The sequence below is a fragment of the Rhinoderma darwinii genome, chromosome 2, assembly GCF_050947455.1.
Source record: "Rhinoderma darwinii isolate aRhiDar2 chromosome 2, aRhiDar2.hap1, whole genome shotgun sequence".
NCBI lineage: Eukaryota > Metazoa > Chordata > Amphibia > Anura > Rhinodermatidae > Rhinoderma > Rhinoderma darwinii.
In genome coordinates, this window is record NC_134688.1 from 482416172 (window position 1) to 482488260 (window position 72089).

Sequence of the window (72089 nt, forward strand, 5' to 3'; positions counted from 1 at the left end):
AGATCACAGAGATATACTGCCACAGAGCCCTCGTCTAATGTACTCACGTCAGATCGCAGAGATATACCGCCACAGAGCCGTCGTCTAATGAAATCACGTCAGATCGCAGTGATATAACGCCACAGAGCCCTCGTCTAAGGAAATCACGTCAGATCACAGAGATATACCGCCACAGAGCCCTCACCTAATGAAATCACATCAGATCACAGAGATATACCGCCACAGAGCCCTCACCTAATGAAATCACGTCAGATCGCAGAGATATACCGCCACAGAGCCCTCGTCTAATGAAATCACGTCAGATCACAGATATATACCTCCACAGAGCCCTCGTCTATTGAAATCACGTCAGATCGCAGTGATATACCGCCACAGAACCCTCACCTAATGAAATCAGGTCAGATCGCAGAGATATACCGCCACAGAGCCCTTGTCTAAGGAAATCACGTCAGATCGCAGTGATATACCGCCACAGAGCTCTCGTCTAAGGAAATCACGTCAGATCACAGAGATATACCGCCACAGAGCCCTCGTCTAATGAAATCACATCAGATCACAGAGATATACCGCCACAGAGCCCTCGTCTAATGAAATCACGTCAGATCGCAGTGATATACCGCCACAGAGCCCTCGCCTAATGATATCACGTCAGATCACAGAGATATACCGCCACAGAGCCCTCGCCTAATGAAGTCACATCAGATTGCAGAGATATACCGCCACAGAGCCTTCGCCTAATGATATCACGTCAGATCGCAGAGATATATCGCCACAGAGCCCTCGCCTAATGAAATCACGTCAGATCGCAGAGATATACCGCCACAGAGCCCTCGTCTAAGGAAATCACGTCAGATCACAGAGATATACCGCCACAGAGCCCTCGTCTAATGAAATCACGTCAGATCACAGAGATATACCGCCACTGAGCCCTCGTCTAAGGAAATCACGTCAGATCGCAGTGATATACCGCCACAGAGCCCTCGTCTAATGAAATCACGTCAGATCGCAGTGATATACCGCCACAGAGCCCTCGTCTAATGAAATCACGTCAGATCGCAGTGATATACCGCCACAGAGCCCTCGTCTAATGAAATCACGTCAGATCGCAGAGATATACCGCCACAGAGCCCTCGTCTAATGAAATCACATCAGATCGCAGAGATATACCGCCACAGAGCCCTCGTCTAATGAAGTCACATCAGATTGCAGAGATATACCGCCACAGAGCCCTCGTCTAATTAAATCACGTCAGATCACAGAGATATACTGCCACAGAGCTCTCGTCTAATGAAATCACGTCAGATTGCAAAGATATATCGCCACAGAGCCCTCGTGTAATGAAATCACGTCAGATTGCAGTGATATATCGCCACAGAGCCCTCGCCTAATGAAATCACGTCAGATCGCAGAGATATACCGCCACAGAGCTCTCGTCTAATGAAATCACGTCAGATCGCAGTGATATACCACCACAGAGCCCTCGTCTAATGAAATCACATCAGATCGCAGTGATTGAACGCCACGGAGCCCTTGCCTAATTAAATCACTTCAGATCTCAGTGATATACCGCCACAGAGCCCTCGGCTAATGAAATCACATCAAATTGCAGTGATATACTGTCACAGAGTCCTCGCCTAGTTAAAGCACGTCAGATCGCAGAGATATGTCGCCACAGAGCCCTCGCATAATGATATCACGTCAGATCGCAGTGATATACCGCCACAGAGCCCTCGTCTAATGAAATCACATCCGATCGCAGTGATATACCGCCACAGAGCCTTCGTCTAATGAAATCACAGAGATATACCGCCACAGAGCGCTCCTCTAATGAAATCACGTCAGATTGCAGTGATATGTCGCCGCGGAGCCCTCGTCTAATGAAATCACGTCAGATCGCAGAGATATACAGCCACAGAGCCCTCGTCTAATAAAATCACGTCAGATCGCAGTGATGTATTGCCACGGTGCCCTCATCTAATGAAATCACGTCAGATCGCAGTTATATAACGCCACAGAGCCCTCGTCTAATGAAATCACGTCAGATCGCAGTGATATACCGCCACAGAGCCGTCGTCTAATGAAATCACGTCAGATCGCAGAGATATGTCCCCACAGTGCCCTCGCCTAATGAAATCATGTCAGATCGCAGTGATATACTGCAATTGTGCCCTCGTCTAATGAAATTACGTCAGATTGCAGTGATATGACGCCATGGAGCCCGTACCTGATGCAATCATGTCAGATAGCTGTGATATACCGCCACAGAGCCCTCGCCTAATGAAATCACGTCAGATCGCAGTGATATGCCGCCACAGTGCCCTCGCATAATGAAATCACGTTAGATCACAGTGATATACCGCCACAGAGCCCTCACCTAATGAAATCACGTCAGATCGCAGAGATATACCTCCACAGAGCCCTCACCTAATGAAATCACGTTAAATCACAGTGATATACCGCCACAGAGCCCTCGTCTAATGAAATCAGATTGCAGAGATATGTCGCCACGGAGCCCTCGTCTAATGAAATCACGTCAGATTGCAGTGATATACCGCCACAGAGCCCTCGCCTAATGAAATCACGTCAGATCGCAGTGATATACCGCCACAGAGCCCTCGTCTAATGAAATCACGTCAGATCGCAGTGATATACTGCCATGGAGCCCTCACCTAATCAAATCACGTCAGATTGCAGTGATATACTGCCATGGAGCCCTCACCTAATGAAATCACGTCAGATCGCTGTCATATGCCGCCACAGAGCGCTCGCCTAATGTACTCACGTCATATACCGCCACGGAGCCCTCGTCTAATGAAATCATGTCAGATTGCAATGATTTGCCGCGTCACACGTTCATAGCTCACAACGTTCAGGGTATGTGCACAGGTAGTGTTTTCAGCCATTTTTCGGGCCGTAAACGTCCGGCGTTCTGGTTTTCCGACAGGGCGTTTTTTTACGCCTCGTTTTCCAAAAACGGCACATAAAAATACGCCCACGAAAAGTGCATGTCACTTCTTGGGCTGTTTTTGGAGCCGTTTCTCATTGACACTGAATGCAGCGAAAAACGCGTTGACTCCCTTCAAAACAGCTCCGTAAATTCAAACGTTTTTGGTTAAAGAGGCTGTTACCACATTGTAAGTGCCCTATCTCCTACATAATGTGATCGGCGCTGTAATGTAGATAACAGTGGTCCTAGTAATAAAGAGGCTGTCACCACATTATAAGTGCCCTGTATTCTACATAATGTGATCAGTGCTGTAATGTAGATAACAGTGGTCCTAGTAATAAAGAGTCTGTCACCAAATTATAAGTGCCCTGTCTCCTACATAATGGGATCAGTGCTGTAATGTAGATAACAGTGGTCCTAGTAATAAAGAGGCTGTCACCAGATTATAAGTGCCCTATCTTCTACATAATGTGATCGGCGCTGTAATGTAGATAACAGTGGTCCTAGTAATAAAGAGACTGTCACCACATTATAAGTGCCCAATTTCCTACATAATGTGATCGGCGCTGTAATGTAGATAACAGTGGTCCTAGTAATAAAGAGGCTGTCACCAGATTATAAGTGTCCTGTCTCCTACATGATGTGATCGGCGCTGTAATGTAGATAACAGTGGTCCTAGTAATAAAGAGGCTGTCACCACATTATAAGTGCCCTGTATTCTACATAATGTGATCAGCACTGTAATGTAGATAACAGTGGTCCTAGTAATAAAGAGACTGTCACCACATTATAAGTGCCCAATCTCCTACATAATGTGATCGGCGCTGTAATGTAGATAACAGTGGTCCTAGTAATAAAGAGGCTGTCACCACATTATAAGTGCCCTGTATTCTACATAATGTGATCAGTGCTGTAATGTAGATAACAGTGGTCCTAGTAATAAAGAGGCTGTCACCAAATTATAAGTGCCCTGTCTCCTACATAATGGGATCAGTGCTGTAATGTAGATAACAGTGGTCCTAGTAATAAAGAGGCTGTCACCAGATTATAAGTGCCCTATCTTCTACATAATGTGATCGGCGCTGTAATGTAGATAACAGTGGTCCTAGTAATAAAGAGACTGTCACCACATTATAAGTGCCCAATCTCCTACATAATGTGATCGGCGCTGTAATGTAGATAACAGTGGTCCTAGTAATAAAGAGGCTGTCACCAGATTATAAGTGTCCTGTCTCCTACATGATGTGATCGGCGCTGTAATGTAGATAACAGTGGTCCTAGTAATAAAGAGGCTGCCACCACATTATAAGTGCCCTGTATTCTACATAATGTGATCAGCGCTGTAATGTAGATAACAGTGGTCCTAGTAATAAAGAGACTGTCACCACATTATAAGTGCCCAATCTCCTACATAATGTGATCGGCGCTGTAATGTAGATAACAGTGGTCCTAGTAATAAAGAGGCTGTCACCAGATTATAAGTGCCCTATCTTCTACATAATGTGATCGGCGCTGTAATGTAGATAACAGTGGTCCTAGTAATAAAGAGACTGTCACCACATTATAAGTGCCCAATCTCCTACATAATGTGATCGGCGCTGTAATGTAGATAACAGTGGTCCTAGTAATAAAGAGGCTGTCACCAGATTATAAGTGCCCTGTCTTCTACATAATGTGATTGGCGTTGTAATGTAGATAACAGTGGCCCTAGTAATAAAGAGGCTGTCACCAGATTATAAGTGCCCTATCTTCTACATAATGTGATTGGCGTTGTAATGTAGATAACAGTGGCCCTAGTAATAAAGAGGCTGTCACCAGATTATAAGTGCCCTATCTTCTACATAATGTGATCGGCGCTGTAATGTAGATAACAGTGGTCCTAGTAATAAAGAGACTGTCACCATATTATAAGTGTCCTGTCTCCTACATAATGTGATTGGCGCTGTAATGTAGATAACAACAGTGTTTTTTATTTCGAAAAATGATCTATTAAGCGTGTGAACAATAGTGGGTGAAGACTGTGAGGAGGTTGAAACCTTGTGGGTGGAACTAGAAAGGGAGGTAAACACTGAAAAAATTACTTTTGGTGTAATCTATAGACCCCCCAATATAACTGAGGAGATGGAAGTTCAGCTATATAAACAGATGGAGCGGGCTGCACAGGCGGGTACTGTAGTGATAATGGGAGATTTTAATTTCCGGGATATTAATTGGTGTCATGGTTCGGCTTCAACTGCAAAGGGGAGACATTTCCTCAACCTGTTGCAGGAAAATTTTATGGGCCAGTTTGTGGAAGACCCGACTAGAGGTGAAGCTCTGTTGGATCTGGTCATTTCTAATAATGCAGATCTTGTTGGGAATGTCAATGTTCGTGAAAACCTCGGTAACAGTGATCACAATATAGTTACATTTTACCTATACTGTAAAAAACAAACGCAGGCTGGGAGGGCAAAAACATTTAATTTTAAGAAAGCCAATTTCCCCAGGATGAGGGCGGCAATTCAGGATATGGACTGGGAAGAACTAATGTCAAATAATGGAACAAATGATAAATGGGAGATTTTCAAATCTACTTTGAGTAATTATAGTGCAAAATGTATTCCTATAGGTAACAAGTATAAACGACTCAAATTAAACCCCACATGGCTTACACCTTCTGTGAAAGGGGCAATACATGACAAAAAAAGGGCATTTAAAAAATACAAATCTGAGGGTACAGCTGTAGCCTTTGTAAAATATAAAGAGCTTAATAAAATCTGTAAAAATGTAATAAAATTAGCAAAAATACAAAATGAAAGGCAGGTGGCCAAGGATAGTAAAACAAATCCTAAAAAATTCTTCAAGCATATTAATGCAAAAAAGCCAAGGTCTGAACATGTAGGACCCCTAGATAATGGTAATGGGGAGTTGATCACAGGGGATCAAGAGAAGGCAGAGTTACTAAATGGGTTCTTTAGCTCTGTATATACAACTGAAGAAAGAGCAGCTGATGTAGCCGGTGCCAGTGCTGAGGAGCCGATGTAGCCGGTGCCAGTGCTGAGGAGCTGATGTAGCCGGTGCCAGTGCTGAGGAGCTGATGTAGCCGGTGCCAGTGCTGTTAATATATCAGTTGATATACTGAATTGGATGAATGTAGAGATGGTCCAAGCTAAATTAAATAAAATAAATGTGCACAAGGCTCCGGGACCAGATGGGTTACACCCTAGAATTCTTAAAGAGCTTAGTTCAGTTATTTCTGTCCCCCTTTTCATAATATTCAGAGAATCTCTAGTGACTGGTATAGTGCCAAGGGACTGGCGCAGGGCAAATGTGGTGCCTATTTTCAAAAAGGGCTCTAGGTCTTCCCCGGGTAATTATAGACCAGTAAGCTTAACATCCATCGTGGGGAAAATGTTTGAGGGGCTATTGAGGGACTATATACAGGATTATGTGACAATAAATAGCATTATAAGTGACAGCCAGCACGGTTTTACTAAGGACAGAAGTTGTCAAACTAACCTAATCTGTTTTTATGAAGAGGTGAGCAGAAGTCTAGACAGAGGGGCCGCTGTGGATATAATGATTATATGAGAGGTGAGCAGAAGCCTAGACAGAGGGGCCGCTGTGGATTTAGTGTTTTTGGACTTTGCAAAGGCATTTGACACTGTCCCCCATAGACGCCTAATGGGTAAATTACGGACTATAGGTTTAGAAAATATAGTTTGTAATTGGATTGAGAATTGGCTCAAGGACCGTATCCAGAGAGTTGTGGTCAATGATTCCTTCTCTGAATGGTCACCGGTTATAAGTGGTGTACCCCAGGGTTCAGTGCTGGGACCACTATTATTCAACTTATTTATTAATGATATAGAGGATGGGATTAATAGCACTATTTCTATTTTTGCAGATGACACCAAGCTATGTAATATAGTTCAGACTATGGAAGATGTTTGTGAATTGCAGGCAGATTTAAACAAACTAAGTGTTTGGGCGTCCACTTGGCAAATGAAGTTTAATGTAGATAAATGTAAAGTTATGCATCTGGGTACCAACAACCTGCATGCATCATATGTCCTAGGGGGAGCTACACTGGCGGATTCACTTGTTGAGAAGGATCTGGGTGTTCTTGTAAATCATAAACTCAATAACAGCATGCAGTGTCAATCAGCTGCTTCAAAGGCCAGCAAGATATTGTCGTGTATTAAAAGAGGCATGGACTCGCGGGACAGAGATGTAATATTGCCACTTTACAAAGCATTAGTGAGGCCCCATCTAGAATATGCAGTTCAGTTCTGGGCTCCAGTTCATAGAAAGGATGCCCTGGAGTTGGAAAAAATACAAAGAAGAGCAACGAAGCTAATAGGGGCATGGAGAATTTAAGTTATGAGGAAAGATTGAAAGAATTAAACCTATTTAGCCTTGAAAAAAGATGACTTAGGGGGGACATGATTAACTTATATAAATATATTAATGGCACATACAAAAAATATGGTGATATCCTGTTCCTTGTAAAACCCCCTCAAAAAACAAGGGGGCACTCCCTCCGTCTGGAGAAAAAAAGGTTCAAGCTGCAGAGGCGACAAGGCTTCTTTACAGTAAGAACGGTGAATTTATGGAATAGCCTACCGCAGGAGCTGGTCACAGCAGGGACAGTAGACACCGCAGGAGCCGTCACAGCAGGGACAGTAGACACCGCAGGAGCCGTCACAGCAGGGACAGTAGACACCGCAGGAGCCGTCACAGCAGGGACAGGAGACACCGCAGGAGCTGGTCACAGCAGGGACAGTAGACACCGCAGGAGCTGGTCACAGCAGGGACAGTAGACACCGCAGGAGCTGGTCACAGCAGGGACAGCAGACACCGCAGGAGCTGGTCACAGCAGGGACAGTAGATGGCTTTAAAAAAGGGTTAGATAATTTCCTAGAACAAAAAAATATTAGCTCCTATGTGTAGAAATTTTTCCTTCCCTTTTCCCTTCCCTTGGTTGGACTTGATGGACATGTGTCTTTTTTCAGCCGTACTAACTATGTAACTATGTAACTATGTAACTATGTAACCCTAAGGCCCTTTTACACCGGTGGAGCGAGGGCCGATCAGCGAGACATAGTTGATCGGCGCTCACTTGCTCCTGTCACTCGGAGCTATGGATGGGGAGGAGCGGTCGTTACTCCGATCGCTCGTCCCCACACATTATTATCATGTCGGCAGCGCGTCTCCCGGTTTACACACCAAGATGAGCTGCCGACAACCAGAATATTTCACTTTTTTTAAAACGATACGACCGGCAGATTATCCATCATTTGGTCGTTCATCTGCTGATCGTTCCCCTGTTTACACAGGACAATTATCAGTAACGAGCGTTCTATGAGCTAATTATCTGCCCAATAATCGCCCCGTGTAAAACCCCCTTTAGTCAGGTGACTAGAGGGATAATTTGCATAGCCAGAGGGATAAGTCGCATGACCAGAAGGATAAGTCACCTCTACCACTTCCTGTGCACCCCGCTTATCACCCTCCCCTATTTTGTGTATCCCCTCCGGACCCTGATATACTGGCAGCAGATGGCACTGGGCCCATGGGGACCCCTGGCTCATGATTAACCCCTTCATTGCTGGGAGAGGCTCCAGATGCTGTCCTATAACTAATCCCTCATCTGTTCTTCTCTTGTGTGTTACAGCCGGCCCCATCATGTCCACAGCACCAAGAAGCTTACCATCTAATATGCGTGATGTATTTGCTGCTGGTATATAATCGAGTTCCGCTCAAGTGGAAAGAAGTTCTCCATAATGTGTGATCTTATAGACACCTCAGTGTGCCCCCTCCAGTCCAGAGAAAATAAGGTAAAATACAGTCACTTGGGGTGCAGTCATCTATTCAGTGTGGTCCTGCGTGGGTTAACCAAGTTCATAGTCACAGGATTATATGGTATAATGTACTACAGCCCCCTCTCTATATCCCCCTATAAAATTGTATGTCTCCTCCAGCAGAGAGCAGTGCTGTGTACATATTACTGATGAGGTCAGGAAGACCTGTGATGTCACACATTCACTACTCCAGCAGGGGGCAGTGCTGTGTACATATTACTGATGAGGTCAGGAAGCCCTGTTATGTCATACATTCACTACTCCAGCAGGGGACATTGCTGTGTACATGTTACTGATGAGGTCAGGAAGTCCTGTGATGTCAGACATGGTCTCCACGCAGCAGGGGATGTGCTGTGTACATATTACTGATGTCATGAAGTCCTGTGATGTCACACATGGTCTCCACGCAGCAGGGGAAGTGCTGTGTACATATTACTGATGTCATGAAGTCCTGTGATGTCACACATGGTCTCCACGCAGCAGGGGCAGTGCTGTGTACATATTACTGATGTCATGAAGTCCTGTGATGTCACACATGGTCTCCACCAGCAGGGGGCAATGCTATATACATATTACTGATGTCAGGAAGTCCTGTGATGTCACACATGGTCTCCACCAGCAGGGGCAGTTCTGTGTACATATTGCTGATGTCAGGAAGTCCTGTGATGTCACACATGGTGTCCACCAGCAGGGGCAGTGCTGTGTACATATTGCTGATGTCAGGAAGTCCTGTGATGTCACACATGGTGTCCACCAGCAGGGGCAGTGATGCTGTGTACATATTGCTGATGTCAGGAAGTCCTGTGATGTCACACATGGTCTCCACCAGCAGGGGCAGTGCTGTGTACATATTGCTGATGTCAGGAAGTCCTGTGATGTCACACATGGTCTCCACCAGCAGGGGGCAATGCTATATACATATTGCTGATGTCAGGAAGTCCTGTGATGTCACACATGGTGTCCACCAGCAGGGGCAGTGCTGTGTACATATTACTGATGTCATACATGGTAACCTGTGGTTGAGAGAAATATAAGACATGTAAACGATAATGAAGCGGTAACATATGTGTAACCTGGGGATGATCAGAATTCTTCTCCCTTACAGTAAATGACATATTTCTGTTCTTCTTGGGGAGGGGATTAGTCTGATTATTGCTGCAACATTTCCCTTCAGCTTTGTGCAGAGGAGGTGTCATGGCGGTCAGCGGTCACTCAGTTTGGCTGCTGTGAGCGGTTTTGGGCATCAGTGATAATCTCGTTAAAATCGACTCCGTCATATCAGGTTTTTTTGTAAATGACGCGTTATTACCGTTTTCTGAGGGTGTCGCCATTCACCCCATTATAATAACTTATCCTTAGGAGAGTGATTAATATTTCCGTCGTCTGAAGAGCTTACAGTCTACATCCCGTCATTCGTAGCAGGAGATGCTGTGGTTGAAAGAGTTAAACCAGACTGAGACCTGTGCAAATTCTACATCGCCAAAGCTCATCCAACATGGCCGCCAGCGAATGGCAGAGAAAGCGATGGTGATGTCTGGTCCTGAGGAGGGCCGCAGCTGTGAGACGCAGCCCGGGGTCACGGTAAGACCTTGTTTATATGAGAGAGACCTCCCCAGATATTAGTGTGGTGTGGGGGGGGGGGGGTAGGTCTCAGCTGTGCAGTGGAACGAGGCAGGGGGGGTGTTTATTAGACTCGGCTGTACCAGGGCTGGGGGGCACCTCCACATCATCATGCATCTCTGGGTTTGTCCTAGAAGTAGTGACATATGTCACAAACACTTAGGATCCTTGCGCCGGCACGTACTGTCCAGTGGCGACTTCCCATTAGAGGGGCTTTTAAGTGCGTTCCAGACAGACCCCCATCCTCCCTCCCCACACTCTCATCATCCCTCTCTTCTATTTCCATCTCTGCCCAGCACATCTGAGATCGGTGGTACCCAGGGGACGAGGGCTCATCTGCTGCCTGCGTCCCTCCCCCTCCTCCTCGCTCTCCGTCACTGTCACCATCAGCACCAGAGCGACCCTTCCTATCTCCATGTCATCTACGTGCCCCGGACAGGAGGTCAGACGAATATCTCTCCTGGGTCCCGGAGGTCCGAGGCGGCTACACACACCCAGCGTCGCCCTCCCTCACTCACAGGTGAGGCGTCTTCTGTCTGCGGGTAACATCCTCCGTCCATCTGTGGATCATGTCTACAATCCGTGAATGACACGTCTCCAGCTCAGCACCCCAGATTCAAGCACCGCTGCTGCCCTGATAACCTCATATCTTCCCCGAAGGTGAGTGAGGGGCGACACTTCACACACTGTATTACCAACCTGTGACCCACAAGTTAATTAACAGACACATCAGGCTTGGGGGCAGAGACAGACGACAGGACACTAGTCCATCACCACATGCTGAGCAGACGGTTCTCATCAGTCTATATCTGAGAGCAGCAGCAAAGTCAATAATCTATAATGTGTATTGATGGATCAGCAGCGTCACATGCCACGATGCTCCACCCTGCTGTACCACACACAAGGAAACAAGGAAGATATGTCAGGAGAACAGCAGCAAAGGAGTTAATTACACGCAGTCAGGTAGAATCTGGTAATCTGTTACCATCCATCATGTATTTGATCCATGGGTGATCGGTCATTAATGATCAGTCTGTGGTTGGTTAGTGATGGATCTGTGATCTGGAGGGCAGTGTACCCCTAGAGGGAAGTCCCTCATCTCCGTAATAGATGGGGCACCTCTGAAGTGTTATAATAGGAGGGCTCAATCACCACACCTGGAGAGGGTGGAGGTCATGGGGTGATACCAGGTGTGGGGGCAGGTGATGAGTGTTGATGATAGAAGGTGTATTGGGGTAGTTTTAGGGATTCTGTCAGGTGGGTGGGCAGGACAGGTATTAAACGGAGTGATAGGATATCGGGATGACAGGTGTTAGAGAGGTTAATGACTGGGGGGGACTCCATGACTTGTATCCGCCCCCGGTTTTCTGCTGGCAGACAGGTACCACACAGCTATGGTCTCCAATATTCATTTTGATGGTTTTTATTGCTTAAATCTCATGACTGCAGCACACCTGATATTACCCCCCGCATCTGTTAGGGGGGGGGGACACGAGCCCCTGCATCCCCAATCAAGGAATAAGGAGGGTAGCCTCTGTGTCTTAAGAGTATAGTCAGATGTTGAGGTGCAATTAAGACCACATACAAAAACTGCATCAAAAACTCACATGGGTTTTTACTGAAATTTGGTGCTTTTTTCGATTTGGTAACAGTAAAAAATGCAAATGTATCAAAAAACATCAAATCCTGGTAAAAACGTATGTGCTTTTTGGACCTCAACCGCAATGTCTGATTATACCCTAAGGGTACAGTCCATCCGAGGGCCACACATTATATTCAATGTCTCGTGTGCCTGTCTGGTAGTGGACAGGTAAAGGAAAAAACATTGCAACAGCACTCTGCGAACGCTAGCTAAGACTACCTAATACACTGTATACAAATAAATGTGCATTACTGCTGAATCTACTTACTATAGAGAGGTTCTTAGCGCACATTTTGATCGAATTGTGTGAGCCCACCTGCCACGACAAGGCGACCTCTTTCAAGTGGGTCCCTAACCTGGAAATACACTTCTGTTCTGGGTCTAAGCCTGCAGAATATATTCGGGGTAGATTGGAACCCGCTTTACTCTAATGAAAAGCACCCTTGGGCAGGAGGGAGTAGTTACTTTTTGTTGCTTTTTTGCCACAATGTATCTGTATTTGAAGTCTGGTAAAAGTTAAAATGAAAATCACTTATTAACGAGCTCTTACAATTAGGACTGGCTTTATTGACGAGATCCTATAATTATAACAGGCTTTATTATTGAGCGCTTATAATTAGGACTGACTTTATTAACGAGCTCTTACAATTAGGACTGGCTTTATTAACGAGCTCTTACAATTAGGACTGGCTTTATTAACGAGCTCTCACAATTAGGACTGGCTTTATTAATGAGCTCTTACAATTAGGACTGACTCTATTAATGAGCTCTTGCAATTAGGACTGGCTTTATTAATGAGCTCTCACAATTAGGACTGGCTTTATTAATAAGCTCTTACAATTAGGACTAGCTTTATTAACGAGCTCTTACAATTATTTATTAATGAGCTCTTACAATTAGGAAAGGCTTTATTAATGAGCTCTTACAATTAGGAAAGGCTTTATTAATGAGCTCTTACAATTAGGACTGGCTTTATTAACAAGCTCTTACATTTAGGACTGGCTTTATTAATGAGCTCTCACAATTAGGACTGACTTTATTAATGAGCTCTTGTAATTAGGACTGGCTTTATTAATGAGCTCTTACAATTAGGACTGGCTTTATTAATGAGCTTTTACAATTAGGACTGGCTTTATTAACGAGCTCTCACAATTAGGACTGGCTTTATTAATGAGCTCTTACAATTAGGACTGGCTTTATTAACGAGCTCTCACAATTAGGACTGACTCTATTAATGAGCTCTTGCAATTAGGACTGGCTTTATTAATGAGCTCTCACAATTAGGACTGGCTTTATTAATAAGCTCTTACAATTAGGACTAGCTTTATTAACGAGCTCTTACAATTATTTATTAATGAGCTCTTACAATTAGGACTGGCTTTATTAACGAGCTCTTACAATTAGGAAAGGCTTTATTAATGAGCTCTTACAATTAGGACAGGCTTTATTAACAAGCTCTTACATTTAGGACTGGCTTTATTAATGAGCTCTTGCAATTAGGACTGGCTTTATTAACAAGCTCTTACAATTAGGACTGACTTTATTAATGAGCTCTTGCAATTAGGACTGGCTTTATTAATGAGCTCTTACAATTTGGACTCACTTTATTAAAGAGCTCTCACAATTAGGACTGGCTTTATTAATAAGCTCTTACAATTAGGACTAGCTTTATTAACGAGCTCTTACAATTATTTATTAATGAGCTATTACAATTAGGAAAGGCTTTATTAATGAGCTCTTACAATTAGGACTAGCTTTATTAACGAGCTCTTACAATAAGGAAAGGCTTTATTAATGAGCTCTTACAATTAGGACTGACTTTATTAACGAGCTCTTACAATTAGGACTGGCTTTATTAATGAGCTCTTACAATTAGGACTGGCTTTATTAATGAGCTCTTACAATTAGGACTGGTTTTATTAACGAGCTCTTACAATTAGGACTGGCTTTATTAATGAGCTCTTACAATTTAGACTGGCTTTATTAACGAGCTCTTACATTTAGGACTGGCTTTATTAACAAGCTCTTACAATTAGGACTGGCTTTATCAGATCATAAGAACCTCCTATACTTGCAGACTGCTCAACGCCTAAACTCTCGTCAAGCTCGGTGGGCATTATCCTTCTCCAGATTCGAATTTCAGCTTCACTACAGACCCGCTGGAAAGAATACCAAGGCTGACGCTTTATCTCGCTGTTTTGACCCACAGACCAAGAGCCCAGCCCGCAGTTTATTATAGATCCTAAACGTATTGGGATTGCTGCTCCAGCTGAAGTGGTATACATTCCTTGAGGAAAGACCTACGTACCCCCTAAACAAAGGGATTGTGTTCTTCATTGGGGTCATGCCTCCAGGGTTTCTGGGCAACCTGGCATCAAAAAGACTCTCAATTTGATTAGTACTGGTGGCTTTCCATGTCAAGACACTAAAGACGTTGTTTCAGCCTACACCACCTGCTCTCAGAATAAAGTCTCCCATTTAAAACCTGCTGGCCTTTTGCATCCTCTACCCGTGCCTGACTCTCCCTGGTCGCACATTGCCATGGACTTCATCACCGATCTGCCTAGTTCTGCTGGGTGTACCGTGTTCTCGGTTATAGTGGATCGCTTTTCCAAGATGGCGCACTTCGTACCCCTCTCAAGCCTTCCGTCATCTTCCCGACTGGCAATGCTGTTTATCAAGCACATCTTTCGCCTTCATGATCTTCCTAAGCATATTGTTTCTGACAGAGGAGTTCAGTTCATATCCAAGTTCTGGAGAGCCTTGTGCAAACTGCTGGAGGTCAAACTAGACTTCTCTTCCACGTACCATCTTCAATCCAATGATCAAGTACAGCAGATCAACCAAATTCTTGAAAGTTTCCTCAGGAATTTCGTGTCTCCACGACAAGATGACTGGGCAAGTCTACTTCCATGGGCAGAATTTGCCTACAACAACCATACGGGGGAATCTACCCGCTCTTCTCATTTCTTCTTGGTGTATGGCCAGCACCCAAGAATTCCCCTACCAGTCTCTGCACTTTCTGAGGTTCCTGCTGCTAACACGGTCCACCGCGACTTTGTCTGGATATGGCAGAAGGCCAAGGACTCCATCCACAAAGCCGTAGCCAGTTTTAAGAGAGACGCGGATAAAAGACGCAGGATACCGCCGCAGCTCCTTCCTGGGGATAAAGTCTGGCTGTCCACCCGGTACATGCGTCTGAAGACCCCTTGTTATAAGCTAGCTCCTCGGTTTCTGGGTCCCTATGAGATAAAAAAAACAAATCAATCCAGTAACTTTCAGACTTTGCCTTCCTCAGTCTCTGAAATTCTCTAATTCCTTCCACATTTCTTTGCTGAAACACACTATATTCATCCGATTAAAAAAAAAAATTCCTGTCCATCCTGCTCCTGCGGCTGATGCCGAATTTGAAATTCAAGAGATCTTAGATGTCAAACGATCACGGGAGAGATGATGGTACCTAGTGGACTGGAAGGATTATGGTCCTGAGGAGAGATCATGGGAGCCCGTGCAGAATATCAACGCCCCAGCTCTCATCAAGGACTTTGAGCGAAGGTTTCCAAGCAAGCCCAAAAAAATGGGGAGTAAAGGGGAGGGTAATGTAACGGCTGCTGCGCCGTTCCCCGCCTTCCCCACTGCCACTGCTCCGGTTCCTGCGCCCTCCATTACCACATGCTCATCCCGAGCTCCACTTACCCGACCTGGACGCTCTGCTGGCCCTGGGCGGCGTCAGGTAAGTGCATCCCTTACCTCCCTCCGTGGCCGTTATCCTGCAGTCACTAGAGGGTGCGCGCGCTGACTCGTTCTGTCTTAAAGGGCCAGCGCGTGCCTTAATTCAAAAGACTTCCTATTTAAGGTTCCTCCTTCCTTTCATCCATGCTTGTTCAACCAAGTTCCCCGTGAGTTTCCCTGTGCCCTGGTTCTCTGTTTCCTTCCCTTCTGCCATTGTCTGGATTTCCCGTTGCTGACCCCTGCCTGAACTTGACTATCCTTGCCTGCCTTGACCTATTGCTTCCATACACGTTACGTCGCCTGCCTTGACCTATTGCTTCCATACCCGTTAGGACGTCTGTTGCCTGTCCTGTCGTCTGCCTTGCAATCCGACCGCCTCTACCCGCTGTGCCAAGCGTTGCCTGGGTTCCAAGCATCATCTCCCAGACGACACCGAGGATCCACGAACAAACCGGTGAGAACCGTTATAGTGGAGTTCGAACCGGAACCGAGCAAAGAACAACGACCACCTGGCTTGACGAGGATTTAACCGCTGAGCCGTCTGTAGATAGGTCAGGTTCTTGTGATCCATGAAGACCAGGATAGGATCGTCTGCGCCTTCCAGTAGGTGTCTCCACTCCTGCAGAGCCAGCTTGATGGCAAGTAACTCCCGGTCCCTAATCGAGTAGTTGTGCTCTGCGGAAGGAAACAGCTTAGAATAGTAGCCACATACCACAGTCTTGCCTTTCAAACCTTTCTGGAGCAATAGTGCACCAGCACCAACCGAGGAAGCGTCCACCTCTAATGAAAACTGTAGGGATACATCAGTAAAGAATACAAGCTGACGTGAAGGCTTTTTTTAAGGATTCAAATGCGGCTTCTGCCTCCGGAGTCCACACCTTGGAATTCATGCCCTTTTTAGTGAGGGTGGATATGGGAGCTGTTAATGAAGAGAAGTTGGGAATGAACATCCGGTAGAAGTTGGCGAATCCCAGGAAGCGCTGTATGGCCTTTAAGCCTTGGCCATTGCAAGACAGCCTTTACCTTCTCAGGGTCCATCTTGAGGCCCTGATCAGAGATGATGTAGCCCAGGAAGGGAAGAGACTTTTTTTCAAACACGCACTTCTCCAGCTTGGCATAGAGATGATTCTCCCTTAAACGAAGCAACACCTGGCGGACATGACTCTGAAGAGTTACTGGATCTGGGAAAAAAATAAAAATGTCATCGAGATACACCACAACACAGACATAGAGGAGATCACGAAAAATGGCATTGACAAGTTCTTGAAACACCGCAGGGGGCGTTACACAGGCCGAAGGGCATGACCAGATATTCATAGTGCCCATCACGAGTATTAAATGCAGTATTCCACTCGTCACCTTGACGAATCCGGATCAGATTGTAGGCACCCCAGAGGTCCAGTTTAAAAAAAGTGTTTGCCCCGGTATGCGATCAAACAGTTCCGAAATCAAAGGCAATGGGTACCTGTTCTTCACCGTGATCTGGTTGAGGCCTCGGTAGTCAATGCAGGGTCGGGTGGATCCATCTTTTTTCTTGACAAAGAAAAACCCAGCTCCGGCCGGGGATGAGGATTTATGAATGAAGCCCCTCTCCAGATTCTCATTAATATAGGCAGACATAGACTGGGTCTCAGGCAAGGAGAGTACACTCTACCGCGAGGAGGGGACAAATCAGGAACCAAGTCGATCGGACAATCATACGCTCGATGTGGCGGCAAGATCTCTGCTTCCTTCTTATCGAAGACATCAGAGAACATAGAGTAACAAGAGGGCAACCCTGCCAATGACTGATGCGGAGGAGACTGCGGTGGATGGATATGACCCTGCAGTGGTCGAGACACTTGTGATCCCACTGGAGAACCTCTCCAGAGTTCCAATCCAGGACTGGGGCATGCAAACGGAGCCAAGGCAAACCCAGCAGCACGGGGTTGACGGCTTTGGGCAGGACAAAGAGGGAAATGAGCTCAGAGTAAAGGACTCCCATTTGTAGTCTCAATGGCTTGGTCACAGACAAAACTGGGTCAGGCAATGGCAGTCCATCTACCGAGGCAACGATCAACGGCCTTTCCAGCAGGACAGTGGGCAACTGAAGAAGAGCCACAAGGTCTTGGCAGATTAAATTGGCTGCAGAGCCAGAGTCCAGGTAGGCAGAAACCGGATGGGGCTTCTCATCAGCAATGATGGTCACGGAAATGAATAGTTTGGAAGAGAGATCTCGATTAAATGCAGTAGCGCCCAGGGTTGTCTCTCCAACCAAACCTAGGCGTTGGGGTTTTTTGGCTTCTGAGGACACAGACGCACGACTTGGCCATCGAGGCCGCAATATAAACAGAGTACAGAGGTGCGCCTGCGCTGTTTCTCTTGAACGGACAATTTCCACCTGCATCGGAACCTCGGGCAAAGCAGAAGAAGGCGGCAAGAGGGGTTGCTGGAAGTTGGGCGCCAGTCTAGGAAGCCGTCTCTCCTGCCGAACCTCATGAGATCTCTCCCTGAGCCTTATGTCCACCCGAGTAGCCAGTAGAATCAGGTCGTACAAGGCAGGTGGTGGATCTCGAGCAGCAAGTTCGTCCTTGATCTCGGGCGATAGACCATGCTAGAAGGATGCTACCAAGGCCTCATTGTTCCAGTACAGTTCTCCTGCCAGGGTCCGTAACTGTTTGGTGTATTCGCCCACAGAGGTGTCCTCTTGGCGAAGCTTAAAGATATCAGTGGCTGCTGACGAGACTCGTCCTAGCTCCTCGAAAACAGTACGGAATAACCGCACAAACCCCTGGAAGTCTTGGGTCTCGGGTCCCTGACGTTCACAGATTGGGTTCGCTCATGCCAGGGCCTTTGCCGGCAAGTAGAGACACGATGAAGGCGATCTTGGCTTCATCCGACGGAAATGCTTGGGCGTGCAGGGAAAAATGGATATGGCATTGGTTCAGAAACCCTCTGCACGTACTTGTGTCTCCATGGAACCGAGAAGGTAATGGCAGCGATAACCGAGAATGGAACCGAACTGGAACTGCCAGGAGGTGTAGCAGGAGGGTTGAACGGAGGAGCTTGCATAGGGGCTGGAAGGGAAGAAGCTAGCATCCCTAGCTGCTGTGCCATGGAGTCCACTGCCACAAGAAGTTGATCCTGTCTTGCTCGGAGATCCTTCAGGTCCGCCTGCATGGCTTGGGAGGGTGACTTGCCCTTGAATTGACCAGCAGGGTCCATGGCCTGAGCGTACTGTCACGATGCGGGGTGTGGACCCACTGGGCCATACCGCGTAGCGGGATGGCAGCTAGCCAAACAGGTATAGCACAAGAGTCTATAGTCCAGAAAGGGTACCTGTGGCAAATAGGACAGTAGCAAGGCAGGCTCGGCTGGGACAAGTCAGCAGGTAGACGTCAGGCGTGGAGTAGCAGAACAGGCGTGGAATACAGCACAACACAACAACAGCTTCAGTACGGCACTAGACCAGGACAGCACGGGAAACAGGATACAGGATACAGGAACAGGGAACACTTGGGAACTGGAAGACACTAGGAAACCATTAGCAAGACAAACTTTGGGTAACAAACAACGCTCAGGCAAAGAACAAGAGGGCAGAGCCCTATTTATAGTCCAGTAGCATTCTGGGCTTGATTGCAGACTTCCTGCAATTATGCGCGTACTGGCCCTTTAAGACCGCGCACGCGCGGGCCCTCTGGAGACAGTCTCGATACCAGGAAGTGAGTGCCGGCGCCTCACAGGAGGATGACGCTGCAGGGAACACACATGTCCATGGACACGGCCGTCGAGGGGTAAATCAGAACGACGGGCCATGGCCACAGGCATTACAATCACCGGCATACTGTTAGCGGTCCTCTCCGGCAGAGAAGCATCCTGCAATCCAGAAAAGATGTCAGAGAGACGTGGTGGCCGCTCATACTAGAATGTTTAACCTGAAGGATCTAAGTGACAGATTAACACTCAATGTAATCAGTCCTCCTCGCCAGGAAGACTGTTATTCATCTCCATGAAGAAGCTGGAAACACCTTCCTACAAGTCTGATGGTAACTTCTTGCATGTGCAGAACGTATTTGGCGCCACTTGGCGTAGTCAAAGCAATCCCAAGATCCAAGTGAATTGGCTTCATGTTTTCCCTCAGCTGTGCCTCCAAGAAATGACGCCTTACTAAACCCCAGAAACACTGACCTAAAGCCGTGACCATGGCTCTCTGGACCTAAACCTCGCCTGTCTACACTGCTTAAGGCCTCATGCACGTAACCATTTTTTTTTGTCCATGTGCATGTGCTGTCTGCAATTTTGTGGGTACCACACAGATCCATTCGTTTATATGGCAACATGTCATTACTGTCCGTATTTGCGGCACAGACTTGCCCATAGATGTGTGGCTGTCATTCTACGCTGCTCAGGGATGTCTGCAGTGTACATGTCTCAGGTGCGTCTTCCTCTTGTAGACTCCTGGCAGACACTTGGAGTGGTGAGCTGAAGGACAGACCCTGCTAGTGAGCTGGAAGGAGCCATAGTTTTACAGGTGGACAAGACGACCTCAGGCACTGCGGCAGGTAGAGGCCACATCCGTCCTCCTTCCATTATTGGGGTTCTCAAGACTTCTTCCAGAGTAATTGTCTTTATCCCTAACCGACCTTAAACAAGCTTCTGCCTCGAGAAGGAAAAAGCTGATCAAACCCGCTCTCCTGCTCAGAAGATGGAGCCTAGAAAGCTGGATATTCACCATGGATCTGAGCAGGAATTAAAAAAACAAAGGTTTCAAAAGATTTTAAATCTCTTAAGGATCCCTGCAGAAAACCGAGCCATTACCGCACCGCAAAATACATTCATTACTATTTTATTTCTGTTGCCTCTATAGCGCCTCCATACACGGCAGCACTGTACTGAAGTTGTCCTCGCTCTCTGTCCTCAGTGGGGCTCACAATCTAAATACCATATAATCGGAGGATGCAGAGGAAACCTACGCAAACATGGAGAACATGCAAGCTGTGTACCGCCGAGTACAAATAGTTCATGGGAAATGTTTTTTTTCTTGCAGTTGCATAAATATGGAATGCGGCAGTTTTCAGAAACCTACAGTGCGCCCTACAATCTCATGCTTTTCAAATTCTTTGTGTAAATGACATTTTCTAATATCCCATTCACTGCAGAGTAATATCTGGTCCCGGCAGTAATTTACCACAGCTCTAAGATTGCGACAAGAGCGCCACATACCGTACACGTAGTTACCACCCTACAAAATCTGTCCCCATCAAGGCCGCAAGTCCCAAAATCAACCGTCAGAATTTCTCCTAAATCTTTATATAAGGGACTCATATCTGATGACCTGATCTATACAGAGCAATTTATATAAAGGGAATCTCTTCACCTCGGAGGGCAGCGTGAGGCAGTGACGGATACGCTGATTACAGTATTGTGAGAGTTCGGTCTGGCGGTGGCATCGTTTTTGTAAAAGGTTGCAGCACTCGCATGGCAATGTGATAAAGGAGTCCTCAAATTTTTTTACCTGCCGCTCTCCCTGATTGACAGTTCTTGCCTTATTACTGTGCATGGGGAGAAAACTGTCAATCAGAGGTGGGTGGGCGGGGTGAGTGGAGATCATGAATATTTGACGTGCCCGCGGAAGTCGCTACCGCAGGACACAAGGAACTTGCCGGCGCCTCCCTCCCAGGTGATGGCAGCATTTGCGGCTGCTCTCTGCTTCTATTTCTGCTAGGGTGCGGCAGAGTCCCCAGCCTCAAAGGGCCAGCGTGCGTACCAATATTGTGTTCCCTACCCAATCCCCAGATCACCCTGGACTACTTAAAGGACTCTGCCCTTCCCCTCCTTGCCTGAGTGTTGTTGTCTTCCCATGTCCATATTGTTAAATACATTTGTGTCAAAAAGACAGAAGTATAGAAGGTGTGAGACCTTTATTGGCTAACCATAAAAATTGTATATGAAGCTTTCAGAGCACCGGATCCTTCTTCAGGCAACTTATAAATGAATGACTGAGAAAAAAGCTCAACATTTAGATGTTACACAAAGACAATTAGTTCATGAGGTGATACATCATTAAGAAAAGCCGGGGCAATAATCGGAGGTTATAGGGGTGATGACTTAGGAGGAATCTGGAGTCAGTCTGATGGGGGACGTGACGTGTGTCCATGTAGATTGAGTCCAGGTGTTAGATTGAGGCCTTGTGTCAATGACTGGAATTTTATCATCAGCTTCAATTCCCAAATCTTTCTTTCTCTGCTGTTTTTAAAATGACCCTTCAGTATTAGGACCTTTAAATCTACCAGACTGTGATCAGGTCCAGAGAAGGGTTTCCCCGGGTTTATCCAGCTCCTGTTTTATTGTCTGCGGAGATTCATCCTGGTTTGTAGTTTTTGTGTTTTCTCTCCGATGTAGATTCCTTTATCTTTGCCCCTTGTACACAGGATCATGGACACTACTTTGGAGAATGTGCAGGAGAACGTGTCGGTGGTTTTATAGTCCCGCTGCGTTTTTGGGATGTGGATAGTGTTTGATGACAATATATTGGTACAGGTCTTGCATTTTCTACTGTTGCAGGGTCAGTGCCAGTCCCTGAAATATTCCCGGATTTACCTCTCCTTGCATACAAACAGCCACCAAACCTAAGGAATCTCCTGGTCAAAAGTCTCTCTCATCCCCATCAGAGACCGGCACTGACCCTGCAACATTAGAAGATGTAAGACCTGCACCAACATCTTATCATCAAACCTCATCCACATCCCAAACACGCAGCAGGACTATAAAATCACTGGCAGGTTAACAACAGAGATTTGGGAATTGAAGCTGATGATAAAATTCCAGTCATTGACACAAGGCCTCAATCTAACACCTGGATTTATGAGCCACTACATGGACACCCCCCATCAGACTGACTCCAGATGCCTTAAAGGGGTTTTCCCACGAGATGCATTTATGACACATCCACAGGATATCAAAAATAGACATTTCTGAAGCAGCACAATTCCTGAGTTTCTGGTACAGTGCACGCTGTCAAGCCAGGCAAATGTTCTCTGGCATAATGCAAATTCCCAAAAAATAGTAGGACAACAGCACACGTCTCCAAATCTTCAAAAAGGTTTTATTGTCAAAACATCTTACGGTAAACAGGCAACGTTTCGACCCGTAGTGAGTGAAGGGTCTTTCTCAAGCCCAACATCAAATCTAAAACCATCATCTTAAATAGATAGGTGCATTTAATCACATGGAGCATTTCAACCTATCAAAATTGTGATCAATGTCTCCCAGGTGAATTATACATTAGTTTAATTAGCATCAATCAGCTAGTTATATAACAGTACAAATGTGTATAAAACCGACATACAATGTACATTCAATAAAACAGTTGATCTATATATATGACAATCGTTATCTTGCCAAACGAAAACGAGGAAGAGAAGTTCACCACACTCCAGCTCCCAGCACCGATCCCAGGTTCTCATTGCGCATGCTCCATAGTCCGTGGATCAGAGAGGCACAGTATGCAGCAAATCAAGCCTCATCCATTTCAAACTAGACAGATCGGCTTGATCATCTAATTAGATCAGTATTGAAATCATATTTCATTCAATTCCACATCTTATCACTCAAGTATGTTATACACCAATGTTATGATCCCGGACGCCGTAACCATGCAACCAAAAGGTCACATGTTCATAAGTGTCCAACGAAAAAGCGGAAGAAGCACCAGCCCATATCTCCATGTGTCACGTAGGGTTCGTGCACCCACTAGGCCGTACCGCCTTGTCGGTATGGCAGCTGGCCAACAGGGCACAGGTCAGAGTCTATAGTTCATATAGGGTACCGTTGGCAGCACGGACAGTAACAAGGCAGGCAGGCTTGGCTGGGACTAGGCAGCAGGTAGACGTCAGGCGTGGAGAAGCAGGACTGGGGTGGTATACAGCGCGGCTACAGCTCAGCACGGCACTAGATCAGGTTACAGGAACAGGGAACACTGGGAGCACGAAACACTAGGGGACCATTTGCAAGACAAACTTGGAATACGACAACAACGCTCAGGAGTGGGAGGAATGGGCTGAGACCTTCTTATTGCCCAGGGTGCTCAGGGAGCAATAAGCACAATCTCCCAGATGCGTGCGCTCTGGCTTCTTGAGTCTGAACTGAGCTTGCGAGCGCACCCTGGTGGTTACTGTGGAACAGGACGGCCGTATGTGCAAACATCTCTTGAGAGAAGGGCGTCGACTGGATGGAAGGAGTTCGTGGTCAGCGACCACGGACGTTACAGCATCCCCCCTCTTACGCCCCCTCTTCTTGGGACCACAACGAGAGAGAAACCTCTTAATGAGGGTAGGAGCGTTGAGATTCTCTTCTGGCTCCCAGGACCTCTCTTCTGGACCAAACCCCTTTGAATCTACTAAATAAAAGGTTCTTCCTCCTACTTTTTTAATGTCCAGGATCTCCTTAACCTCGAAGGTGTCTGAAGGACCGCTGGAGGCAACCGCAGGGCTAGGAGTCTTGGTAAAGCAGTTCAGAACCACCGGCTTCAGAAGGGAGACATGGAAGGAGTTGGGGATCTTAAGGGTAGGAGGCAGCCGAAGCTTGTAGGCGACAGGGTTGATCTACTGCAGGATCACGAAGGGTCCGAGGAACCTGGGAGCAAATATGTATGACGGCACCCTCAGTCGAATATTCCTGGAGGACAGCCAGACCTTCGTGCTATTAAGAAACTGAGGAGGTTCTCTTCTCCTTGTGTCCGCCTTCCGTTTCATGAGGTCGATCACCAGCAGGATGGAGGATCGAGTCTGCTGCCAGATCTGCAGAAAGTCCCTAAAAGCCGTGCCAGCAGTTGGTACATCGGGCGTATCAGGCACCGGGAGAGGAATTCGTGGCTGTTGGCCGTAGACAATGAAGAACGGTGTCTTCTGTGTGGATTCGCTGGTGTGATTGTTGTAAGAGAATTCAGCCCACAGAAGCAACTGCACCCAGTCATCATGCTGCTTGGAGATAAAGTGGCGTAAGTAGTTCTCCAAGATCTGATTGATCCTCTCGACCTGACCATTGGACTGAGGATGGTAGGCCGAGGAAAAGTCCAACTTTATACCTAGGAGTCTGCAGAGGGCTCTTCAGAACTTCGAGGTGAACTGAACCCCCCGATCAGACACAATATGCTGCAGGAAGCCGTGCAAGCGAAAGATGTGTTGGATGAACAGCTTGGCCAGTAGAGGAGTAGAAGGAAGACCAGTCAGAGGAACGAAGTGGGCCATCTTCAAAAATCGATCCACCACCACTCAGACAGTACTGCATCCAGCAGAGAAAGGCAGGTTTGTGATAAATTCCATAGCTATATGCTGCCAGGGAGCATCGGGCACAGGCAATGGCTGGAGCAGGCTAGCAGGTCTGGAGTGAGCAGCCTTGTTAGCTGCACACACTGAGCAGGATGAAACACAGTCCAAAATGTCCTTGGGCAGCGTGGGCCACCAGAAATGACGGGCATTCAGATCTCGGGTCTTACGGGTGCCCGCGTGACCTGCCAGTCTAGAGGAGTGTCCCCAGTGGAGGATTCTCCCTCGGTCAGCCAGGCGCACAAAAGTCCTCCCTGGAGGAATGTCCCCAACTTCCAGGGGATTGACAGAGACAATGCAAGACGGATCAATAATGTTCTCTGGCATCTCCATGGTGTCCTCTGTCTCTAAAGACCTGGACAAGGCATCGGCCCTCACATTCTAGTCGGCCGGGCGATAATGGAGCTCAAACTGGAACCTGGTAAAGAACAGCGACCACCTGGCCTGACAAGCATTCAGCCGTTGGGCCGTCTGGAGATAGGGGAGGTTCTTGTGGTCCGTAAAAAATCAGGATGAGATGTGCTGCGCCCTCTAGTAGATGTCTCCACTCCTCCAACTTGATGGCCAGTAACTCCCGATCCCCAATTGAGTAGTTGCGTTCTGGGGAATAGAAGAGCTTAGAGAAATATCCACATACCATAGACTTGTCCGTCCTTGGAACCTCTCTGGAACAGGAGTGCACCAGCACCGACAGAGGATGCGTCCACCTCCAACGAGAACTGTAGAGAAATGTCGGGATAATGGAGGATAGAAGCTGACGTGAAAGCACTCTTCAGGCTATTGAATGCAGACTCTGCCTGAGGAGTTCACACCTTGGCGTTCATGCCCTTCTTAGGCCTCGTGCACACTTCATTCACCGTTTTTGCGGCCGTTTTTGACGTATCCATGTGCCCGTTTTGTTGGCCGTGTGGTTTCCGTGTGCACTTCGTGTTTCCATTTCCAAGCACCGCGCATGGTACTGTCCAGGGTGCTGAAAGAGCAGGGTTGTTCAGCGCTAGTCACTGTACAGGGTGCTGAAAGAGTTAATGGGCTGCACTGATCGGCGGTAACTCTTTCAGCACCCTGGACAGTGACTAGCGCTGAAGAATGACCATGCTCGGCGCTCGCAAAATACAATTTTAATGAAATTAAAAAATCTGTTCATAATTTCCTCCTGTTGGGCCTCCTGGGATGACGTTTCATCCCACGTCACCGCTGCAGCCAATCACGGGCTGTAGTGGCGGTGATGCCGGACTGGATGACGTCAGAAGGCCGGCCTCCAGGGATGACGCTTCATCCCACGTGACCGCCTCTGCAGCCAATCACAGGCTGCAGCGCCCACATGGACTGCCGCGTCATACAGAAAGGTAGGACATGAGGAAGAAGAGGGACTCGATAAGTGGCTGCCGATTAGTGTAATATCTCTAATGTACTTCTGCCCGCCCAGCCATTGCAAAGCAACAGCTCTGTCACACACGGATGGCCTTGGCGGTATGGCAGCTGGCCAACAGGGCGCAGGTCAGAGTCTATAGTTCATATAGGGTACCTGTGGCAGCTCGGACAGTAGTAAGGCAGGCTTGGCTGGGACTAGGCAGCAGGTAGATGTCAGGCGTGGAGTAGCAGGACAGGCATGGTATACAGCAAGGCTACAACTCAGCATGGCACTAGATCACGATACAGGTTACAGGATACAGGAACAGGGAACACTGGGAGCACGAAACACTAGGGGACCATTTGCAAGACAAACTTGGAATACGACAACAATGCTCAGGCGTGGGAGGAAGGGGCTGGGACCTTCTTATAGCCCAGGGTGCTCAGGGAGCAATCAGCACAATCTCCCAGATGCGTGCTCTCTGGCTTCTTGAGTCTGGACTGAGCTCGTCTGGTGGTTACTGTGGAACAGGTAACTGCAAAAATAGAAATAACAATGAATAAAAGTATATCGATAATCACCAAATAAAGTGCAAAATATTAGATAAAAATGTGTTAAAAACAGCAAAGAAAACTCAGAGTCCAGGTATTATTTTATACTCTAAATTCAGGCCCCTAGGATACGGAGTATCGAGGTCATAAATCCAGCATAATGCTTTTCTTTTTCACCACTTCTGTCTATCCCCACCCCTTCTGAGTATTGGAACACAGTCTAATATCCTAAACCTCAATTCATTCAACTGATGGTTCTTCTCAATAAAGTGTTTTGGTAATGGTAGCTCTATCATTTTTCTTCCTAATTGTACTTGTAATGACAGGGATAGGGAAACAGACAAGTGAGCCCTAATCTACCCGCCACTCAGTCCCTGCCTACTTGCAACGACCCGCCCTAGGCGACGGGGTACAACTGGGCGACGGTCCCTACACTCAGTAAGTGCACGACAGACAACCAGACAAGGAAACACAGAACAAAGGGAAGCGGGGCAGTTACCCACGGCAACACCGTGAGCAACACGAGTAGTAAACGAGCCGAGTCAAACCAGGAGAGTATGAGGTGCCAAACGCAGAGCAGGAGAGTAGTCAGTAAGCCGGGGTCAATACGAAGCAGGGACAAGTAGTTCAAGAAGCTGCAGCAGGGCCAGGAAACCAACAGAGAAGAATCACAAGCAAGGAGGAACAGGAAAGGCAGGTATAAATAGACAGAGGGCGGGAGCTAGCTCCGTCTGGCCAGGCTGTGATAGGCTCTCCCACTCCTAAGCCTGCCATCCTGAGTGGTGGAAGATGGAGTCAGTCTCACAGACATAGACTCAGGTGCAGACTGATTACCTATGGGCGTGGATACAGAAGCTGTGCCTGGCAGATCCTTAACAGTACTTTTGTGTTTATTGATCCTCAATTTAATAGGCATGGTTGTCTCTCCTACATCAATTAATGAACATGGGCACGCTATCATGTACACGACAAAATTAGAATTGCACGTGAATCTATGTCTGATGTTAAAAACTTTTCCAGTGTATGGGTGCTGAAACTTTTTGCCTTTTAGAATATTATTACAATTACAGCAATTCAAACATTGAAACTTTCCATTTTTAAGGGGTCAAAGTAGCACTTGTGTATCTTTCTTTTTACTACCCACATCTGACTTGGCCAATGAATCTCTAATATTCCTAGACCTTCAATAGGACATAATGGGTGGTGTATTAAATGTAGCAATCTCACTATGTCCCTTGGACACTATTGGCCAATTTTTACGTAGAACATTATTTATGCGACCACTCAAGTTGCCAAAGGTTGATATGAATGGTATTTGTTCGACCTGTTTATCCTTGCTTGTGGGTTCCAATGGATCAGTTTCCAATCTATTTCTATGTTTCTGTACAAGATTCCTAGGGAAACCCCTCTTCTTGAATTTATTGCACATCTGTGTCAACCTAACCTGTTTCTGTGTTGAATCCGATACTATTCTATCAACCCGTAGTAGTTGATTCCATGGTAAAGATTCTATCATGTGTCTGGGATGATTACTACTGTACAAGAGAAGATTGTTTCTATCCGTTGGCTTAACGAATAAATCCGTTAGGAATGTTCCATCCTCTCATTGTACCAACGTATCCAAGAACTGTAGCTCATGGTCAGCGCAAACCATCGTGAACTGCAGTGCTGGGATATGACTGTTCAATTAAAAAAGGAACATTTCTAAAGACAGTCTATCACCCTCCCAGATGACAAAAATCTCATCAATAAATCTCCACCACAGCGGATATGACCCATATATGCGGAGGTGTAGACGTACTCATCCTCAAAGATGGACATAAAGATGTTCGCATACGTTGGGGCCACATTGGACCCCATCGCTGTCCCTCTCAGCTGCAAATAGAATTGGTCACCAAAGAGGAAATAATTCCTCCTTAGTACCAACTCCAGCAGCTTGAGGATGAAACGTCCACACCCTGGGTCACATCTGGCGCTGGTGAGACACTTTTGTACTGCCCTGAGACCTCTTTCATGTTCAATGCAAGTGTATAATGACACAATATCAAATGATACAAGTAATAATGAACCACGGGAATCAATATTCTGTAACCTACCCAGAAAGTCAGTCGTGTCTTTGATATAGGATGATGGTGCCTTGACGGCAAACTCTCAAAACTTTATCCAAGAAAATTGCAATATTATTAAAGACTGAGCCTCTTCTCGACACAATAGGTCTACCAGGGGGGGCATGTAAATTTTTATGAATCTTAGGGAGTGTGTATAGTAGTGGAGTAATAGGCTCTTCAACCCTCAAAAAATTACTCAATTGTTGGTCAATAAAATTCTGTTCCACTGCAACATCAATTGTCTCTTTGATCTCTCTGAGTAAGTCAAACTTAGGGTCCCTAGGTAACAGTTGATATATATCACTATCTGCCAATTGTCTATATATCTCAGATTCATATTTATTACTGTCCATAATGACTATAGGCCCACCCTTATCGGCCTGCATCCAGAGGATATGTCTTAAATGTCAGATAGATGCGGGTCCCACCTCTGGGACCCGCACCTATCTCCAGGACGGGGCCCCCTAAACCCCGTTCATCCGCTTTGTATTGTGGCTGAATGAGGTGTTTTCTGACCATGAGATATGGTCGTGAGTTACTTGAGTTGTGTAACTTGCGGAGCTACTCTGTTTACATAACTCCAATAGTAGTGAATGGCAGTTACAGAAGCAGCGTAGAATGTGAGCTACGCTGTTCCCGTAACTACCATTAAGTTATGTAAATTACGCCTCGTGTGAACAGACAAACGTCTGCCCATTGCTTTCAATGGGCAGATGTTTGTCAGCGCTATTGAGGCGCTATTTTCGGACGTAATTCGGGGCAAAAACGCCCGATTTACGTCCGTAAATAGGCCGTGTGAACATACCCTTAGTCATTCATTTGTAAAGTTGCCTGAGGAAGGAGCCTGTGCTCTGAAAGCTTCATATATAATTTTTATGGTTAGCCAATAAAGGTCTCACACCTACTAAACTTTTATTTTTTTTGACACAAAAGTATTTAACATTGTTAATTGTTTCTGGCCAACACGGTACAACACAATTTTTTACTGTACTTCATGTTCGTATAGCAAATGGTCCCTTAGTTATATCCTGTTCCCAGTGTTCCCATATCCTGTATCCGGTAACTGTAGCATCATCTGCTGAGCCGAACATCATCTGTGCCAAAGCGTCTGCTACACCTCGTGTCTGTGTGGACTTTTACATGTACTCTTGTGATAAGACTTTTGCATAGACTGCTGTTTGGCCAGCTACCACTCCGCTACGGCGGAGCGGCCTAGTGGGTCCACATACCCCAGGATCGTGACAGTATGCTCAGGCCATGGAACCCGCTGGCCAACCAAAGTATGCCTTCCAAGTTATGCAAACAGACATGCGTGAGCTCCGGGCATGTCAGGATCAATTACTACAGGCAGTGAACTCCATCATAAATCGTTTGGATCATCCTCTTGCACCTCCTTTAGCTGTTCCCGCTGCTCCACCACCTGCTATACCTCCTGCCTACCTCGGTCCTGCAATTTCGTTACCCCTACCTCCTCGCTATGACGGGGATCCCAAGACCTGCAGGGGGTTCATCAGAGTTTATCAATCAGTGTACCTTCCATTTCAGATTGCGTGCTCACCTCTTCTTCTCTGATGAGGCAACGGTTGCGTTCATTATTTCCTTCCTCTCCGGCAAAACCCTGGCATGGGCAAACCCCATCCTGGAAGGAGAGAGCCCGGAATTTTCTGGTCTGTCACTATTTCTAGAGACTTTTCGTATGGTGTTCAAGGAACCGGGCCGAACATCTTATGCCGCTGACCCTCAAACAAGGGGAATCGACTGTAGGGGAGTATGCCATCTCCTTCTGTATACTGTCGGTGGATCTGGTGTGAAATAATGAGGCCTTGGTGACGAATTTCTGAATTTCTGGCAAGGACTGTCTCCACAAATCAAGGATGAGCTTGCAGCTCGCGACCCTTCTTCCACCCTGAATGCCCTTATCCTGTTGGCGACCCAGATCGACATGAGGATCCAGGAACGTGCTCAGGAGGTTCACCGGGACAGTGGTCCTATAGACTGGCACCCATGTTCCAGGGACCCTTAATGCCTAAACCCAGTTGTACAACCTGAAGAGCCAATGCAGGTGGACAGACTCAAGTTGTCCAATCAGGAGAAACAGCACAGACGCTGTTCAGGTGTCTGTATTGTGGCCACAAAGGCCATTTTGTGCGTCAATATCCACAGAAGCCGGAAAACTCCGGCACTTAGGGTCGGTTGGAGAGAAAACCCTAGGTGGAACAATGCCAAATCCTCTCCCAAACTGTCCATTCCAGTAACCATTGTCTCTGGAGAGAAACCACACACTGTTTCTGCCTCTGGAGCAGCTGCAAATTTTATTCAGCAGGACTTAGTAGATCACCTCCATCTGGCCACGGTAGCGCTGGAGAGATCCCTGGCAGTCGCCTCAGTGAATGGGCAGCCACTGCCCGATCCTATACTGTTCATAACAAAACCGCTGAGACTACAAGTTGGAATCCTCCACGCAAAGCAGATTGTTTTCTTAGTCTTGCCCAAAGCTATCACTATTCTCCTGGGTCTGCCTTGGCTTCGTCTACATTTTCCGGTTTTCGACTGGAACTCCGGAGAGGTCCTCCAATGGGGATCCAAGTGCCTTCACCACTGCCTGCCACAGATTCATCCTGTTCTTCTTCCACTGCCTCAGTCACTCTCTGGACTACCCACACATTATGCCAGCTTTGCAGACGTCTTCAGTAAAAAGGAGGCAGAAGTTCGTCCTCCTCATCGTCCCTACGATTGCCCTATTTAGCTGCTCCCAGACGTCTCACCTCCTCGTGGACGGGTCTATCCTCTGTCCTTGCCAGAGACCCAGGCCATGTCGGCTTACGTTAAGGAAAACCTTGAGATGGGATTCATCCGGAAATCTTTTTCTCCGGCTGGAGCCGAGTTCTTTTTTATTAAAAAGAAGGATGGATCTCTTCGACCCTGTATCGATTACCATGGTCTAAACCAGATGACTGTCAAGAACAAGTATCCCTTGCCACTAATCTCGGAGCTCTTTGATCGAATTCGTGGAGCCAAGATATTTACAAAGCTGGATCTATGCGAAGCTAATATCTTGATCCGGATCCGTCAAGGTGACGAATGGAAGACTGCATTCAACACCCGAGACGAACACTACGAGTATCTCGTGATCTTTGGTCTGTGTAACGCTCCAGCGGTATTTCAGGAATTCATGAATGACAACTTCCGTGATCTCCTCTATGTCTGTGTGGTGGTATATCTGGACGACATCCTGTTCTACTCATCAGATCTGGCGACGCATCGGAAGCATGTTCACCAAGTCCTGTTGCGGTTAAGGGAGAATCATCTATATGCAAACTTGAGAAGTGTATGTTTGAGAAGAACTCTCTGCCCTTCCTGGGCTACATTGTCTCCGATCGTGGACTCAGGATGGATCCAGAATAGGTGAAGTCCGTCTTGGAGTGGCCACGTCCTTTGGGCCTTCGGGCTATACAGCGATTTCTGGGATTCACACATTTTTATCGGCAGTTTATCCCAAACTTCTCGTCTCTGACTGCTCCAACCTGTGCTAAGAAGGGGGTGAACGCCAAAGTATGGACTCTGGAGGCAAAGTCATAATTTTCCAGTCTCAGGAGTGCTTTCACTTCAGCCTCAGTTCTTCACCATCCTGACATATCTCAACATTTCTCTCTAGAGGTTGATGCTTCTTCTGTTGGTGCGGAAGCACCTTTATTTCAGAGAAACGCCAATGGTAAGGCAGTGGTTTGTGGTTACTATTCAAAACTATTCTCTCCTGCAGAGCGCAACTACTCCCTGAAGACACTCCCCAATATTATATAGATCCTTCCAGGATGATTGCCATAAATCCTCTACTGATTAGAGACATTCCCCCAGGGAAGACTTTTGTTTGTCCTGCAGACAGGAAAAAGATTCTCTGCTGGGGACACTGTTCCAAGCTGGCTGGCCACTCTGGTGTCCGTAAGACACGGGACTTTATTGCTCGCCATCCTTTATTGCTCGCCAACGCTGCCAAAGGATGTTGTGGACTCTGTTTCCTCTTGTACAGACTGTGCCTCGAATAGGTGTATCAGGGTTAATATAGACATGACACTCTGGTTGGTGGAGTAGTGTTCGGCAGTAGTGTTCGGTGGTAAATATTATAAGTAGACAAAATAAATGTTGGTAAATCTGAGAATCATATAAATTAGTATGGACATAACTTATAATGTATCCAACCAATACATGTCAAAGACGCAACATGTTACCGATGTATTCTGTTTTTTATTTTTGTACAACAATGAAATATTTTATGTGTGTATGATGAGTCGAAAGGCTGTTAGGGCCTGTTCAGTCGACTGTGCTATTGATTCCGTCGGAAAAATGGAAACCTGCCGGAACGGTGACAAACGGAAGTCATTAGCAGTGTTTCCGTCACCATTGATATCAATGGTGATGCAAACGGAAGCTGTGGTCTCCGTTTGACTTTCCGTTGCGGGGTTCCACGACGAAAACCTCAGACAGAACCCCGGAACGGAAAGCGAGCAATGATGTGAACCGGCCCTTAGATAAACTAAATTTGTAATGTGAAGTACGGCATTGGGAGTCGGCAGCTATTTAACGGTGTACTCTTGGTACACGGCTTACAAGCCCAGGAAGAAGACGGAAGGGTGAAACCCAGGGTCGGGATGGATTTTTTGGGCGTGCCGCTTTTATACATATTATTACATGTTTGAAACTTTTTTCCTTGTGAGTATGGGAATACAATTTGCATTGTGATGAGTTATACAAACGGTGTTGCACTATGTGTTTCTTTTCTCAATCTTAGAACCATTTAAATCCGTTACCTGCTGTTACTGCGTGCAGTGGCAGAAGCTTGGAAGATCTGAAGAAGCCCTCGTAGAACTACAGGTCTCAGGAGCAATAGTGAAACCTTTTTGGGACTTTATGAATTTCCTATCTGCATATGTGCTGGGGAAAGAACATTTACTGACTTTTCTTCTAGGTAGGGAGCCCTTAAACTGTTAGAGCGGTATAATACTTTTATTTTGTTCCTCGAATAAGCCTACTCATTCCAGACCTGCTGGTCTGCTCCAACCCCTGCCAGTGTCTGATGCTCCATGGCAACATATCGCAATGGACTTTAATATCGACCTTCCTCCTGCAGCTGGATATACTACTGTCTGGGGAGTGGTGGACCGTTTCTCTAAAATGGCATATTTCATCCCTTTAACTGGTCTTCCTTCTGCTCCTCATCCGGCAAATCTGTTCATATAACACATCTTTAGTCTGCACGGCCTACCCATACATATTGTGTATGATCGGGGTGTACAGTTCACGTCCAAGTTCTGGAGAGTCCTCGATGTAAAGTTGGATTTCTCTTCTGCCTATCACCCTCAGTCCATGGCCAAGTGGAGAGGATTAATCAAATATTGGAGAATTATTTTCATCATTTTGTTTCTGCCCAACATGACAATTGGGTACAGCTTCTGCCTTGGGCAGAGTTCTCTTATAATAACCAAAGAAGTGAGTCTACTGCTTCTTCTCCATTCTATATTGTATACAATCAGCATCCATGAGTTCCTCTTCTTGTGCCAGCCACGACCCAAGTACCAGCAGCCAATTCTCCATTTGGGACCTTCCTATTTGGCAGCACACCAAGTCCGCCATTCTACTGGCAGTTGATCGCATGAAGAGGTATGTGGATAGAAAGAGAAGAGTTCCTCCTCAGTTTTCGCCCGGAGTCAAGGTCTGGCTATCCTCTAGAAACATCCATTTCAAGACTCCTTCTCACAAGTTTGCTCCCTCGGACCTTTCGAAGTCCTGCAACAAATAAACCCTGTTTTGGCTACTTCCTACCCTCAGAATTTCATGTGTCCTTCCTGAAGCCTGTGGTTCTGAACAGCTAAAGTAAATCTCCTCGTTCTGCAGTTGCTCTCAGCGGTTCTTCTGTCATCTTTGAGGTGCAGGAGATTCTGTACCACAAGAGGGTAGGAGGAAATACTTTCTATCTGGTGGACTGGAAAGGGTTTAGCCCTGAGGAGAGGTCCTCAGAGCCAGAGGAGAACATCAATGGCCCAACACTCATCAAAAAGTTCCTCCTACGCTCCGGATCTTAGAAGAGGGGGCGTAAGGGGGGGGTACTGTCGTGCCCACGGTCGCCGACCGCTAGCACATCATACTTACCGGCAGTCGCGACCGCACAACACAAGGAACCTACAGGCGCCAGCACTCGCGGCTGCTCACTGTTTCTGCTCATCCCCAGCATTAAAGGGCCAGCGCGCGCACCAATATTGTGTTCCCTACCCAATCCCCAGATCACCCTGGACTACTTAAAGGACTTTGCCCTTCTCCTCCTTGCCTGAGCATTGTTGTTGTCTATCCATGTTCGTACTGCAAATGGTCCCTTAGTTGTATCCTGTTCCCAGTGTTCCCGTATCCTGCTTCCCATATCCTGTAACTGTGTTTGTTCCTGAGCTGAGGTTTAGCATTGGAGTCGTGTTGTTCCATCCACCACATTCAGAGTCATCTGCCACATCTGGTGTCATCTGCCACGTCCTTTGTCATCTGCCACGCCAAGCATCATCTGTGCCACGAATCATCTGTGCCAAAGTGTCTGCTGCACCTCGTGTCTGTCTGGACTCATAGGGTATGTTCACATGGTAGTGTCCATTACGGCTGAAATCACGGAGCTGTTTTCAGGAGACAACCTCTCACACATGATATACAGGCTGGTTGTCAGTAGTAATAGATGAATAGCTGGTACTGTATATAAGATGTGTGGATCTCATGTCTGATCACATGTAATTATATTATATATCAGTGATGTCAGTAACAGGGGGCGGGGCTGTGACAACCTCTCACACATGATATACAGGCTGGTTGTCAGTAGTAATAGATGAATAGCTGTTACTGTATATAAGATGTGTGGATCTCATGTCTGATCACAATGTAATTATATTATATATCAGTGATGTCAGTAACAGGGGGCGGGGCTGTGACAACCTCTCACACATGATATACAGGCTGGTTGTCAGTAGTAATAGAGGAATAGCTGTTACTGTATATAAGATGTGTGGATCTCATGTCTGATCACAATGTAATTATATTATATATCAGTGATGTCAGTAACAGGGGGCGGGGCTGTGACAACCTCTCACACATGATATACAGGCTGGTTGTCAGTAGTAATAGATGAATAGCTGTTACTGTATATAAGATGTGTGGATCGCATGTCTGATCACAATGTAATTATATTATATATCAGTGATGTCAGTAAAAGGGGGCGGGGCTGTGACAACCTCTCACACATGAGATACAGGCTGGTTGTCAGTAGTAATAGATGAATAGCTGTTACTGTATATAAGATGTGTGGATCTCATGTCTGATCACATGTAATTATATTATATATCAGTGAAGTCAGTAACAGGGGGCGGGGCTGTGACAACCTCTCACACATGATATACAGGCTGGTGGTCAGTAGTAATAGATGAATAGCTGTTACTGTATATAAGATGTGTGGATCTCATGTCTTATCACAGTGTAATTATATTATATATCAGTGATGTCAGTAACAGGGGGCGAGGCTGTGACAACCTCTCACACATGATATACAGGCTGGTTGTCAGTAGTAATAGATGAATAGCTGTTACTGTATATAAGATGTGTGGATCTCATGTCTGATCACAATGTAATTATATTATATATCAGTGATGTCAGTAACAGGGGGCGGGGCTGTGACAACCTCTCACACATGATATACAGGCTTGTTGTCAGTAGTAATAGATGAATAGCTGTTACTGTATATAAGATGTGTGGATCTCATGTCTGATCACAGTGTAATTATATTATATATCAGTGATGTCAGTAACAGGGGGCGTGGCTGTGACAACCTCTCACACATGATATACAGGCTGGTTGTCAGTAGTAATAGATGAATAGCTGTTACTGTATATAAGATGTGTGGATCTCATGTCTGATCACATGTAATTATATTATATATCAGTGATGTCAGTAACAGGGGGCGGGGCTGTGACAACCTCTCACACATGATATACAGGCTGGTTGTCAGTAGTAATAGATGAATAGCTGTTACTGTATATAAGATGTGTGGATCTCATGTCTGATCACAATGTAATTATATTATATATCAGTGATGTCAGTAACAGTGGGCGGGGCTGTGACAACCTCTCACACATGATATACAGGCTGGTTGTCAGTAGTAATAGATGAATAGCTGTTACTGTATATAAGATGTGTGGATCTCATGTCTGATCACAATGTAATTATATTATATATCAGTGATGTCAGTAACGGGGCGGGGCTGTGACAACATCTCACACATGATATACAGGCTGGTTGTCAGTAGTAATAGATGAATAGCTGGTACTGTATATAAGATGTGTGGATCTCATGTCTGATCACAATGTCATTATATTATATATCAGTGATGTCAGTAACAGGGGGCGGGGCTGTGACAACCTCTCACACATGATATACAGGCAGGTTGTCAGTAGTAATAGATGAATAGCTGTTACTGTATATAAGATGTGTGGATCTCATGTCTGATCACAGTGTAATTATATTATATATCAGTGATGTCAGTAACAGGGGGCGGGGCTGTGACAACCTCTTACACATGGTATACAGGCTGGTTGTCAGTAGTAATAGATGAATAGCTGTCACTGTATATAAGATGTGTGGATCTAATGTCTGATCACAATGTAATTATATTATATATCAGTGATGTCAGTAATAGGGGGCGGGGCTGTGACAACCTCTCACACATGATATACAGGCTGGTTGTCAGTAGTAAAAGATGAATAGCTGTTACTGTATATAAGATGTGTGGATCTCATGTCTGATCACAGTGTAATTATGTGATATATCAGTGATGTCATCAATAACAAGGGGCGGAGCTGTGACAACCTCTCACACATGATATACAGGCTGGTTGTCAGTAGTAATAGATGAATAGCTGTTACTGTATATAAGATGTGTGGATCTCATGTCTGATCACAATGTAATTATATTATATATCAGTGATGTCAGTAACGGGGCGGAGCTGTGACAACCTCTCACATATGATATACAGGCTGGTTGTCAGTATTAATGGATGAATAGTTGTGACTGTATATAAGATGTGTGGTTCTCATGTCTGATCACAATGTAACTATATCATATATCAGTGATGTCAGTAACAGGGGGCGGAGCTGTGACAACCTCTCACACATGATGTACAGGCTGGTTATCAGTAGTAATAGATGAATAGCTGTGACTGTATATAAGATGTGTGGATCTCATGTCTGATCACAGTGTAATTATATTATATATCAGTGATGTCAGAAACAGGGGGCGGGCTGTGACAACCTCTCAGTAACAGGGGGCGGGGCTGTGACAACCTCACACATGATATACAGTCTGGTAGTCAGTAGTAATAGATGAATAGCTGTTACTGTATATAAGATGTGTGGATCTCATGTCTAATCACAATGTAATTATATTATATATCAGTGATGTCAGTAACAGGGGGCGGGGCTGTGACAACCTCTCACACATGATATACAGGCTGGTTGTCAGTAGTAATAGATGAATAGCTGTTACTGTATATAAGATGTGTGGATCTCATGTCTGATCACAATGTAATTATATTATATATCAGTGATGTCAGTAACGGGGCGGGGCTGTGACAACATCTCACACATGATATACAGGCTGGTTGTCAGTAGTAATAGATGAATAGCTGTTACTGTATATAAGATGTGTGGATCTCGCAGACTGAGATCTAAAATAGTGAATGAAGCAGGTTCCAACCAGCAGCACAGAGTATTTCAGGAGTAGAATGGGTTCATCTTGTGACGACTCATATTTCGTATAAAGGAATGGACACAGTGGGTGCAGACAGTTGTGGGGGTTGTAATGCGGTGGGTATCATCTCTTCACAGGGAAGATTCAGTCATATTGTATGAGGAGTGGAGAGAGGCGAGCTGTGAGACCCCCTGTAATGTGCTGCTGACCCGTCACCCCCCAGCTAATCCTGCCCTCTATTTATAGTCCTGAAACAACTGTCTCCTAAAAATGGAGCGGGGAGTGAGAGGGTGTCACTATGTAAGGTGGGCACCGGCGCTTGGCTGTGTCACAAAGCCCCAGCCGCTCACTCTACTCCATGCAAGCCTTCAGTCTCCTGTTGTGGGGGACCCTTCTGGCCCAATACAATCAAATATTCTGATCAGGACATCATCTATGTAGCGGTTCCTAAAGGGGAGCGTCTCAACATTTTCTATCGATTGTAAGCAAAACAAAAAATCTCCCTCTCCTATAGCCCCCACAAGATAATTAGCATAATATACAGAACGGCCGGAGCTGAGCCCCGGGCTTAGGAGGAGGCCACATGACTGGGGAAACAGGAAGGGGAGGAGCTTGAGATACGAGGCCGGAAAGACCGCTCTCTGGGTTGAGCACCAGTCTGTCCGGAAACACTGTGAGGAGCAGTTGTGTCTTCTCTGCTCTCTCCATCCTCCGGCTTCCCTGCGTCTCCGCGCCTCACATGGACATCCAGGTAATCCTGGAGTGGCTCCGCTCTATGGCCGGCGAGCATCGGTCAGATTGGCTAAGGACCCAGCTCGCCGGTTTAGTCGTCGCCCTGGCTGGGCCTGGCTCACCAGGTCCTGCAGGCAGACCTTCACTCGAGGTGGGGAGGAGGAGACTGCGGGGGGTTCGCAAAATTGCGTTCCCCAGGGAGAGCGGCAGTGTCGGTCGAGGAGGGCGCGACTGCCATTTCGTTTCAGCCCGGACGTTACTCCCAGGGTCCGGCGCAGGGTGGGGAGCCCCTTCAGGGACCCTGGAGACTGGGAGGCTGGGCCCTCACCTGCGGGCTGCAGGCCCTGGTCTGGCGGAAATCCCGCTTCCCAGTCGGATCCATCGGCAGCAGGTGGTTCAGTCCCCATGAGGCGGGGGACGCCAGCTGGCTCCAGATCAGTCTCTCCTGGATCGGCGGTGGGCCGGCCTGGCGATGCTCCAGTCGGGCGACCCATCTGTACACAAGAAAGAGGTTCCACCGCCGCTCGGCGGCCATGGTCGGTGGTCGTGCGGGGTAACGGCACGCCCCGCTGGCTGGAGATCTTGCCTAGGGCGGAGGGAGGGTGACAGGAATTGCCCTTCAGGTTCTTCATCATCGCAAATTCTGGAGGAAGATGGAGGTCATCGTGAGGGACGGCTGGTTGATTCGGGTCTTCCAGCTGGTGGGATCACAGCTCCTGCGCAGTCCGGTGAGTCTATGTCCTTATCGTATCCCATCCCTGCTGTTTTTAGGCACTCGCGGTCGGGGGGTGTTTCTGTGGGTGGCGGAAAAGTTGAGTCAGGTATTAGCGGGGTAGGAACGGGGGATTGTGCAGTGGTGCGGGGTTTATTGGGCAGTTTGCAGGAGTTGCTATCGCGATGCGAGTGGGTATGATTGTTGGGGGAGTCGTCCCCGGTGGCTGCTTGGGGCGGTGGTAGTGGGCCTCCACAGGATACGGAAGGTGTCCCATTAGTAGCGGGCGTGTCCGCGGTTCGTGAAGCGGGTGTTGCAGTGTCTGTTCAGACGGAAAAAGATGGGGAGGTGGATCGGGTGCGGTTGTATGATAGGTGTATGTGTGTTTCGAGGGGCTGTTGGGGGCTCATTGAAAACCGGAAGTTAAGGAAATGATCCGGAAAGACGAGTATGTCAATATTTTTTCACTTCTCCCTTTGGAAAAGTTCAATCTAGATAAGCCAAAGCGGATTGAGAGCAAAAAAGGATGAGGAGGAGAAACTGAAGTATTGGCTGATACCTCAGACGTTCCCCAATTGGCTGCAGGCGTTTGCCATCCTGGCGAGCGTTATTGGGGAGAAGGCACCGGATAATTGCTCAGGCGTTTTTTGCTATATGGACGCCATTGGGCAGGCTTATAGGGTGTATGGGGGTATGACGTGGCTCAGATATGATGAGCAGTTCCGGCGAATATACGGTGGAATCAGAAAGATTTAGGGTTGGGGTTGAGGGTTATGGCCCCAGTGCGTTTCAGGAGGGAGTCCTTTCCAGCTACGGCCAGGGGTCCGGCCAATATAGTCAGAAGGGGGCTGGGGGACAGTCAGGGAATCCCTCAAGTTTGGAGCGGGCTGCAAATCTAAACTCTCCTGTTCATTCTGTAGTGGGGCATCACATGGCGCATTGAGATGTTTTAAGAAAGGAAAGGGGAGAGGAAGCGCAGCAGGTAGCCATGGGAGTGATGCCGGTGAAGTTGGGAGAGATGCTGCCGAATCTAAATAGGTACCCGGATAGGGAGAAGGCCAGTTTGTTGGAGAGGGGTTTCGTGACAGTTTCCGTATCCCGCCCCCTTCTCATGTTGTCCCCTTTTCGTTACGTAATTTAAAATCTGCGTGGGAATACCCAAAGGTTGTGTCCGAGAACTTAGGTAAAGAGGTGGGGCTGGGTAGAAAGGCGGGCCCCTTTTTGTCCCCTCCTTTCATAAACACGGTAGTTTCCCCGTCATTTATCGCATCCAAGGGGGGATTTGGTGAATGACGGGATTGATCCTGCGCTTTGCTCTGTAGTTTATACGTCCTTTGATGCAGCAGTTGAGTGGGTTAGGCAGTATGGTCGGGGGGCCCTCATGGCAAAAACGGACGTGGAGTCAGCTTTTCGATTGCTTCCAGTGCACCCTGATAGTGTTCGGTTGTTGGGCTGTTACTGGGAGGGTTCATATTTTGTGGACAGATGTCTTCCGATGGGCTGCTCCATTTCCTGCGCCTATTTTGATGCCTTCAGTTCATTCTTGGAATAGGTGATTTGTGAGGTAGCGGGGGTTGTCTCCGTCATCCATTACTTGGATGATTTCCTTTGCCTGGGGTCGGTGGGATCACCCGTTTGCGGAAACCTGTTAGCAACGGCGGAGTGGGTGGCTGGTCGTTTTGGAGTGCCCCTTGCGCCTGAAAAAACGGAGGGTCCGATGCCAGTTCTGGTGTATTTGGGAATCACGATTGATTCAGAGAGCTTGGAATGCAGGCTCCCCCAGGAGATATTGGGGGATTTTAAGTTGTTGTTAGGCAGGGCGCACCATTTGCGGAAGATTAAGTTGCAGGACTTGCAATCTCTCCTGGGGAAGCTTAACTTCGCTTGCCGTATCATGCCTATGGGGAGGGTTTCCTGTAGGCTTTTGGCGAGGGCTACGGCCCCACATCATTTCATTAGGTTGGGGGAGGAACATCGGGAGGATCTGAGAGTGTGGTGTGACTTCCTGGGGCAGTATAATGGGAGGTCGATTATCATGGCGCCGGTGGTTGAGAACGTGGATTGGTATTTGTTCACGGATGCGTCGGGGAGTGCGGGCCTATTGCTGGGGCTGTGGAGCGTGGGTCAATGGCCTGTTAAGTGGGTGGAGGTGGGCTTGGTGTGTAACCTGGCATTTTTGGAGTTGTTCCCTATTGTGGTAGCGGTCTCTATTTGGGGGGACAGATTTAGGAATAAGAAGGTGCGTTTTCATTGTGACAACATGGGGGTGGTGATGGCAAATAATAATGTTTCGGCGTCCACCTGTTGTTTGTTTGTTAAGACATTTGGTCCTTCTTTGTCTTTCATTGAATGCTTGGGTTACGGCTGTTCACGTCCCTGGAGTGGATAACTCAATTGCGGATTCTCGTTCTCGCCTGCAGTGGGATGGGTTTCGGCAGTTGGTCCCGGAGGGAGATGCGATAGGGCTCCAATCGACTGATCTGGTCTTCATTGGCTCCAGGGACGTGGACCACTTATGAGGCAGACTGGCACGAATGGGAGGCTTGGCTGGATGTGTGGGATGGAGTAGTGTCTTATAGGGATACCGTGGTGGCGTTGTTGGCTTTTTTAGGTCATGTTCGGCTGCGGGCTGGTCGTTTGCGAAGGTTAATTGCTTTGTGTTGGCCCTAACATTTGGTTTTAAATGGAGAGGTTTAAGGTATGCCACGAAGGAATGTTTGGTAGGCCAGGCCCTGAGGGGGTTTAGAAGGGAACGGTTGTGGCCTGATAGGCGGCGCCCGGTATAGTTTGCATTGTTGGAAAAATTGGGGCTTGCGTCGAATGTGGTGTGCATATCGATCTGCGTTGTTTCAATTAGCATTTTCTTCGGCCTTTTGTGGGGTGCTACAGGTAGGGGAATTGGTGTCACCCAGCAGGGTGTGGCCGGGGGGTTGTTGACAGATGATGTGATGCATTTGGGAGTTCTGGATTCGTCATTCGTATAATCGGGTGACAGCCTCTTTATTACTAGGACCACTGTTCTCTACATTATAGCGCTGATCACATTATGTAGGAGACTTGGATTTATAATCTGGTGACAGCCTCTTTATTACTAGGACCACTGTTATCTACATTACAGCGCTGATCACATTATGTAGGAGATAGGCCACTTATAATGTGGTGACAGCCTCTTTATTACTAGGACCACTGTTATCTACATTACAGCGCTGATCACATTATGTAGGAGATAGGACACTTATAATGTGGGGACAGCCTCTTTATTACTAGGACCACCGTTCTCTACATTACCGCGCTGATCACATTATGTAGGAGACAGGAAACTTACAATGTGGTGACAGCCTCTTTATTACTAGGACCACTGTTATCTATATTAGAGTGCTGATTACATTATGTAGGAGACAGGGCACTTATAATCTGGTGACAGCCTCTTTATTACTAGGACCACTGTTATATACATTACAGCGCTGATCACATTATGTAGGAGATAGGCCACTTATAATCTGGTGACAACCTCTTTATTACTAGGACCACTGTTCTCTACATTACAGCGCCCATCACATTATATAGGAGACAGGGCACTTATAATCTGGTGACAGCCTCTTTATTACTAGGACCACTGTTATCTACATTACAGCACTGATCACATTATGTAGGAGATAGGACACTTATAATCTGGTGACAGCCTCTTTATTACTAGGACCACTGTTATCTACATTACAGCACCGATCACATTATGTAGGAGGCAGGACACTTATAATCTGGCGACAGCCTCTTTATTACTAGGACCACTGTTATCTACATTACAGCACTGATCACATTATGTAGGAGATAGGACACTTATAATCTGGTGACAGCCTCTTTATTACTAGGACCACTGTTATCTACATTACAGCACTGATCACATTATGTAGGAGATAGGACACTTATAATCTGGTGACAGCCTCTTTATTACTAGGACCACTGTTATCTACATTACAGCACCGATCACATTATGTAGGAGACAGGACACTTATAATCTGGTGACAGCCTCTTTATTACTAGGACCACTGTTATCTACATTACAGCACTGATCACATTATGTATGAGACAGGACACTTATAATCTGGTGACAGCCTCTTTATTACTAGGACCACTGTTCTCTACATTACAGCGCTGATCACATTATGTAGGAGACAGGACACTTATAATCTGGCGACAGCCTCTTTATTACTAGGACCACTGTTATCTACATTACAGCGCCGATCACGGTATGTAGGAGACAGGGCACTTATAATCTGGTGACAGCCTCTTTATTACTAGGACCACTGTTATCTACATTACAGCACTGATCACATTATGTATGAGACAGGACACTTATAATCTGGTGACAGCCTCTTTATTACTAGGACCACTGTTCTCTACATTACAGCGCTGATCACATTATGTAGGAGACAGGACACTTATAATCTGGCGACAGCCTCTTTATTACTAGGACCACTGTTATCTACATTACAGCGCCGATCACGGTATGTAGGAGACAGGGCACTTATAATCTGGTGACAGCCTCTTTATTACTAGGACCACTGTTATCTACATTACAGCACTGATCACATTATGTAGGAGACAGGGCACTTATAATCTGGTGACAGCCTCTTTATTACTAGGACCACTGTTATCTACATTACAGCACTGATCACATTATGTAGTAGACAGGACACTTATAATGTGGTGACAGCCTCTTTATTACTAGGACCACTGTTATCTACATTACAGCACCAAACACATTATGTAGGAGACAGGGCACTTATAATGTGGTGACAGCCTCTTTATTACTAGGACCACTGTTATCTACATTACAGCACTGATCACATTATGTAGGAGACAGGGCACTTATAATGTGGTGACAGCCTCTTTATTACTAGGACCACTGTTATCTACATTACAGCACTGATCACATTATGTAGGAGATAGGACACTTATAATCTGGTGACAGAGCCTCTTTAAAGGAACAGTGTCACCAATTTTTTTTTTTATATATCAGTTTTATGTTAGGGTTTTATTAAAAACGTTTGTATTTATTTGTGTGTTTGTGTGTTACTTTTTTCTATTTTTACACTTTTTCTTCCCTATGGGGGCTGCCATTTTTTTTTCCATCTCTGTATGTGTCGATTAACGACACATACAGACATGGAATACGGCAGCTCCAGTCCCATAGGGAATGCGAACGGGGCCCGTTCCATCCACTATGGTGTACGCCGTGTGTGTGGGAACGGCCAATGCGCCGCTCCCACACAGTCCAATTTGAAATGCGCGCCGTCCGGCGCCGTTTTCCTGTGGACCGGAAGTCGCGGCCGGACAGTAAGATTACTACATCCGGTCGCGGCTTCCGGACTTGTGCACATGGAGGAGCGGCAGCAGACGGAGCGCACGGGCCGGAGGGAGCGGCGGCGACTGGAGCAGGTAAGTTAGGTCTGTGTATGTACTTGTTTTACTGTGTGTTTACTAGTGTATGTAAACCTTCTACACTGTGTGTTAGCTCAAAAAATGGCGACACACAGTGTAGGAGGTTAGACCGTTCAATCCCCTCGTTTCTCCCGGCACTAGCCAGGATAAAGGAGGGGGGGGGGATTCTCAGAGCTCACTAGAGCGAGGGATTTTTTCCCAATTTTGCAGCAAAAAGCAATGTGGTTGCTTTACCACATGCAATGCTGCAATTTTGGGAATGGCTCCATCTAGTGACCAGCAATGGGAAATATTATAAATTGAATCCAATTTATAATATTTCCTGACAAGTGAAAAAAATAAAAAAAATTTGAACAATGTTTAATCACCTACACACTAAATGTTTAACTAAAAAAACAAAAACATGTTTTGCTGGCAACACATTCCCTTTAAGGGAGTTGGGATTGTCACACACAATTAATGGTTAAGTGTTACAGAACCGCACTCTGTTTATCCCACGGTCATGTGCCCATTACTGTCCCCTGCAGGTGGCACCTAGTAGTTACAGGGGTTGTCCTACTTGGATAGTCCTTTTTTGTTATTAGGGTCCCCTGATTATAAACTAATCACAGGATTTCGGGCTTCTGGAATCCACAGTGATCCACTTAATCTGTGGGAAAACCTGGCAGTAAGGCCTTATTCACACGAACGTGTTATACGTCCGCGCTATGAGCGTGATTTTCACACGTGTCGCACGGACCTATGTTAGTGAATGGGGCCTTTCAGACTGTCAGTGAATTTCACGCAGCGTATGAGCGCTGCGTAAAACTCACGACATGTCCTATATTTGTCCGTGTTTCGTGCAGCACGCCCCCATTGAAGTCAATGGGTGCATGGAAATCACGCACGGCACACGGAAGCACTTCTGGGTGGCGCGCGCTACAGTAATCAAAACTATGAATGAAAACAGAAAAGTACCTCGTGCTTTTCTGTTTGTAAACATAAAACCAGAGTGTCATCATGATGGAGGCTGCACGAAAATCTCGCAGCCGCGAACCATATGCTGATGACACACATACCTTTTGCGCGCGCAAAACGCATCGTCCATTTGAATAAGGCCTAAGTGTTACGTTTTCCTGCAGCGCCACCACAGGGAAAATGAAGAATTACACAGTGTCCATCCATATCAATGAGTTGTCTGTGTGATGTACGGACATGCCGGATCCTCCAGGGGGAGAGACGCTCTTTGTAGCTGTTCCTCACTCCGGCTAATAGATGAGAGTTCTGTACAGATGACCCCCCCCCCCCTATAAACTGAGAAATCCTTAATATGGTTTTTAGGAATGGGTTTTGTAAGCCCCACAATGACATCATTCCCTCCTTGCAGAGTACTGACTGTACTGCAGCGCACACGATTCCATGGGAGGTTTCCTCTCCAGGATCGAGTTTCCTCTAGAAACAGTGAATTCAGAGCCGGGAAATGCTACGTTTTTTTAATACGGACTGAACCATCGTATTTTTATATAGTGTAATGTACGGACATGCCGGATCCTCCAGGGGGGAGAGACGCTCTCGTTAGCTGTTTTATATAATGTTACGCATGGCGACATTGAAATGTAGTAACAGAGAACTCGTCTCCGTCTGCATGAGGACGCGTTTTTGTGGCGATCATGAAAATTATAAAAAAAATCACATCACACAAAAAAACGTTTTATAAACACGCAAATTCCTGACCTTATAATAATCCACTTATAAAACATCCGGACGCTGCATTAACATAACGCCAGCGTCCACAACGCCAGAAAACGCGAGTCTCTCCGTCCTGCTGGAGCTGCACTGTGGGTGCAATACCCGAGTGTGTCCTACAGGTGTCACTGTCTGCAGGAGAATGATGACCCCTCACCCGCTCCATTCATGAGGCTTGTGTGTGGATTGTATATTAGGGGCATTGGTGGCACTTATTAACCCTGTGCGCTCTATCACCCCACCCCCCACAACAAGTCCCTGCAGTGATTACGGCCTCATTACAACAGACATGGGGGAGTCTGCTGGGACATTGTCCTTGGAGAGCCCATGTAACGTGACGCCTCCAGTACTGGTCCGGCCGGTTCTGCCACTTTCCCCGCAGGAGATTACAGCTGATATCCGGGAGCGGAGGGGGCGCTGGGCCGGTATCCGCTGTCGCTCCCTATTCAGCCCTTTGATTCCTGGACCAGGTATTGAAGAATAATAAAGGTCTCGTCTTGTATTGATCGTGTTCAGCGATGGCGGCGCCTCGGGCAGGACGGTGCTGGAAGCAGAATATTATACGTGAAGGCGCCAATTATCCACAGCGAGCACCTAACAAGAACTGAGCGTTCGATACACGATTTTCATACACACGTGGGGGGGCCGTAACTAACCGAACGATAAACGACATACGTTCCCACCACTTTGATCGCCATACAGCGATTTTCATTGAAAACTGAATAATAATTGGTCGGTGTCAATTGCAGCGCGTTTCACAGACCCCGTAATACTGACTAGAGACATCCTGGGGTCAGAAAGTGGCCTCATAGCATCAAAATGGGGGTCTGACCCCTGGAAGCCCCGCCCACCCCGAGAACAGCGCAGAAGTCTCTTTCGGGTTTTCCCTGCACAGCGACATTGCCGGACACTTTGTATGCAAGAAACTGCGACACCGCGACAATCATGTGAACAGGAATTAGAAAAAACTTTCAAGGAGCTGCAGCGCTATAACTCTGGGGATCGTGGGGGTCCCGGCACCAGACCACCACTGATTACGAAGGGATGACGTATCCGAGCAATATTCCAGAACTTGTAGAGAGGGAGAGCCCCACTAACCCTTCCCTTTCCATGGCGGAGATGCCGTTCATAAAGATGGAGATTAGAAGCAGCTGCCAGATGTTGTGAGCTCCGAGGGGCCTCGTCCTGCTGAAATCACAGCGATCGCTCACCAACTTCTGCAGCAGATTTATAATGTCGGGTGTTATTGATGTAACATAATACAGTGTCCGGTGGAGCAGGTCCTTGTGTTATTGATGTAACATAATACGGTGTCCGGTGGAGCAGGTCCTGGTGTTATTGATGTAACATAATACGGTGTCCGGTGGAGCAGGTCCCGGTGTTATTGATGTAACATAATACGGTCTCCGGTGGAGCAGGTCCTGGTGTTATTGATGTAACATAATACGGTGTCCGGTGGAGCAGGTCCTGGTGTTATTGATGTAACATAATACGGTGTCCGGTGGAGCAGGTCCTGGTGTTATTGATGTAACATAATACAGTGTCCGGTGGAGCAGGTCCTGGTGTTATTGATGTAACATAATACGGTGTCCGGGGGAGCAGGTCCTGGTGTTATTGATGTAACATAATACGGTGCCCGGTGGAGCAGGTCCTGGTGTTATTGATGTAACATAATACGGTGTCCGGTGGAGCAGGTCCTGGTGTTATTGATGTAACATAATACGGTGTCCGGTGGAGCAGGTCCCGGTGTTATTGATGTAACATAATACGGTCTCCGGTGGAGCAGGTCCTGGTGTTATTGATGTAACATAATACGGTGTCCGGTGGAGCAGGTCCTGGTGTTATTGATGTAACATAATACGGTGTCCGGTGGAGCAGGTCCCGGTGTTATTGATGTAACATAATACGGTCTCCGGTGGAGCAGGTCCTGGTGTTATTGATGTAACATAATACGGTGTCCGGTGGAGCAGGTCCTGGTGTTATTGATGTAACATAATACGGTGTCCGGTGGAGCAGGTCCTGGTGTTATTGATGTAACATAATACAGTGTCCGGTGGAGCAGGTCCTGGTGTTATTGATGTAACATAATACGGTGTCCGGGGGAACAGGTCCTGGTGTTATTGATGTAACATAATACGGTCTCCGGTGGAGCAGGTCCTGGTGTTATTGATGTAACATAATACGGTCTCCGGTGGAGCAGGTCCTGGTGTTATTGATGTAACATAATACGGCGCCCGGTGGAGCAGGTCCTGGTGTTATTGATGTAACATAATACGGTGTCCGGTGGAGCAGGTCCTGGTGTTATTGATGTTACATAATACGGTGTCTGGTGGAGCAGGTCCTGGTGTTATTGATGTAACATAATACGGTGCCCGGTGGAACAGGTCCTGGTGTTATTGATGTAACATAATACGGTGTCCGGTGGAGCAGGTCCTGGTGTTATTGATGTTACATAATACGGTGTCTGGTGGAGCAGGTCCTGGTGTTATTGATGTAACATAATACGGTGTCCGGTGGAGCAGGTCCTGGTGTTATTGATGTAACATAATACAGTGTCCGGTGGAGCAGGTCCTGGTGTTATTGATGTAACATAATACAGTGTCCGGTGGAGCAGGTCCTGGTGTTATTGATGTAACATAATACGGTGTCCGGTGGAGCAGGTCCCGGTGTTATTGATGTAACATAATACGGTGTCCGGTGGAGCAGGTCCCGGTGTTATTGATGTAACATAATACGGTGTCCGGTGGAGCAGGTCCTGGTGTTATTGATGTAACATAATACGGTGTCCGGTGGAGCAGGTCCTGGTGTTATTGATGTAACGTAATACGGTGTCCGGTGGAGCAGGTCCTGGTGTTATTGATGTAACATAATACGGTGTCCGGTGGAGCAGGTCCTGGTGTTATTGATGTAACATAATACGGTGTCCGGTGGAGCAGGTCCTGGTGTTATTGATGTAACATAATACAGTGTCCGGTGGAGCAGGTCCTGGTGTTATTGGTGTAACATAATACGGTGTCCGGTGGAGCAGGTCCTGGTGTTATTGATGTAACATAATACGGTGTCCGGTGGAGCAGGTCCTGGTGTTATTGATGTAACATAATACAGTGTCCGGGGGAGCAGGTCCTGGTGTTATTGATGTAACATAATACAGTGTCCGGTGGAGCAGGTCCTGGTGTTATTGATGTAACATAATACGGTGTCCGGTGGAGCAGGTCCTGGTGTTATTGATGTTACATAATACGGTGTCCGGTGGAGCAGGTCCTGGTGTTATTGATGTTACATAATACGGTGTCCGGGGGAGCAGGTCCTGGTGTTATTGATGTAACATAATACGGTGTCCGGTGGAGCAGGTCCTGGTGTTATTGATGTAACATAATACGGTGTCCGGTGGAGCAGGTCCAGGTGTTATTGATGTAACATAATACGGTGTCCGGTGGAGCAGGTCCAGGTGTTATTGATGTAACATAATACGGTGTCCGGTGGAGCAGGTCCAGGTGTTATTGATGTAACATAATACGGTGTCCGGTGGAGCAGGTCCAGGTGTTATTGATGTAACATAATACGGTGTCCGGTGGAGCAGGTCCTGGTGTTATTGATGTAACATAATACGGTGTCCGGTGGAGCAGGTCCTGGTGTTATTGATGTAACATAATACGGTGTCCGGTGGAGCAGGTCCTGGTGTTATTGATGTTACATAATACGGTGTCCGGTGGAGCAGGTCCAGGTGTTATTGATGTAACATAATACGGTGTCCGGTGGAGCAGGTCCTGGTGTTATTGATGTAACATAATACGGTGTCCGGTGGAGCAGGTCCTGGTGTTATTGATGTAACATAATACGGTGTCCGGTGGAGCAGGTCCTGGTGTTATTGATGTTACATAATACGGTGTCCGGGGGAGCAGGTCCAGGTGTTATTGATGTAACATAATACGGTGTCCGGTGGAGCAGGTCCAGGTGTTATTGATGTAACATAATACGGTGTCCGGTGGAGCAGGTCCTGGTGTTATTGATGTAACATAATACGGTGTCCGGTGGAGCAGGTCCCGGTGTTATTGATGTAACATAATACGGTGTCCGGTGGAGCAGGTCCCGGTGTTATTGATGTTACATAATACGGTGTCCGGTGGAGCAGGTCCCGGTGTTATTGATGTAACATAATACAGTGTCCGGTGGAGCAGGTCCCGGTGTTATTGATGTAACATAATACGGTGTCCGGGGGAGCAGGTCCTGGTGTTATTGATGTAACATAATACGGTATCCGGTGGAGCAGGTCCAGGTGTTATTGATGTAACATAATACAGTGTCCGGTGGAGCAGGTCCTGGTGTTATTGATGTTACATAATACGGTGTCCGGTGGAGCAGGTCCTGGTGTTATTGATGTAACATAATACAGTGTCCGGTGGAGCAGGTCCTGGTGTTATTGATGTAACATAATACAGTGTCCGGTGGAGCAGGTCCTGGTGTTATTGGTGTAACATAATACGGTGTCCGGTGGAGCAGGTCCTGGTGTTATTGATGTAACATAATACGGTGTCCGGTGGAGCAGGTCCTGGTGTTATTGATGTAACATAATACGGTGTCCGGTGGAGCAGGTCCTGGTGTTATTGATGTAACATAATACGGTGTCCGGTGGAGCAGGCCCTGGTGTTATTGATGTTACATAATACGGTGTCCGGTGGAGCAGGTCCTGGTGTTATTGATGTAACATAATACAGTGTCCGGTGGAGCAGGTCCTGGTGTTATTGATGTAACATAATACAGTGTCCGGTGGAGCAGGTCCTGGTGTTATTGATGTAACATAATACAGTGTCCGGTGGAGCAGGTCCTGGTGTTATTGATGTAACATAATACAGTGTCCGGTGGAGCAGGTCCTGGTGTTATTGATGTAACATAATACAGTGTCCGGTGGAGCAGGTCCTGGTGTTATTGATGTTACATAATACGGTGTCCGGTGGAGCAGGTCCTGGTGTTATTGATGTAACATAATACGGTGTCCGGTGGAGCAGGTCCTGGTGTTATTGATGTAACATAATACGGTGTCCGGTGGAGCAGGTCCTGGTGTTATTGATGTAACATAATACGGTGTCCGGTGGAGCAGGTCCTGGTGTTATTGATGTAACATAATACGGTGTCCGGTGGAGCAGGTCCTGGTGTTATTGATGTAACATAATACGGCGTCCGGTGGAGCAGGTCCTGGTGTTATTGATGTAACATAATACGGTGTCCGGTGGAGCAGGTCCTGGTGTTATTGATGTTACATAATACGGTGTCCAGTGGAGCAGGTCCTGGTGTTATTGATGTAACATAATACGGCGTCCGGTGGAGCAGGTCCTGGTGTTATTGATGTTACATAATACGGTGTCCGGTGGAGCAGGTCCTGGTGTTATTGATGTAACATAATACAGTGTCCGGTGGAGCAGGTCCTGGTGTTATTGATGTAACATAATACGGTGTCCGGTGGAGCAGGTCCTGGTGTTATTGATGTAACATAATACGGTGTCCGGTGGAGCTGGTCCTGGTGTTATTGATGTAACATAATACGGTGTCCGGTGGAGCAGGTCCTGGTGTTATTGATGTAACATAATACGGTGTCCGGTGGAGCTGGTCCTGGTGTTATTGATGTAACATAATACGGTGTCCGGTGGAGCAGGTCCTGGTGTTATTGATGTTACATAATACGGTGTCCGGTGGAGCAGGTCCTGGTGTTATTGATGTAACATAATACAGTGTCCGGTGGAGCAGGTCCTGGTGTTATTGATGTAACATAATACAGTGTCCGGTGGAGCAGGTCCTGGTGTTATTGATATAACATAATACGGTGTCCGGTGGAGCAGGTCCTGGTGTTATTGATGTAACATAATACAGTGTCCGGTGGAGCAGGTCCTGGTGTTATTGATGTAACATAATACGGTGTCCGGTGGAGCAGGTCCTGGTGTTATTGATGTTACATAATACGGTGTCGGGGGAGCAGGTCCTGGTGTTATTGATGTAACATAATACGGCGTCCGGTGGAGCAGGTCCTGGTGTTATTGATGTAACATAATACGGTGTCGGGGGAGCAGGTCCTGGTGTTATTGATGTAACATAATACGGTGTCCGGTGGAGTAGGTCCTGGTGTTATATATGTAACATAATACGGTGTCCGGTGGAGCAGGTCCTGGTGTTATTGATGTTACATAATACGGTGTCCGGTGGAGCAGGTCCTGGTGTTATTGATGTAACATAATACGGTGTCCGGTGGAGCAGGTCCTGGTGTTATTGATGTAACATAATACGGCGTCCGGTGGAGCAGGTCCAGGTGTTAATGATGTAACATAATACCGTGTCCGGTGGAGCAGGTCCTGGTGTTATTGATGTAACATAATACGGTGTCCGGTGGAGCAGGCCCTGGTGTTATTGATGTAACATAATACGGCGTCCGGTGGAGCAGGTCCTGGTGTTATTGATGTAACATAATACGGTGTCCGGTGGAGCAGGTCCCGGTGTTATTGATGTAACATAATACGGTGTCCGGTGGAGCAGGTCCTGGTGTTATTGATGTAACATAATACGGTGTCCGGTGGAGCAGGTCCCGGTGTTATTGATGTAACATAATACGGTGTCCGGTGGAGCAGGTCCTGGTGTTATTGATGTAACATAATACGGTGTCCGGTGGAGCAGGTCCTGGTGTTATTGATGTAACATAATACTGTGTCCGGTGGAGCAGGTCCTGGTGTTTTGATGTAACATAATACGGTGTCCGGTGGAGCAGGTCCTGGTGTTATTGATGTAACATAATACTGTGTCCGGTGGAGCAGGTCCTGGTGTTATTGATGTAACATAATACGATGTCCGGTGGAGCAGGTCCTGGTGTTATTGATGTAACATAATACGGTGCCCGGTGGAGCAGGTCCGGGTGTTATTGATGTAACATAATACGGTGTCCGGTGGAGCAGGTCCTGGTGTTATTGATGTTACATAATACGGTGTTCTTGTGGAGCAGGTCCTGGTGTTATTGATGTAACATAATACGGTGCCTGGTGCAGCAGGTCCTGGTGTTATTGATGTAACATAATACGGTGTCCGGTGGAGCAGGTCCTGGTGTTATTGATGTTACATAATACGGTGTCCGGTGGAGCAGGTCCTGGTGTTATTGATGTAACATAATACGGTGTCCGGTGGAGCAGGTCCTGGTGTTATTGATGTAACATAATACGGTGTCCGGTGGAGCAGGTCCTGGTGTTATTGATGTAACATAATACGGTGTCCGGTGGAGCAGGTCCTGGTGTTATTGATGTAACATAATACGGTGTCCGGTGGAGCAGGTCCTGGTGTTATTGATGTAACATTATACGGTGTCCGGTGGAGCAGGTCCTGGTGTTATTGATGTAACATAATACGGTGTCCGGTGGAGCAGGTCCCGGTGTTATTGATGTAACATAATACGGTGTCCGGTGGAGCAGGTCCCGGTGTTATTGATGTAACATAATACGGTGTCCGGTGGAGCAGGTCCTGGTGTTATTGATGTAACATAATACGGTGTCCGGTGGAGCAGCTCCTGGTGTTATTGATGTAACATAATACGGTGTCCGGTGGAGCAGGTCCTGGTGTTATTGATGTAACATAATACTGTGTCCGGTGGAGCAGGTCCTGGTGTTATTGATGTAACATAATACGGTGTCCGGTGGAGCAGGTCCTGGTGTTATTGATGTAACATAATACGGTGTCCGGTGGAGCAGGTCCTGGTGTTATTGATGTAACATAATACGGTGTCCGGTGGAGCAGGACCTGGTGTTATTGATGTAACATAATACATTGTCCGGTGGAGCAGGTCCTGGTGTTATTGATGTAACATAATACATTGTCCGGTGGAGAAGGTCCTGGTGTTATTGATGTAACATAATACGGTGCCCGGTGGAGCAGGTTCTGGTGTTATTGATGTAACATAATACGGTGTCCAGTGGAGCAGGTCCTGGTGATATTGATGTAACATAATACGGTGTCCGGTGGAGCAGGTCCTGGTGTTATTGATGTAACATAATACGGTGTCCGGTGGAGCAGGTCCTGGTGTTATTGATGTAACATTATACAGTGTCCGGTGGAGCAGGTCCTGGTGTTATTGATGAAACATAATACGGTGTCCGGTGGAGCAGGTCCTGGTGTTATTGATGTAACATAATACGGTGTCCGGTGGAGCAGGTCCTGGTGTTATTGATGTAACATAATACGGTGTCCGGTGGAGCAGGTCCTGGTGTTATTGATGTAACATAATACAGTGTACGGTGGAGCAGGTCCTGGTTATATTGATGTTACATAATACGGCGTCCGGTGGAGCAGGTCCTGGTGTTATTGATGTAACATAATACGGTGTCCGGTGGAGGAGGTCCTGGTGTTATTGATGTAACATAATACGGTGTCCGGTGGAGCAGGTCCTGGTGTTATTGATGTAACATAATACGGTGTCCGGTGGAACAGGTCCTGGTGTTATTGATGTAACATAATACTGTGTCCGGTGGAGCAGGTCCTGGTGTTATTGATGTAACATAATACGGTGTCCGGTGGAGCAGGTCCTGGTGTTATTGATGTAACATAATACGGTGTCCGGTGGAACAGGTCCTGGTGTTATTGATGTAACATAATACTGTGTCCGGTGGAGCAGGTCCTGGTGTTATTGATGTAACATAATACGGTGTCCGGTGGAGCAGGTCCCGGTGTTATTGATGTAACATAATACGGTGTCCGGTGGAGCAGGTCCTGGTGTTATTGATGTAACATAATACAGTGTCCGGTGGAGCAGGTCCTGGTGTTATTGATGTAACATAATACGGTGTCCGGTGGAGCAGGTCCTGGTGTTATTGATGTAACATAATACAGTGTCCGGTGGAGCAGGTCCTGGTGTTATTGATGTAACATAATACGGTGTCCGGTGGAGGAGGTCCTGGTGTTATTGATGTAACATAATACGGTGTCCGGGGGAGCAGGTCCTGGTGTTATTGATGTAACATAATACGGTGTCCGGTGGAGCAGGTCCTGGTGTTATTGATGTAACATAATACGGTGTCCGGTGGAGCAGGTCCTGGTGTTATTGATGTAACATAATACGGTGTCCGGGGGAGCAGGTCCTGGTTTTATTGATGTTACATAATACGGTGTCCGGTGGAGCAGGTCCTGGTGTTATTGATGTAACATAATACGGTGTCCGGTGGAGCAGGTCCTGGTGTTATTGATGTAACATAATACGGTGTCCGGTGGAGCAGGTCCAGGTGTTATTGATGTAACATAATACGGTGTCCGGTGGAGCAGGTCCTGGTGTTATTGATGTAACATAATACAGTGTCCGGTGGAGCAGGTCCTGGTGTTATTGATGTAACATAATACGGTGTCCGGTGGAGCAGGTCCTGGTGTTATTGATGTAACATAATACGGTGTCCGGTGGAGCAGGTCCTGGTGTTATTGATGTAACATAATACGGCCATGTGCCGGACGAGGTGCGGAAGAACCTACAATAAGAAAGTCTGCAGTGATTCACTCCGGCTGGATGGATATTGTAGGTGGAGGAGTCTGTATTCCGCACACCACTTCAAGGTTCTCCAATATCTGCGCAGGCCGAGCAGAATAAACCTTAAACTATGCGATACCGTCCCTTAGGAAGCGTCATTAAAGATAATGTCACATCAAGCCGGTCTAGTAGGAGTTAAACAAGTTTATTCATATATTCCCAGGTAACACTTTCCAGGCCGTGATGCTGCGTTCCTCCTCCAGGTGGCAGCCTCTTCACACATCTCCACAGGCAGCGTACGGCCCGCAGACCGGCAACCAGGGGGTAAGAAGCAGCTCCGGGTCCTGTTCATTTTTGTGGGGCTCAAACTGTCGTCAGAGTTCATCATCAGACTCCCACACGTTGTGTATGAAAATACGGATTAAATACGGTTCGTTATTTTTACAAATTGTTCCGTTTCTGTTTCACATTTTTAATTTTTAATTTTTCATTCATATTTGTTGTGGGTTTTTTTTTTTCCTTTTTTTGCTATTTTTTTAATGTTGCTAAAATATTGATGTCAAAAAACGTAACAAATACGCACATTGAACTGCGCAAAAACAGAACATACATTTTTAAAGTCAACCTGTTGACTTCTATGGGCTACTAACGGCAGCAATATGGACCTGCCGGAAGACGCTGCGTATAAAAAAACATCATCATGCAGGTAAGAAAACGTGCAAATAAAATAACGGAAAAGAAAAACCATTTAACTGTATTGGCGCCGTTATTCCATGACAAAAATGAATACAGATCCGATATACGAAAGTGTGAATGACCCCGAGGCTGCACCCACACGTGTGCTCGGGAGATCTGCCCTCGGGGGGCGCAGTCACATGCCCAGAAGGGGGTTTTCTCCTCTGACCTCTGCTCTGATCCTTTTTTTGGTGGGAGGACAGAACTCCGGAGTGCAAAACTAATGCAAAAGAATCTGAACCCGGAGCTGCTCCATAGATGTACAGAAAAGCCTCCGATTTATTAGGATATCGCTGCTGTAGTGTAAAACTAGTGACTGACACTGATGAGGACTGTAGTACTGGACTAGTGACTGACACTGATGAGGACTGTAGTACTGGACTAGTGACTGACACTGATGAGGACTGTAGTACTGGACTAGTGACTGACAGTGATGAGGACTGTAGTACTGGACTAGTGACTGACACTGATGAGGACTGTAGTATTGGACGAGGGACTGACACTGATGAGGACTGTAGTACTGGACGAGGTATGACACTGATGAGGACTGTAGTATTGGACGAGGGACAGACACTGATGAGCACTAAAGTACTGGACTAGTGACTGACACTGATGAGGACTATAGTACTGGACTAGTGACTGACACTGATGAGGACTGTAGTACTGGACTAGTGACTGACACTGATGAGGACTGTAGTACTGGATTAGTGACTGACACTGATGAGGACTATAGTACTGGACTAGTGACTGACACTGATGAGGACTGTAGTACTGGACTAGTGACTGACACTGATGAGGACTGTAGTACTGGACTAGTGACTGACACTGATGAGGACTATAGTACTGGACGAGGGACTGACACTGATGAGGACTATAGTACTGGATTAGTGACTGACACTGATGAGGACTATAGTACTGGACTAGTGACTGACACTGATGAGGACTGTAGTACTGGACTAGTGACTGACACTGATGAGGACTATAGTACTGGACGAGGGACTGACACTGATGAGGACTGTAGTACTTGACTGGTGACTGACACTGATGAGGACTGTAGTATTGGACGAGGGACTGACACTGATGAGGACTGTAGTACTGGACTAGTGACTGACACTGATGAGGACTGTAAGAAGTGTTGGGAGGTGGATAGGTGTTGTAGTCAGGATTTCCTGTTTTAGTCTTACTGTAGTAAGACGAGGGACTGACACTGATGAGGACTGTAGTACTGGACGAGGGATGACACTGATGAGGACTGTAGTATTGGACGAGGGACTGACACTGATGAGGACTATAGTACTGGGCTAGTGACGGACACTGATGAGGACTGTAGTACTGGACTAGTGACTGACACTGATGAGGACTATAGTACTGGATTAGTGACTAACACTGATGAGGACTATAGTACTGGACTAGTGACTGACACTGATGATAGGTGTTGTAGTCAGGATTCCCTGTTTTAGTCTTACTGTATTAAGACGAGGGACTGACACTGATGAGGACTGTAGTACTGGACGAGGGATGACACTGATGAGGACTGTAGTATTGGACGAGTGACTGACACTGATGAGGACTGTAGTACTGGACTAGTGACTGACACTGATGAGGACTATAGTACTGGATTAGTGACTGACACTGATGAGGACTATAGTACTGGACTAGTGACTGACACTGATGAGGACTGTAGTACTGGACTAGTGACTGACACTGTTGAGGACTGTAGTACTGGACTAGTGACTGACACTGATGAAGACTATAGTACTGGACGAGGGACTGACACTGATGAGGACTATAGTACTGGATTAGTGACTGACACTGATGAGGACTATAGTACTGGACTAGTGACTGACACTGATGAGGACTGTAGTACTGGACTAGTGACTGACACTGATGAGGACTGTAGTACTGGACTAGTGACTGACACTGATGAGGACTATAGTACTGGACGAGGGACTGACACTGATGAGGACTGTAGTACTTGACTGGTGACTGACACTGATGAGGACTGTAGTATTGGACGAGGGACTGACACTGATGAGGACTGTAGTACTGGACTAGTGACTGACACTGATGAGGACTGTAAGAAGTGTTGGGAGGTGGATAGGTGTTGTAGTCAGGATTTCCTGTTTTAGTCTTACTGTAGTAAGACGAGGGACTGACACTGATGAGGACTGTAGTACTGGACGAGGGATGACACTGATGAGGACTGTAGTATTGGACGAGGGACTGACACTGATGAGGACTATAGTACTGGGCTAGTGACGGACACTGATGAGGACTGTAGTACTGGACTAGTGACTGACACTGATGAGGACTATAGTACTGGATTAGTGACTGACACTGATGAGGACTATAGTACTGGACTAGTGACTGACACTGATGAGGACTGTAGTACTGGACTAGTGACTGACACTGTTGAGGACTGTAGTACTGGACTAGTGACTGACACTGATGAAGACTATAGTACTGGACGAGGGACTGACACTGATGAGGACTATAGTACTGGATTAGTGACTGACACTGATGAGGACTATAGTACTGGACTAGTGACTGACACTGATGAGGACTGTAGTACTGGACTAGTGACTGACACTGATGAGGACTGTAGTACTGGACTAGTGACTGACACTGATGAGGACTATAGTACTGGACGAGGGACTGACGCTGATGAGGACTGTAGTACTTGACTGGTGACTGACACTGATGAGGACTGTAGTATTGGACGAGGGACTGACACTGATGAGGACTGTAGTACTGGACTAGTGACTGACACTGATGAGGACTGTAAGAAGTGTTGGGAGGTGGATAGGTGTTGTAGTCAGGATTTCCTGTTTTAGTCTTACTTTAGTAAGACGAGGGACTGACACTGATGAGGACTGTAGTACTGGACGAGGGATGACAGTGATGAGGACTGTAGTATTGGACGAGGGACTGACACTGATGAGGACTATAGTACTGGGCTAGTGACGAACACTGATGAGGACTGTAGTACTGGACTAGTGACTGACACTGATGAGGACTATAGTACTGGATTAGTGACTGACACTGATGAGGACTATAGTACTGGACTAGTGACTGACACTGATGAGGACTGTAGTACTGGACTAGTGACTGACACTGTTGAGGACTGTAGTACTGGACTAGTGACTGACACTGATGAAGACTATAGTACTGGACGAGGGACTGACACTGATGAGGACTATAGTACTGGATTAGTGACTGACACTGATGAGGACTATAGTACTGGACTAGTGACTGACACTGATGAGGACTGTAGTACTGGACTAGTGACTGACACTGATGAGGACTGTAGTACTGGACTAGTGACTGACACTGATGAGGACTATAGTACTGGACGAGGGACTGACACTGATGAGGACTGTAGTACTTGACTGGTGACTGACACTGATGAGGACTGTAGTATTGGACGAGGGACTGACACTGATGAGGACTGTAGTACTGGACTAGTGACTGACACTGATGAGGACTGTAAGAAGTGTTGGGAGGTGGATAGGTGTTGTAGTCAGGATTTCCTGTTTTAGTCTTACTGTAGTAAGACGAGGGACTGACACTGATGAGGACTGTAGTACTGGACGAGGGATGACACTGATGAGGACTGTAGTATTGGACGAGGGACTGACACTGATGAGGACTATAGTACTGGGCTAGTGACGGACACTGATGAGGACTGTAGTACTGGACTAGTGACTGACACTGATGAGGACTATAGTACTGGATTAGTGACTGACACTGATGAGGACTATAGTACTGGACTAGTGACTGACACTGATGATAGGTGTTGTAGTCAGGATTCCCTGTTTTAGTCTTACTGTATTAAGACGAGGGACTGACACTGATGAGGACTGTAGTACTGGACGAGGGATGACACTGATGAGGACTGTAGTATTGGACGAGGGACTGACACTGATGAGGACTATAGTACTGGACTAGTGACTGACACTGATGAGGACTGTAGTACTGGACTAGTGACTGACACTGATGAGGACTATAGTACTGGATTAGTGACTGACACTGATGAGGACTATAGTACTGGACTAGTGACTGACACTGATGAGGACTGTAGTACTGGACTAGTGACTGACACTGTTGAGGACTGTAGTACTGGACTAATGACTGACACTGATGAAGACTATAGTACTGGACGAGGGACTGGCACTGATGAGGACTGTAGTACTGGACTGGTGACTGACACTGATGAGGACTGTAGTATTGGACGAGGGACTGACACTGATGAGAACTGTAGTACTGGACTGGTGACTGACACTGATGAGGACTGTAGTATTGGACGAGGGACTGACAGTGATGAGGACTGTAGTACTGGACTAGTGACTGACACTGATGAGGACTGTAAGAAGTGTTGGGAGGTGGATAGGTGTTGTAGTCAGGATTCCCTGTTTTAGTCTTACTGTAGTACTGATGCCGGAGATAAGAGGAGTTATGTTTGCAGGTGTCATATTCATCATCTTTCCTGTGGGTAAATGTTTGTTTTAGGACCGGGTTGAGCTGAATTGTCTGATTTCATATCTACATTCCTGAAGCAGCGACAGAAGGAGTAGTCTGGACAGATAAAGACCTGCGTTGTCTGGACTGGTATAGACCTGCGTAGTCTGGACTGGTATAGACCTGCGTTGTCTGGATTGGTATAGACCTGTGTAGTCTGGACTGCTATAGACCTGCGTTGTCTGGACTGGTATAGACCTGCGTAGTCTGGACTGGTATAGACCTGCGTTGTCTGGACTGGTATAGACCTGCGTTATCTGGACTGGTATAGACCTGCGTAGTCTGGACTGGTATAGACCTGCGTAGTCTGGACTGGTATAGACCTGCGTAGTCTGGACTGGTATAGACCTGTGTAGTCTGGACTGGTATAGACCTGTGTAATCTGGACTGGTATAGACCTGTGTAATCTGGACTGGTATAGACCTGTGTAGTCTGGACTGGTATAGACCTGTGTAGTCTGGACTGGTATAGACCTGTGTAGTCTGGACTGGTATAGACCTGTGTAGTCTGGACTGGTATAGACCTGTGTAGTCTGGACTGGTATAGACCGGCGTAGTCTGGACTGGTATAAACCTGCGTAGTCTGGACTGGTATAGACCTGGGTAGTCTGGACTGGAATAGACCTGCGTAGTCTGGACTGGTATAGACCTGCGTAGTCTGGACTGGTATAGAGCTGCGTAGTCTGGACTGGTATAAACCTGCGTTGTCTGGACTGGTATAGACCTGTGTTGTCTGGACTAGTATAGACCTGTGTAGTCTGGACTGGTATAGACCTGCGTTGTCTGGACTAGTATAGGCCTGTGTAGTCTGGACTGGTATAGACCTGTGTAATCTGGACTGGTATAGACCTGTGTAGTCTGGACTGGTATAGACCTGTGTAGTCTGGACTGGTATAGACCTGCGTAGTCTGGACTGGTATAGACCTGCGTAGTCTGGACTGGTATAGACCTGCGTAGTTTGGACTGGTATAGACCTGCGTAGTCTGGACTGGTATAGACCTGCGTAGTCTGGACTGGTATAGACCTGCGTAGTATGGACAGGTATAGACCTGCGTAGTCTGGACTGGTATAGACCTGTGTAGTCTGGACTGGTAAAGATCTGTGTAGTCTGGACTGGTAAAGACCTGTGTAGTCTGGACTGGTATAGACCTGTGTAGTCTGGACTGGTAAAGACCTGTGTAGTCTGGACTGGTAAAGATCTGTGTAGTCTGGACTGGTATAGACCTGCGTAGTTTGGACTGGTATAGACCTGTGTAGTCTGGACTGGTAAAGATCTGTGTAGTCTGGACTGGTAAAGACCTGTGTAGTCTGGACTGGTATAGACCTGTGTAGTCTGGACTGGTATAGACCTGTGTAGTCTGGACTGGTAAAGACCTGCGTTGTCTGGACTGGTATAGATCTGTGTAGTCTGGACTGGTATAGACCTGCGTTGTCTGGAGTGGTATAGACCTGCGTTGTCTGGACTGGTATAGACCTGTGTAGTCTGGACTGGTATAGACCTGTGTAATCTGGACTGGTATAGACCTGTGTAGTCTGGACTGGTATAGACCTGCGTTGTCTGGAGTGGTATAGACCTGCGTATTCTGGACTGGTATAGACCTGCGTAGTATGGACAGGTATAGACCTGCGTAGTCTGGACTGGTATAGACCTGCGTAGTCTGGACTGGTAAAGATCTGCGTAGTCTGGACTGGTAAAGACCTGTGTAGTCTGGACTGGTATAGACCTGTGTAGTCTGGACTGGTATAGACCTGTATAGTCTGGACTGGTAAAGACCTGCGTTGTCTGGACTGGTATAGACCTGTGTAGTCTGGACTGGTATAGACCTGTGTTGTCTGGACTGGTATAGACCTGTGTAGTCTGGACTGGTATAGACCTGCGTTGTCTGGACTAGTATAGGCCTGTGTAGTCTGGACTGGTATAGACCTGCGTTGTCTGGACTGGTATAGACCTGTGTAGTCTGGACTGGTATAGACCTGTGTAATCTGGACTGGTATAGACCTGTGTAATCTGGACTGGTATAGACCTGTGTAGTCTGGACTGGTATAGACCTGTGTAGTCTGGACTGGTATAGACCTGTGTAGTCTGGACTGGTATAGACCTGTGTAGTCTGGACTGGTATAGACCTGCGTAGTCTGGACTGGTATAGACCTGCGTAGTCTGGACTGGTATAAACCTGCGTAGTCTGGACTGGTATAGACCTGTGTAGTCTGGACTGGAATAGACCTGCGTAGTCTGGACTGGTATAGACCTGCGTAGTCTGGACTGGTATAGACCTGCGTAGTCTGGACTGGTATAAACCTGCGTAGTCTGGACTGGTATAGACCTGTGTTGTCTGGACTGGTATAGACCTGCGTAGTCTGGACTGGTATAGACCTGCGTAGTCTGGACTGGTATAGACCTGCGTAGTCTGGACTGGTATAGACCTGCGTAGTCTGGACTGGTATAGACCTGCGTAGTCTGGACTGGTATAGACCTGCGTAGTCTGGACTGGTATAGACCTGCGTAGTCTGGACTGGTAAAGATCTGTGTAGTCTGGACTGGTAAAGACCTGTGTAGTCTGGACTGGTATAGACCTGTGTAGTCTGGACTGGTATAGACCTGTGTAGTCTGGACTGGTAAAGACCTGCGTTGTCTGGACTGGTATAGACCTGTGTAGTCTGGACTGGTAAAGATCTCTGTAGTCTGGACTGGTAAAGACCTGTGTAGTCTGGACTGGTATAGACCTGTGTAGTCTGGACTGGTATAGACCTGTGTAGTCTGGACTGGTAAAGACCTGCGTTGTCTGGACTGGTATAGATCTGTGTAGTCTGGACTGGTATAGACCTGCGTTGTCTGGAGTGGTATAGACCTGCGTTGTCTGGACTGGTATAGACCTGTGTAGTCTGGACTGGTATAGACCTGTGTAATCTGGACTGGTATAGACCTGTGTAGTCTGGACTGGTATAGACCTGCGTAGTCTGGACTGGTATAGACCTGCGTAGTCTGGACTGGTATAGACCTGCGTAGTCTGGACTGGTATAGACCTGCGTATTCTGGACTGGTATAGACCTGCGTAGTATGGACAGGTATAGACCTGCGTAGTCTGGACTGGTATAGACCTGCGTAGTCTGGACTGGTAAAGATCTGTGTAGTCTGGACTGGTAAAGACCTGTGTAGTCTGGACTGGTATAGACCTGTGTAGTCTGGACTGGTATAGACCTGTGTAGTCTATACTGGTAAAGACCTGCGTTGTCTGGACTGGTATAGACCTGTGTAGTCTGGACTGGTATAGACCTGTGTAATCTGGACTGGTAAAGACCTGCGTTGTCTGGACTGGTATAGACCTGCGTTGTCTGGAGTGGTATAGACCTGCGTTGTCTGGACTGGTATAGACCTGTGTAATCTGGACTGGTATAGACCTGTGTTGTCTGGACTGGTATAGACCTGTGTAGTCTGGACTGGTATAGACCTGCGTTGTCTGGACTAGTATAGGCCTGTGTAGTCTGGACTGGTATAGACCTGTGTAGTCTGGACTGGTATAGACCTGTGTAGTCTGGACTGGTATAGACCTGTGTAGTCTATACTGGTAAAGACCTGCGTTGTCTGGACTGGTATAGACCTGTGTAGTCTGGACTGGTATAGACCTGTGTAATCTGGACTGGTAAAGACCTGCGTTGTCTGGACTGGTATAGACCTGCGTTGTCTGGAGTGGTATAGACCTGCGTTGTCTGGACTGGTATAGACCTGTGTAATCTGGACTGGTATAGACCTGTGTTGTCTGGACTGGTATAGACCTGTGTAGTCTGGACTGGTATAGACCTGCGTTGTCTGGACTAGTATAGGCCTGTGTAGTCTGGACTGGTATAGACCTGTGTAATCTGGACTGGTATAGACCTGTGTAGTCTGGACTGGTATAGACCTGTGTAGTCTGGACTGGTATAGACCTGCGTAGTCTGGACTGGTATAGACCTGCGTAGTCTGGACTGGTATAGACCTGCGTAGTATGGACAGGTATAGACCTGCGTAGTCTGGACTGGTATAGACCTGTGTAGTCTGGACTGGTAAAGATCTGTGTAGTCTGGACTGGTAAAGACCTGTGTAGTCTGGACTGGTATAGACCTGTGTAGTCTGGACTGGTATAGACCTGTGTAGTCTGGACTGGTAAAGACCTGCGTTGTCTGGACTGGTATAGATCTGTGTAGTCTGGACTGGTATAGACCTGCGTTGTCTGGAGTGGTATAGACCTGCGTTGTCTGGACTGGTATAGACCTGTGTAGTCTGGACTGGTATAGACCTGTGTAATCTGGACTGGTATAGACCTGTGTAGTCTGGACTGGTATAGACCTGCGTTGTCTGGAGTGGTATAGACCTGCGTATTCTGGACTGGTATAGACCTGCGTTGTATGGACAGGTATAGACCTGCGTAGTCTGGACTGGTATAGACCTGCGTAGTCTGGACTGGTAAAGATCTGTGTAGTCTGGACTGGTAAAGACCTGTGTAGTCTGGACTGGTATAGACCTGTGTAGTCTGGACTGGTATAGACCTGTGTAGTCTGGACTGGTAAAGACCTGCGTTGTCTGGACTGGTATAGACCTGCGTAGTCTGGACTGGTATAGACCTGCGTATTCTGGACTGGTATAGACCTGCGTAGTATGGACAGGTATAGACCTGCGTAGTCTGGACTGGTATAGACCTGCGTAGTCTGGACTGGTAAAGATCTGTGTAGTCTGGACTGGTAAAGACCTGTGTAGTCTGGACTGGTATAGACCTGTGTAGTCTGGACTGGTATAGACCTGTGTAGTCTATACTGGTAAAGACCTGCGTTGTCTGGACTGGTATAGACCTGTGTAGTCTGGACTGGTATAGACCTGTGTAATCTGGACTGGTAAAGACCTGCGTTGTCTGGACTGGTATAGACCTGCGTTGTCTGGAGTGGTATAGACCTGCGTTGTCTGGACTGGTATAGACCTGTGTAATCTGGACTGGTATAGACCTGTGTTGTCTGGACTGGTATAGACCTGTGTAGTCTGGACTGGTATAGACCTGCGTTGTCTGGACTGGTATAGGCCTGTGTAGTCTGGACTGGTATAGACCTGTGTAGTCTGGACTGGTATAGACCTGTGTAGTCTGGACTGGTATAGACCTGTGTAGTCTATACTGGTAAAGACCTGCGTTGTCTGGACTGGTATAGACCTGTGTAGTCTGGACTGGTATAGACCTGTGTAATCTGGACTGGTAAAGACCTGCGTTGTCTGGACTGGTATAGACCTGCGTTGTCTGGAGTGGTATAGACCTGCGTTGTCTGGACTGGTATAGACCTGTGTAATCTGGACTGGTATAGACCTGTGTTGTCTGGACTGGTATAGACCTGTGTAGTCTGGACTGGTATAGACCTGCGTTGTCTGGACTAGTATAGGCCTGTGTAGTCTGGACTGGTATAGACCTGTGTAATCTGGACTGGTATAGACCTGTGTAGTCTGGACTGGTATAGACCTGTGTAGTCTGGACTGGTATAGACCTGCGTAGTCTGGACTGGTATAGACCTGCGTAGTCTGGACTGGTATAGACCTGCGTAGTATGGACAGGTATAGACCTGCGTAGTCTGGACTGGTATAGACCTGTGTAGTCTGGACTGGTAAAGATCTGTGTAGTCTGGACTGGTAAAGACCTGTGTAGTCTGGACTGGTATAGACCTGTGTAGTCTGGACTGGTATAGACCTGTGTAGTCTGGACTGGTAAAGACCTGCGTTGTCTGGACTGGTATAGATCTGTGTAGTCTGGACTGGTATAGACCTGCGTTGTCTGGAGTGGTATAGACCTGCGTTGTCTGGACTGGTATAGACCTGTGTAGTCTGGACTGGTATAGACCTGTGTAATCTGGACTGGTATAGACCTGTGTAGTCTGGACTGGTATAGACCTGCGTTGTCTGGAGTGGTATAGACCTGCGTATTCTGGACTGGTATAGACCTGCGTAGTATGGACAGGTATAGACCTGCGTAGTCTGGACTGGTATAGACCTGCGTAGTCTGGACTGGTAAAGATCTGTGTAGTCTGGACTGGTAAAGACCTGTGTAGTCTGGACTGGTATAGACCTGTGTAGTCTGGACTGGTATAGACCTGTGTAGTCTGGACTGGTAAAGACCTGCGTTGTCTGGACTGGTATAGACCTGTGTAGTCTGGACTGGTATAGACCTGTGTAATCTGGACTGGTAAAGACCTGCGTTGTCTGGACTGGTATAGACCTGCATTGTCTGGAGTGGTATAGACCTGCGTTGTCTGGACTGGTATAGACCTGTGTAATCTGGACTGGTATAGACCTGTGTTGTCTGGACTGGTATAGACCTGTGTAGTCTGGACTGGTATAGACCTGCGTTGTCTGGACTAGTATAGGCCTGTGTAGTCTGGACTGGTATAGACCTGTGTAATCTGGACTGGTATAGACCTGTGTAGTCTGGACTGGTATAGACCTGTGTAGTATGGACTGGTATAGACCTGCGTAGTCTGGACTGGTATAGACCTGTGTAATCTGGACTGGTATAGACCTGTGTAGTCTGGACTGGTATAGACCTGTGTAGTCTGGACTGGTAAAGACCTGCGTTGTCTGGACTGGTATAGACCTGCGTTGTCTGTAGTGGTATAGACCTGCGTTGTCTGGACTGGTATAGACCTGCGTTGTCTGGAGTGGTATAGACCTGCGTTGTCTGGAGTGGTATAGACCTGCGTTGTCTGGACTGGTATAGACCTGTGTAGTCTGGACTGGTATAGACCTGTGTAATCTGGACTGGTATAGACCTGTGTAGTCTGGACTGGTATAGACCTGCGTTGTCTGGAGTGGTATAGACCTGCGTATTCTGGACTGGTATAGACCTGCGTAGTATGGACAGGTATAGACCTGCGTAGTCTGGACTGGTATAGACCTGCGTAGTCTGGACTGGTAAAGATCTGTGTAGTCTGGACTGGTAAAGACCTGTGTAGTCTGGACTGGTATAGACCTGTGTAGTCTGGACTGGTATAGACCTGTGTAGTCTGGACTGGTAAAGACCTGCGTTGTCTGGACTGGTATAGACCTGTGTAGTCTGGACTGGTATAGACCTGTGTAATCTGGACTGGTAAAGACCTGCGTTGTCTGGACTGGTATAGACCTGCATTGTCTGGAGTGGTATAGACCTGCGTTGTCTGGACTGGTATAGACCTGTGTAATCTGGACTGGTATAGACCTGTGTTGTCTGGACTGGTATAGACCTGTGTAGTCTGGACTGGTATAGACCTGCGTTGTCTGGACTAGTATAGGCCTGTGTAGTCTGGACTGGTATAGACCTGTGTAATCTGGACTGGTATAGACCTGTGTAGTCTGGACTGGTATAGACCTGTGTAGTATGGACTGGTATAGACCTGCGTAGTCTGGACTGGTATAGACCTGTGTAATCTGGACTGGTATAGACCTGTGTAGTCTGGACTGGTATAGACCTGTGTAGTCTGGACTGGTAAAGACCTGCGTTGTCTGGACTGGTATAGACCTGCGTTGTCTGTAGTGGTATAGACCTGCGTTGTCTGGACTGGTATAGACCTGCGTTGTCTGGAGTGGTATAGACCTGCGTTGTCTGGACTGGTATAGACCTGTGTTGTCTGGACTGGTATAGACCTGTGTAATCTGGACTGGTATAGACCTGTGTTGTCTGGACTGGTATAGACCTGTGTAATCTGGACTGGTAAAGACCTGCGTTGTCTGGAGTGGTATAGACCTGCGTTGTCTGGACTGGTATAGACCTGTGTAGTCTGGATTGGTATAGACCTGTGTAATCTGGACTGGTATAGACCTGTGTAGTCTGGACTGGTATAGACCTGTGTAGTCTGGACTGGTATAGACCTGCGTTGTCTGGACTAGTATAGACCTGTGTAGTCTGGACTGGTATAGACCTGTGTAGTCTGGACTGGTATAGACCTGTGTAGTCTGGACTGTTATAGACCTGCGTATTCTGGACTGGTATAGACCTGCGTAGTCTTGACTGGTATAGACCTGCGTTGTCTGGACTGGTATAGACCTGTGTAGTCTGGACTGGTATAGACCTGTGTAATCTGGACTGGTATAGACCTGTGTAATCTGGACTGGTATAGACCTGCGTAGTCTGGACTGGTATAGACCTGCGTAGTCTGGACTGGTATAGACCTGCGTAGTCTGGACTGGTATAGACCTGCGTTGTCTGGACTGTGTAGTCTGGACTGGTATAGACCTGTGTAATCTGGACTGGTAAAGACCTGCGTTGTCTGGACTGGTATAGACCTGCGTTGTCTGGAGTGGTATAGACCTGCGTTGTCTGGACTGGTATAGACCTGTGTAATCTGGACTGGTATAGACCTGTGTAGTCTGGACTGGTATAGACCTGCGTAGTCTGGACTGGTATAGACCTGCGTAGTCTGGACTGGTATAGACCTGCTTTGTCTGGAGTGGTATAGACCTGCGTTGTCTGGACTGGTATAGACCTGTGTAGTCTGGACTGGTATAGACCTGTGTAATCTGGACTGGTATAGACCTGTGTAGTCTGGACTGGTATAGACCTGTGTAGTCTGGACTGGTAAAGACCTGCGTTGTCTGTACTGGTATAGACCTGCGTTGTCTGTAGTGGTATAGACCTGCGTTGTCTGGACTGGTATAGACCTGCGTTGTCTGGAGTGGTATAGACCTGCGTTGTCTGGACTGGTATAGACCTGTGTTGTCTGGACTGGTATAGACCTGTGTAATCTGGACTGGTATAGACCTGTGTAGTCTGGACTGGTATAGACCTGTGTAATCTGGACTGGTAAAGACCTGCGTTGTCTGGAGTGGTATAGACCTGCGTTGTCTGGACTGGTATAGACCTGTGTAGTCTGGATTGGTATAGACCTGTGTAATCTGGACTGGTATAGACCTGTGTAGTCTGGACTGGTATAGACCTGTGTAGTCTGGACTGGTATAGACCTGCGTTGTCTGGACTAGTATAGACCTGTGTAGTCTGGACTGGTATAGACCTGTGTAATCTGGACTGGTATAGACCTGTGTAGTCTGGACTGGTATAGACCTGTGTAGTCTGGACTGGTATAGACCTGTGTAGTCTGGACTGTTATAGACCTGCGTATTCTGGACTGGTATAGACCTGCGTAGTCTGGACTGGTATAGACCTGCGTTGTCTGGACTGGTATAGACCTGTGTAGTCTGGACTGGTATAGACCTGTGTAATCTGGACTGGTATAGACCTGTGTAATCTGGACTGGTATAGATCTGTGTAGTCTGGACTGGTATAGACCTGTGTAGTCTGGACTGGTATAGACCTGTGTAGTCTGGACTGGTATAGACCTGCGTTATCTGGACTGGTATAGACCTGCGTAGTCTGGACTGGTATAGACAATGCGTTATCTGGACTGGTATAGACCTGCGTAGTCTGGACTGGTATAGACCTGCGTAGTCTGGACTGGTATAGACCTGCGTAGTCTGGACTGGTATAGATCTGTGTAATCTGGACTGGTATAGATCTGTGTAGTCTGGACTGGTATAGACCTGTGTAGTCTGGACTGGTATAGACCTGTGTAGTCTGGACTGGTATAGACCTGCGTTATCTGGACTGGTATAGACCTGCGTAGTCTGGACTGGTATAGACCTGCGTTATCTGGACTGGTATAGACCTGCGTAGTCTGGACTGGTATAGACCTGCGTAGTCTGAACTGGTATAGACCTGCGTAGTCTGGACTGGTATATACCTGCGTAGTATGGACTGTTATAGACCTGCGTAGTCTGGACTGGTATAGACCTGCGTAGTCTGGACTGGTATAGACCTGCGTAGTCTGGACTGGTATAGACCTGCGTAGTCTGGACTGGTATAGACCTGCGTTGTCTGGACTGTGTAGTCTGGACTGGTATAGACCTGTGT

At 47.0% G+C, this 72089-nt stretch overlaps 1 long non-coding RNA gene across 1 annotated transcript; it reads left to right on the forward strand.

Moving 5' to 3' along the window:
- The first annotated feature begins 10153 nt into the window (after positions 1-10153).
- On the forward strand, positions 10154-57352 carry LOC142741684 (uncharacterized). The gene is made up of 3 exons (XR_012881241.1): positions 10154-10371; positions 10707-11070; positions 57177-57352. It is a non-coding gene; the product is annotated as an uncharacterized LOC142741684 (long non-coding RNA).
- Positions 57353-72089: the final 14737 nt, after the last annotated feature.